General features: G+C 46.6%; 4 protein-coding genes across 4 annotated transcripts; all 4 read left to right on the top strand.

Moving 5' to 3' along the window:
- The first annotated feature begins 27,897 nt into the window (after nucleotides 1-27,897).
- LOC135901120 (uncharacterized) lies at nucleotides 27,898-30,407 on the top strand. Its single transcript, XM_065430797.1, has 3 exons — nucleotides 27,898-27,965; nucleotides 29,096-29,724; nucleotides 30,306-30,407. The coding sequence occupies exons 1-2, from the start codon at nucleotides 27,960-27,962 to the stop codon at nucleotides 29,720-29,722; spliced, it is 633 nt and encodes a 210-aa protein (XP_065286869.1). The 5' UTR covers nucleotides 27,898-27,959; the 3' UTR covers nucleotides 29,723-29,724; nucleotides 30,306-30,407.
- Nucleotides 30,408-35,298: 4,891 nt separating this feature from the next.
- LOC135901119 (uncharacterized) lies at nucleotides 35,299-37,181 on the top strand. Its single transcript, XM_065430795.1, has 2 exons — nucleotides 35,299-35,369; nucleotides 36,063-37,181. Exons 1-2 carry the CDS (start codon nucleotides 35,364-35,366, stop codon nucleotides 36,951-36,953), a joined length of 897 nt encoding a protein of 298 aa, XP_065286867.1. The 5' UTR covers nucleotides 35,299-35,363; the 3' UTR covers nucleotides 36,954-37,181.
- A 14,698-nt stretch (nucleotides 37,182-51,879) lies between these two features.
- Nucleotides 51,880-52,968, top strand: LOC135901096 (uncharacterized PE-PGRS family protein PE_PGRS24-like). Its single transcript, XM_065430775.1, has one exon. It carries the CDS (start codon nucleotides 51,880-51,882, stop codon nucleotides 52,966-52,968), a length of 1,089 nt encoding a protein of 362 aa, XP_065286847.1.
- A 13,535-nt stretch (nucleotides 52,969-66,503) lies between these two features.
- Nucleotides 66,504-70,467, top strand: LOC135901095 (uncharacterized). Its single transcript, XM_070532444.1, has 5 exons — nucleotides 66,504-66,696; nucleotides 67,344-67,453; nucleotides 68,107-68,237; nucleotides 68,462-68,525; nucleotides 69,825-70,467. The coding sequence occupies exons 1-5, from the start codon at nucleotides 66,504-66,506 to the stop codon at nucleotides 70,416-70,418; spliced, it is 1,092 nt and encodes a 363-aa protein (XP_070388545.1). The 3' UTR covers nucleotides 70,419-70,467.
- Nucleotides 70,468-72,089: the final 1,622 nt, after the last annotated feature.

Genomic DNA, 72,089 nt, shown 5'->3' with positions numbered 1-72,089 from the left:
TGCCTTAAAACCGGAATTTAAAACGTTCGAAATGCTTCAAACGAGCGCCGCAAAAGCATGCCTCCGCAGTAGCGGCCGCCTCAGTGTTTCGCGCAACTGACACGGTGGCGCTGACGGCTGAGCCAATCGCCGCGCCTCCTGACCATTGCAGGGAGCCCATTGCGGGAATGCATTACGATCAGCGAAAACCCTAATTAAACTTGGGTTGGTTCGTTTGAGGTGACGCTTATCACCTGGGCATCAAGCTTTGCGTACACCAATCTCTCGCAGGGTCCAGATGGGCATCGGTCGATGATGGAATGGATAGCTCCACGCAGCGAAAAGTCAGTTTGTTAATGAGTTTTGATCGTGAGCCCGAAGCCGGTTGTTTGTGACATGTGTAGTGGATGCCTTAGCTGTTTCTAAAAAAAATATACATATACGAATAAACAGCACAGAAAGAAAAGCATGGGTCGCGTCCTCTTGCTGCCCCACTATACGCATACAAGGTGCGACGCTCTCTCATGTCGTGCCGCAGGTGTCCTCGAGTGTCACGACCACGCGGGGCATGAGTAAAGAAACGCAAAGAGAGAGTGGGCGCGGTCACCGAACTCTCAGGGAAAGCCTGGTCAAGCGGCAAAACTAAGAAAACGTGAGCGTGAGTTCCGCGAACTACTAACATCCGACCGCGACTGGCTTCGCGGACGAGGTTAACTGAAGCTCTTTGTTCGCAATTTTTTTTTCTTGCACCTTCGCGATGACGTCTCTCGACGGGGTCTTCGCTGCTTGCGTCGCTTTTCGTTCGTGCAACTCTTGACACTTAGAAAAAATACCAGAGCCCACAAAAGAGGGAGGGTTAGCAGTTCGACGCACCTTTTTTTCTTTCGTTTACAGCGCATAATATATGACCGGCTTTCATGGTCGGATAGCGTCATGGGCCGCAAACTGGCTCTGAATACCTGACACGTGGGCTGCTCACTGTTTCTGAATATAGCGTTCTCGCTGCTGCTGTTGATGAAGATTGCCACGAATACGCGCGGCCCTCAACTGCTCTGGCGCACGGGAAATGATAATGGTTCCACGTGCGACGGGTTCGTCATTACGAGGTCGAGCGTATACGCATGCTTTACTGTACAACGTTCGTCCTCCGCACTACTCGCATCGGGCGAACGTCCTTTGTTCGCGGAGAGCTGAAGGCATTCACGCGCGCTCTGAAAGGCGTTCGGGGAGGCGCGCAAATCTTACGCGATCGAAGACAACGCAATCGCTGCGCCTTATTCGGACTTTGTTCACGAACTGGAGTGACTGGTTTTCTTTAAACTTATTGGAAGAATCGAAAGTAGCTTTACAGGAGAGAGTCCCCTTGAAATGCTTAATTCGTATAAGCGAGGTAGTTTCTCCAAAAGTGCGAGAGTTCAGTTTTTGCACAGATTTCGAGCATGGCTTGCACACCATCGCTTTTGTTGTTTTGGATCGAACAACGTGAGGAGCATGAGGAAAAAGAAAGCGACTGCAAAACTGGAAGCAAGATTTAATAAGTAACGGTGACCTTTGGGCAAAGGACAGAATGAAACCAAGAGAAGAGAAAGGGTTATCGTAAAGAATTGTAGATTGTACCGAAATGTCGATTGCGGAAAACGTTTAAACTGCTTTTTTTCCCCTTTCTTACTTTTTTTTATTTCTGTTTTCTTGAAGTGGAGGCACAATTTTGCTGTGGTTAAAGGAGAAACTAATGAAAAGTCGTAGTATACTTTCTAGGTTTAATTCGATAGTCTCGTCTAAGGGAGCATAAACATGGGGCATTTGCTCATGTTTCAATTAGGTGCAGTCTCTGTTTTGCAGTGAATGTCGTCTCCTTCAAAGAGTGACATCACATATATACTCGAACGCCGTACCTGGTGAGCGTGTCCTTTTGAGTACCGTTAACCTAATGACTACGAGCATGCATACAATGTAGCTGCTTATCCGTATAGATTCTTTAAGAGAGTTCCCGCGTAATATTCATTTTTTTTTATTCTAAGAAACTGTGCGTTCCGTTAGGCTTATATGAGGGAGTGGTGCTCAGACAAAATAAAGGTAAAGCAGAGTTCTTTTTCTTTATATGGCCTGTTCAAGTTGATGCAAAATATAACAGAAAAAGAACTGGATAGTCCGGGCCAAGTCTCGTCTTCAGTTAAACGACTGTAGAAGCCTTGTCCTCAAGTAAACGCCACTGTGCTTACTTTTAGTACCGCTTGGCCCTTTGAGAAAGTAAAATAAATTCTGGTCTTTCCTTAGCGCCGTTACCTCGTACAGGGCCACAACCTGAGCACGCCACAACACTCGATCACTTCTTTGAGACATGTATGCACAATATGACCGAATAATGACCAGTATTCTTGTCATGAAAATTGCAGGACCAACTGCTTTCTCCTCAGTGACGAAGTCATCTTGTACAATATACGTTTGCAAAGAGAGCTTTACCATGCCTTAACATTGTAACATTGCTTTAACATGCTTAATAGTGTAGAAACAGTTAAAGCAAGGGAAAGAATAATGTTTAACCGCAGATTGCATGACGATGCAAAAATCACCGTGGTAGTCAAATTTACAAACCCTCCGTATTGTTGCATTCCGTCGTTCTAGACAGAATGCTACGAATGACCCATCACAGCAGAGAAGACCCGCCACGTTGCTTTTATATATATATATATATATATATATATATATATATATATATATATATATATATATATATATATATATATATATATATATATATATATAAGATCTCATTATAATTGTCGCAGACTAGTCAATGCACGTTTCTCAGGCACCGCGGTCGGATTGGATCTTGCCCACAATGCCACAACGCCCAGTCAGTACCACGTAACGTTGGGGTGCAGAGGTCGCAGAGATGAAAGAGCAATTTTTTTTTTGTGAGAGAAGGCTATCGAATGCGCCAAAGTGCACGGCGTCTAATGTTCCATAGGAGTGTTCGTTCGGTCCACAGACGCTACCGCTCTCACACAATGATTGCATATATTAAAAAAAATAATTGAATAAATAAATAAATAAATAAATAAATAAATAAATAAATAAATAAATAAATAAATAAATAAATAAATTAGTCAGTCATTCAGTCCGTCGGTTAATCGGTCGGTGGAATTGTTGGCTAAAGTATAGCCGGCCCCGCTCTCAGCGATAAAGCTCCATCACCACCTTTAACCCGTTATATTAGCTCTACAATAACCTATGCTCCTTCATTGTTGTTCAACGGCTCGCTATTACATCAGGAGTTGAATGTTTCTCCTGGAAGGCGAAAATGTCTCTCTCCCTGCTCCAGCAGCTATCATAGATGCAGCCAGTGTTGGGTAACTGGGCAAGCAAATCTTTTATATGGTTATTGCAGTCAAACCGTCCCGTAGTTCTTACAGCATAAATAATAAACAAAAAATACACCTGATATTCTTCTTTCTTTGTTATTATTTCTTTTTGAGCGGGAAAGAAGGGGAATTTAATTGCATGATGACGTTTTTTGCTCAGGGCCATACTCATTTAAGGGAGGGAGAACATTACATCCTATTAGCGCCAATGTGTTTAGCACGCCTCGCAGCAGTACTGTCCATTTTTATGAGATGGTGCACGCAATAGGCCTAAGATCCAATTCGTCCGTGTCGCCTAAGCTTGGCAAGTAAGCTAGTGGAGGCAGTTCAGGTTATTGCTTTCTTAAAATTGCTTGAAATGTTAAACAGATGGGCTAAAGAAGCTGACAAATGATTTTTAAGTAATTTTTTTACTTAGCTTTCAGAAATAATTGTAAGCTACTTAACTCATTCTAATATACAGTTTTAGCTCACCGTTTACAATCCGCTTGGCTCACATACTGGTGTGTCCTAACAAGTTCCACATAGCGATCAGTGGGGATGCTACAGCGCATGCGCAGAGCGCTCATTCCTGCACCGGAGAGCAGAACGCTGCCCTCTCTCCGCTTGCGGACCGATTGAGCGGAATGTTACGATGCATCACGTGGGCTTCTTTGTTGTTTTGGGGACAAACTGACCGTGAGTTACTCATCTCTCTAGGACAGGGGCTTTTATCTAAAAAACGCGTAATCAACAAAGTCCTCCGTTGCCATTGAGTGCGTGAGGTGCGAGCGGAGCGTACCGTAAGTGTCGCTTAGCTAAACCTATAGTAGCTCCATTAGAAGTCCAGAAGTCAAAAAGGAGAAGTATAGTAGCTTCCAGTACTCTGCGCTTGAAGGGCAACTCCGGCGATTTTTTTACCATGTCAAGGTAATGGAATATTTAGGTTCCCCAGACCCCCCTGTCACGCGTCTGGTAGTATAACTGTTCCGCAAATTCGAAATACATTTAAATAAGCAAGAAAGCGCAAAAACGAAATCGCAACCTGACGAAGGAGCCGATTTTGTAACGTCGCGAGTTTCCATAGTGGGGAAGGCGCGCAAGGCATGCCGGTCTCGCCTGCTGGGCAAACGAAACCAGAGAAGAGCAGACGCTCAGCTGATTCGTGACTGAGCGATCGATACCTTCAGGTGACAATGTCAGCTGCCCCAGCTCTTCAGATCTGCCAAATATTGGCACTTATGATTCTATCGAATTCAATAGCCATGAATTGCCGTTCGCATTGACCTGCCACTACGAGAGCCAGCGCCCATGCGCTACATATCGTGCTACAACGTGAAGACCAATGGTAGCCCTAACCACTGATTTTATACGTGTTGCTTGCTATTTTAGCTGTTCTGCCCCTTCACAGGGAAGCGCTTCACAAGCTCACTGTAAGCTCACATTTGTATCCCGCAAGAACACCGCTGGCAGTCCAAAGCACCGAACGGTGCATTGGTTTACATCGATTAGATTAGATTATGGGGTTTTACGTGCCAAAACCACTTTCTGATTATGAGGCACGCCGTAGTGGAGGGCTCCGGAAATTTCGACCACCTGGGGTTCTTTAACGTGCGCCTAAATCTAAGTACACGGGTGTTTTCGCATTTCGCCCCCATCGAAATGCGGCCGCCGTGGCCGGGATTCGATCCCGCGACCTCGTGCTCAGCAGCCTAACACCATAGCCACTGAGCAACCACGGCGGGTGTTGGTTTACATCGGCAGGTACAGCGACCCATCGTCGTTCACTTGAGGTATAATGCTAGGCGTTCATCGGTGACATCAGTATTTACGAAAACATATCAAAACCGACAGATTTCGTTCATGTAAACTCCGTTGCATGACTCTGAATCGCGCTGATATGAGCGACCACACATACCTTCGAAAACAGCGAGCGGAAAACCGTAGTACGGGGGTGTTGTTATGCTGCCTACTTATCATCCTTCGTATTCTCTTCATGCACACAATATATTCCGTACAATGGACACACATGAGGACTTTGCGCGTATGATCGTTCATTTAGAGAACGCGTAGTTTTCTCGAGGAAATGCTGATGCCACTATTGACATCGTCGGCAGCTGAACGAGGTGGTTGCTCACGCTGCTGTATCGAAGGGGCCTACGCTTGCTGCCCATTTGGGATACGAGGCAAGCAGTGAACCTTAGAAGCTAAATATATAGAAAAAAAAGAGATGAGACAGGCAGGGAGGTTAACCGGAATATAGATATCCAGTTTGCTGCCCTGCACTGGGGAAGGGGTAAGGGGAGACCGAAAAATCTTTAAAATGTGCAGACACATGAAAAGAGAGGAAATAAAAAAAACACACACACAAAGGAACGCAGGAGTGTCCCAGTAGTTCAAGCAGGTCGCTTGACCGGAGAAACCTCAGTAGCGCCTTCACCGCCTTCTGGTGTGAAGGTCGCATCAGCCGGCACTCCAAGAGAACGGTCGGTCATGGAAAACGGCCGGTCATTGAGGCGTCGCGAGCGACTGTCTCTGGGAGTTGTAGCGAAGACAATGACAGAGGATATGTTCGATTGTTCCCTCGCTGCCGCAACTGTCCCAGGTAGTACTGTCAGTCATTCCGATGCGGCAAGCAAATGCATTCGTGAAATAATGAGTCTTCATGACAATACGTAATAATACACCCATATGCGTAGTCGCATTCAATTTAGGGAAGTGCTGGTGGGTGCGGCTGGCAGCTTTAAGTCGAAAATGTCAACGTACTGATGTCCATACTGCTCCGTGCCGTCGCTTCTCGCTTTTTGTATGTGCACTGTACGACATGAGGAATGGTTTATTTCAAATCCGCATGGTCGAAATTGAAGTGCAGAAGCAGTTATATTAAACATGATGGCTTAATTAGCTTCAGGTCAGTCGTTCAGGTCCACCAGCCGTAGACGCGTGAACTACGCGACTTCGACTGTGGATGAATGGTATCGGCATCGGCTCAAACTGTGTGTGCGGATGGTGAGTGCTGAAGTTGGTGCAGTCAACAACGCAACACCACTTGCCTCCCATCACTTGCCCATCTACAGGGAACGCAACTGAATTATAGTGACAGCAACTTATCACGCCATGCACAAGCTCACGATCATCGATTCCTCGATGCTTTCGTCGCTGTTGTCTGCATGATCCCGGCATGCTCTGCGGGGAACACTCCTGACGTCATACACAATGTGGCGTGTAACTGAGGGGGGAGGTAAGGTAGGATGTTCGAGGCAATTAATTAAATTCATTAGTGAAGAAATCTGTGCAACTCTCAAACCTGCTTTTCTGAGGACATGATGGAAGTGTTCAGAGGAACGTACCCAGCTAACTTCATCGACATCCGTTGACATCCAGGGCCGGTATTTTGTAGCGATGCCTTTTCCGATTCTATGCTTTTTCAGCCTTTTCGCGCTTGGCCACTGGTCAGAGCGACGGTCTTCCCACATTATCAGCTCGATCAGGCGGCCGTGTGTGGTGGATGATAAGAATAGCATAGAATAAGGCATAAGGCATCGCTACAAAATAGCGGCCCAGATATCGCCGGAGTTGCCCTTAAGTGCTGTGTTGTTGGCAAACTCGTTTGAAAAGATAATGACGTCACGCACGGCTTTACTTTCCGCTTGCGCATGGCCCGATGGCAGTTCAGTTATGGTGCTACGTCAGAAAGCCGTCACATTGGCCAGGCAACTCGCAACATATGCGCCTTACGAAAGAGGGAACGTAAGAATTCGACCATCGCGCCACATTTTCACGAGGGCGCCAGACCTAGTGCTGTTGGCCAGACGCTACGCACATTCGCAACAACCTTGCCGGTGCGGTTGTGCAATCGGATACGTGACCCGATTTCCATAGAGGGCTGGGAAGCCCTCTATCGTCACACTCTACTCTGGCCGCAAGTAAGGGAAGGAGCATAGACAAATGGACACTCAAACACAAATTCTAAGCACGTGTGCACAAAAGAAGAAAAGAAAAAGAAATGATAAAGCAATCCTCAGCCGCGCAGGGGCGAAACGCTTCTCAGTACAGGAAGCGCGGCGATTGTTGCAACCTTCACCCTTGAATTCGTGCGGCTTCCACGGTGTGACCGAAAGCGATGCCATGGTGCTCGCCGTCTTCCCTGTGTCAGTTGGTCTGGGGAAATTTTGGCCTGCCCGAGGGCAGCCTGTCGTGTTAGAGAGAGAGGTTGGCGTTCTCTTTCGGTGTTTAGGGGAAACGTGTGAAACTGAGCATTATAGAGCAGAATAAATGTAGTCTTACTTCTTCAGCGGTACACCCGTCGGCAGCGGAGTCTCGCTTATTATCCGGTGCTCATTTTGAAATTGCCGGGCGCACAGCAGGCGTGCCTTGTGAGCAACTGTTGCTTTGGCGGCGTTTGCAGCATGACGCAAAACACCGACCTTGCCACAAATCTTATAGCTCACACTTTCCAAGTAGCCTGGCAACTTCACTTCTGTCTGAAGTGTGAAGGCTAAAATACGCATCTTTCACAAGAAAGAGAGATCGCTAAAAGAAAAGCAGTCAAACAGGTAAAAACACCCCGCGTATGGAAGCAATGAATTGTTGCTATCGTTGTCGCCTTCTCTACCTATATTTATTTAATTGTAAGTGCCGTTATATACGCCATTCTATTTAATGCGTGGTATCATTGCGACATATCATGTGATTGAATTCGCGGAATGAAAATCAGAGAAGGAAGGTTGCACCGAGCTGAGCTTTAACTTCTCTAATTAAGTATTTAAGAAAGCGTTAGAATTGCACGACGCGCGGGAGGCGCTCAAAGAACATTCCTCGAAGAGGTCGCATTGCCAGAGTAAGCGTTCAGTTGCAACCACGCTTGTCCTTTTTCTGGGAATGTTTTCATTTGAAACGTCAAGATCTCGGCGGTGCGTGTACACCTGCGAAGACGTTTGTATGTCGAGTGTACACTAGCTATGCGATACTTTGGTATCCTTGGTACGCGATGCATTTGATGCCTGGGTATGGCAGGCACGTGTATAGTGCGTCAAATTGTTGCGAGAAAGGAAATTTCCCATTTGGTCGTATACAATTCCAGTGCTTTGCAGTTCTTACAGGAATACAACTGACATATATCTCGTCGAGAACTTATTGAAAATTCCAGGAAAATGTGCTATTTCGTTTCAGTCCCGTGGGGCAGGAATTTCACGGCATTCGTGAAATGCTGAACAACTTTCTATTCAATATAGTGGTTAGTTTATTCGCCTGAATATGTGAGCAATCGCTTAACAAATTTCACATTCAGCGATTGCCCGGAAGTATCACTATTGATAAATTTATATATGCTGTCATTCTCAGTGTCCGAGTGCATACTTTGTCATACGAATCATATAATATATGCAGAAAGTGCCGCGCTGAAGCACACTGCGGTTTAGTGCAGCGAAACTAGGTCGTGTACGCAAGGGTATTTCGCATTATTCATACGACTACTGCACTTTGTTTTAGTGACGGAGAAACACATCAGGCGTAAGGTGAATGTTGTTAAGGCGTAAAAGCACACAAATGATGCAATACAATTTGTTAGTTCGTCAGCCATGCTTGCCGAAATTCAATAAATGATGCCTTTTAATTGAGCTCTTGTTCCCTGAATAGGCGTCCTATATATATATATATATATATATATATCTCTTTGACGCGCCTTTTTTTGCACATATTTCGTTGCTGAGTTATTCTGTTGCTGCGTATGAAAGCCCCAAAAGTACGACTCCATGGTTCACAAAATTAATTCACACCTATCGCCTACTATTTCCGGTTTGTCGAAACCCGCTTGCCTACATCACTTCGCTCTTGGCGCACCGATGTGCAGCCACCAGCATGACCGAAAGCGGATATCGCTAGACCGTGACAGCCATGGCATGACGCTTGGCCCATAGTTTTGGAGGAAGCGCGATTTGCAATATACATATTGTGGCGCTGCGCAAACGTGCAGTCGCATTTTTCCTGGTCGCATTGCCGTCATTTTGACCACACGGTGAGCTTGGTGGTGTTGCTGCGGAAGGTAGTGGAAATTTTCGGTTATTTGCCTGTAGTATACAACTTTTTTGCATTCATTTGTAATTAATGGAGACGTTGGCGCCTTTAATGGCACCGGAAATTCTTCTTCGCAGGGCAAGTAAGACTATAAGCATGAAAACATTGAGACAGTCAAGTATCACAAGCAACAAATAACAACAAAATCATACGCGTGTTGCAAATATACAGGCGTGAGCTGTCCATATACGGTCTATGGTGATGAAAAATAGAATAGTAGCATAAGTCCCGATGCGAGCCTAATATTTTTGTATTTCCCACGAAGGTTTTAAAAGCGCAAATTTCCTTTTCTGTAAGTTCATTGTTGGTCATATACCACGTATTTTTTTGTCAGATTATTTCTGGCAACATTAAATCAGCTTTTAGTCTTCGCCTCGCACTATCATGTCATGGGCAATCAAGAAGAAGGTGTTGTACATCCTCGACAGCTTGGCCCCAATGACACTGCGGGCTAGTAACGCATTGAATTCTGTGCAGAAAGCGATGCGTATATTTCCAAGGCACAGGTGGGGCAATAAAGTTAAAAGAAATTCTATTCTTGCTCAGCTTTGGTGGAATGGTCAATTTAATGCTACTCTCTATGAAAAATAAGTCTGAGCACTTTGATTTGTGATCAAACTAGGCGTTTGCGCTAAGCTGACAGGATATCGGGCTCGTAAACAGGCGGACTTCATTACGCATACGAGGGGGACTTAATGCATATTCAGGCGCTTGTTTTGCAGCAGCGTACGCTGCAGCGTTGCCAAGAATATTGCAACGCCCTGGTATCCGCTGATACGATATAATGTCATTTCTAGTACTGGGTTTTGTGTGTTCCCCGAGGCTCTCATATACTAACTGTGTATTCAGCGTATTTATGTCTGTGCTTTTTAGTGACGTGATGACGGCTCATGAATAGCTAGAAAAGAACACATTTGTGTGCGTTCTCTACTGTCGCCTTTATGAGTGTTTGCGAGTAATGCAAACGTTATGTGAAACCAACGAAACTGTTGTGAACCCTAATTCCTCTCCTCGAAACAGCCCCATTCCGGGTTCCTTTTACGCCACCATAAGCTTTAATGAAAGCCTTCTTTGTAGAATTTGTCTTACAAGCTCGTGATCACAGACAGCAAGCCGCACGAGTCCCTATTGCCGGCTGTTGACAGGAACAATGGCGGGCTTTCCCTGGGGTTCTGCCGCTCAGCGCCCCAGGTACGCATGAGCGCCGCCACATTAGTCAGCATGGTAATAATGGCAGCCGAATGTCGCAGTTTCTGTTCAGTTGTTTTTGTGCTCGTGCACCCTTGCCCGTGCCGTCTTCGTAGCATCCGCTCAGAAGCGAAGCGCCGAAGATCCCCCTCCCCCGCCCACCTTTTTTCTGCCTCCAGGAAGGAGCTGAAACCGACGAAGCGAACCGAGACTTTGCGACAGTCAACGGGACGTAGTCAGATTTCGTCAGCGTCGTGCTAATCACCACCGACTTTCCGCCGACCGGACAGCGCTTTCAGCGGCGCTTCTAACATGCACGCAATACGCCTGCAGCTGCGCCTCGCACCGGATGATCATTCCCCGCCTCTTTTACAGTTTTGCAGTTATTTCTCTCAGTGTGCTTTTTGCCTCGATAGGGTGACGGGAAGCGCTGCCGTTGCGGTGTGGCCTTTCTTCAGAGTAGTTTCACACGGCAGGTGTTTTCCCCTTTTCCGGTGGCCAGACGCCGGACCAGCGGAAAGCGTGAGGCCAACAACAACAAAAAGAAGTAATAAAGAGAAAATGGAGGAAGAGTAGGGAGCGGTCTTTTCCGCGGTAGATCAATGTAGGCGGAGATGCAACACATTTGGACAAAAAGAAAATGCCGTAATATTTTGCGTGACATCGTCGTGTTGTGTGTGAAATGCATATGTGTCTTAAATATTCCACCTTCAGTCTACGCAGTAAATAGTTCTTGAAGCGTTTTTGCTATGTTACATATATTTCTAGACAAAATTTCTCATTTTTAGTACAAGAGTGCCTAAATGTCCCGACTGTTAACCACAGTTGTTTTTCTAAATGACCTCAGCCTGTCAAATGATGTGAGACAAGATGTGATGCCGAGCTGCTAGACATTGCTCAAAGAGAAATATGGCAATCGCTTTACAAGTGCAGCGTAGCGTCGGCGATAGTTTTAATAAAATGAGCAGCAGACATCACCTGTTCAAATGAGGAACGAAAACAGGCGCTGTAAGGGTGACAATGACCTGTATTCACAAAACTTCTTTTAAGTAACAGCAGTTTATCATTGTTCGGCGCGCCGGCGCCCGCCACTCCTGATAGCAATTGGCATGTTTATGATGCCAACGTCTCGGCAATATTGAATAACACACAGAGCTTTCGTAAGAGAAGTTTTGTGAGTAGGGGCCCTGCTGTGCAACTGTTCAATTAAACGGAGCGTATTCACATCTAAAAAGGAGGGTAGAAAAAAATTAACAATGAAGAAAAGAAAGAGAATGTGGTCCTCTCCGCGAGTGCTGGCCGTTTTTTGGTACCGCTGGCTGCTTGAAAATGACTGCGCCTTATCACAATGTGCAGAATTTGAGAATTCAGTAGTGTTAGCTAAGCAGAAAATTACTGCTTGCTATTTAGCACAACATCCTCAATTAGATCATGCTTTCACATTAAGCGAGCTTCAATGTGCAATTGCATCATATCGCCAAAAGCCTGCTGCTGGGCCGGATGGCATTACGCACAATATGCTAAGAAACCTCGAGCCGACAGGTACAAATGCTCTCTTAGACATCTATAATAATCTATGGATAAAAGAAACTAGGGGGGGGGGGGGGTGTACCTGACATATATTTTGTCAGGTAACAAAATATATGTTCAGACGGGTGAAGAAAGGAGCGCTGAACATGTTGTCAAACAGGAAGTACCACAGGGAAGCGCACTCAGCCCCTTTCTTTTCAGCTGCGTCATGGTTGATTTAACAAGAAGGCTGCCATCACAGTTAAGGTTTTCACTGTGTGCAGATGATATGTGTATTTGGACATCTGGGTCTAATGTTCGATTACTTCAGATGGCGTTGCAAGACCAAATTAATATCATTAACCAATTTTTGAGAGAGAGAGAGGAATGGTTCTATCACACGCAAAGACAGCTGTATTGCCCTTTACTCGGAGGCAGTTAAAAAATTTCACTCTTAATCTGGAAGGACACCCACTAATGATCGTCACACAGCATCGGTTTCTTGGCATAATACTTGAAAGGATGCTATCCTGGGCAGCCCCAATCAAAAAAACTCGACAACGAGGTCAATGCAATAGTGACTGTACTTCGCAGACTTGCAGGCACATCACTGGGCGGATCAGTATCGCCCATGCTGATTGTTTACAATGCATTATTACGACAAAAATTGCGTATTCCGCGCCCGTCTTACACGGACTTTCCCACACGTCAGAAGAGCGACTTCAAACACTTCTAGCGACAGGACTACGCATATGCCTAGGAGTTCCATGAGCGACTTCTAGCTGTTTTGTAATAGCTGAGGCTCACCAATCACCGCTTTCAGTTATGAGAGCTACAGAAACATGCCGACATTATTTCCTTCTTCAAACACAGCATAAAAGCCACCCATAGGCTCTAGACATAATGAAACGAGATAGAAGGTATGTTTATAAAGAAATTTGAGAAAATCGTCATATATTGCCAAGATATGAATTTTGGAACTCGGACATCGAATATTCACCATGGTTGTTTACACTTCCAAAAATCGAATTTTCAGTAGACGAGATATTCAGAAAAAGAGACATGTTCATTCAAGCTGCTCAAAAACTAGCACTTTACCAGATATATATGCCGTATTCAGGATACAGACACGTCTATACAGATGGCTCCAGTACAGCAACCTCTCCAACTTCAGCAATCGTTAAACCGCATCTCAACAGACAGGAATCATTTAAGTTATCGCGTACGACTTCGTCCACAACGGCTGAACTGTTCCAAGTCCTATGTGCGATAAAATTTATATTGTCAGTAAGAAATGAGCGAAAATGGGTAATTTTCAGCGATTCACAAGTGGCTCTAACATCCCTCTGCAGCACAACAGATAAAACAATCAGTGATAATATAATATACGAAACATTTAAATTATTTCGCATTATTGGCGGCTCCTCCAGGACACCAAAGCAACAACGGGGACACCAAAGATAGAACCTGGACTGGTTCGTGGGTTGGGACTCGCCGAGGCCTGCGCGTACCAGAGGTGTAAAAGATCGGCTGTCCGCTGTCGCGGACAGCCAATTTTTTTATGCGAACACACCGTGGCATGCTGCTTCGGCCTCAGCGGTCTCAACCCACGGGCCGGCCTGCTTGCAGGTTTGATCCCCCCGCTGCCCCTTGGGTGCCCTGGAGATCCTGCGCCGTCGCCTTTATTATAATCCCAGGTGCTCTCCGGGGGCATCCGTTTGTCGGTTACATGTACCCTCCTAAAGCAGTGCTTATGAAAAATCCAATCTATTGTCGCGACGAAAAAAGCGGCCCGTGACTTACACAACACCAGTCAGAACCTTGCCCGCTACGTGCTCTATAGGGTCTTGAGTGACGCAGCACAGTGAACATGTACCATACAGTTTATCTGTGTGCGCGAAGCCACAGCGATGCATTGCGAATTAGAGCGTGCTGCCCAGCGACACAATGCATCGCTTATCATCGCTTGCCCACTGAAGGTGCCTATGTACTGAAGGTGCGTATGTACGCAGTATTTCAGTGTGTAGTGCACTCCAAGGTGCTTGCCTCTGCTGGAGCGAACAGCGATCGCAGATGAATATCGTAATGACACCGCAGCAATCGCGTTTTGGAAGATGAGGGCACTTGTGTGCAGTTACGAATTCAGACGTAGCACGCAGGAAGGTACTGCATGCAAATGTTCAGCGCGCAGTGCTTATGATGAAGAAATGCCATCGCACTAGGTCTATAAAAGCGAGCGATTCTCGACGCTGACCGGGTTTGCGACACTACAACTCCGATACATCACCGATGACAGAGCAACCATCTGAAACGACAGCTGCGATACGTTGTCGTGCGAGAACACTGCGCACTCAGCACCGTGGTCCACCACGCCTTGCAAGCAGTTATTGTTACGTGCCGATAATTACTTGCTGTGCGCTACTTTGCCACAATGCAGACAATGAAGCCGTGTTGTGGGGACATCACGCGCCGAAAAGATGTATGCATAAGCCAGCATAAGTCGACGCTTTAGTTTTGATAGTGGTGCTCAGTACATCACCGATGACAGGGCGTTGCGCGTTTTTTTATTTCGGGGCGGTCAAGGTATGCTTCTCAGCTCAGCACCAGCTCAGCAAAAATAAGTTGGGCGTGGCCCAACCATGGTGGATGAGCGCACAAGGGTTACATGGCTCGCGCGTGGTTGACCTATGGTTTTGACTGACAGGTGAGCTCTTGCCAAACTTGTACAATCGCGACCCCCCCTCCCCCCTTCCACCCAGTTGAACTCGAGAACATGGCGGCGGCAGCAGCAGCCTGTGTCATCGCATCCAGCGGCAGCAAGCGTCAATATGACTCTCTGTACCCATTCACCTGCGTGACTGACGGAGAAGAAAAAGTTCTAGGATACTGGTCCAGACGGGTTTCGGCACTCAAGGCCTTAAGGGCTCCGCTGAAGTTTTTAAGGTCTTGTGAACTTGTGCGGCCGTCTTTGAATGGTTGTAGCGCGTAGCGTCGCGTTACTGTGTGGATTTTCTCAATCGTTTTTCTCCTTTGTCCTTTTACTCCCTTTACCCCTTTCCTAAGCACCGGGTAACCAGCCGGTACTTACACTGGCTAACCTCCCTGTCTTTCCTCCGCTTTTGTATCTCTCTCCCCCTAGAGTTTAAGCGTCATTTTCGCCTTTCAAAAATGTCGGTACGCTCGCTGTGTGACGAGTTTGGCGAACAATTTCGACTGCGGAGACAGCATGGCGGGCAAATTATGCTTTCAGAGCACGGATTGGTGTGACTGGGCTGCGGAGGAAGAGCTCGTGCGATCGCTTTGGCTCGCTCCGGCTTCAAGCGGCGTGCGTCCACCGCGCCCCAGCGCCAGACCAGGTGCGGTGGCCTCATCGGAGTACTGGGGCACGTGCACGTACTGTGCACGTACTGGGCACGTACTGGAACCTGGGGTTCAACCCGGACCAACCAACTTGTGAAGGCGCAGTGGTCGCACTATATTGGAAGACTCACAATGAACGCCGGGCTGCCTGCCGGTGCAACAGGTGCCGAAAGCAGTTGTCGCAGTTAGACGGTACCGCTTCCCTGCCCGCGAAGGGAGACGAAGGAAGAACACGGACCGCCTCAGCCGTCTGAACGTCCACTTCTCCAGGCGGCAAGTGATTTGGCTCACGTCCTACGTGAGCAAAAGCGTAGACGTGTGGCTGTTTGAAGGAGATGACCGGAGACTTGTTTCCTCTGTCGGAGCCCGCCATCACCGACTGGAGGAAATGCGCCCGTATGGTTTTCTGGGACCAGCTGCTGGCGCAACCTCCACTCGATGGCCCCGGGAAGACAGTGCAAATTGATTAGTACATTCTTCGTGGCCAGCGAAAGTACTATCGAGGCCGCCTGATGACGCACGACAACGTTCCGTCGAGCCGCCAAAATTACGGTGGTGTTGCAGATCGCGGACCATGGACCTTCGGCGTGGTCTTTGTGACCACAGGGTAGCTGCGAATTTTCAAAGTCGACGGACGTGACGCGTGGCAGCACTATAGGCCCCATTATTGCAGCCAGTGTTCAACCGGGGACCATTATTCACAGGGATGAATGGGCCGCATACAACGGTATCCCACATTTAGTGGATGCTAACACAGGACGAGCCGCATTCGGAGACAGTCAACCACAGCGTGAATTCTGTGGACCCCATCACAGGCGCTCACACTCAAAAAATAGAAGTTATTGTCAAAAAGTGAAGCTCCACCTCGTCAGAAGCAGGTACAGGGTAACTGGGCCGCTACTGGAGTCCCACCTGACATGGATGTGCTGACTGTCAATTAATGGCCACGTCCGCTGCAAATACCCTTTCTTGCATTTGTTAGAAGCCATGGATCGTTCGGGCTACCCAGTATGAAGACCCTTACTTGCGGTTGTTAGAAGCCATCGCTCGGCACTACGCGGTATGAAGGTGCATCACAAATTAAAAGAAAATAACGCGTAGTTTTTTTTTACTCTTCGTTAGTATGAGTGTTTTCAGGCATTCCTGCGTGCTTCCACGGTAAGCGCGCGGCACACCACTTCTGTGCCAGCCGCCGCTCACTTTGTCTTGCAGCCTTTAGCGCGAGCAATGAGCGACTGTTGAAAGCCCAGCGTGAAAAGCAGGCGTACACCAATCTGTGCTCGGAAATGCGAGCGCAAGCACGTAGCGAGCCACGCCAATCCAATTCAGAGAAAAGAGGAAAGGGGGGGGGGGAGGGCGTTTTGTCGTAGTAGAACGCGGAGCGTAATAAATTACAAATTAGTGTAATACACATTCAGTGTACATCTTGTAAAATTTAAAATGCTTACAAACCGAAATAAAGGGAGTAATTATATTGTTCTAATGCACTTATTTTATAACTTGCTTGTGCGTGTAATGCACTCGGTGAAACTCATTGATATACACGCCTGACGACGCTGAGAAGATGCTTCCTTCATGGGTCTACAAAACCAAGTTGTTCAAAAGAAAAACGGTCGGGCGTGCCTTATGCTAATACGGCACTAAAACAGCACGCAGAAAGGAGAACGCGATAAGGTCAGCGGAGGTCGCCAGGGACACGCGGAAATGCAATGATGTTCCACTGGCGTCAGCTTTAACGAGCCTGCGTTAGCAGTGTGACGAGGCTGTTTTGTCTTTTAAATCACTTGCTATATTCTTAAGTGGATCGAAATTCGAATAATACACTCCAAAGAGCAAATGATTAGCGGATGACGTGAAGCTGCCGTTTCAAGCAAGACAGTGCGTCATACTGGTGTGGCCGGGTTGAACCTGTGCTGAATTGTACGTTATTTCTTGGTGAGTTTTACTTGAGCTTTCGAGCATTGTTGCCGACACACGAAGATTTATCGATGTATTCGGGCATCTGCTGTTTTACTTGGAGGTTGGAAAAACTCTATACATTCTGCGCTGAAGAGAAGTGCGGCTCGACGAGGGAAATACAAGGTGGTGTTGTATGTGTAACAGAAGCAGACGTGGGATGGTGAATATGCCACAGTTTACTAGAGACAATATTTTCGCATGAAGCGCGACGTACTCTGCATGTTTGATATGTCAAAGTAAAGCGTTGAAAGAATGAAATAAAAGCAGAAAAATTTTAAATAAAGTACAGACAGGAGCTAAACAGAAAAAGAATGTGAGAGAAAGTAGTTCGCACAAGAGAGAGGAACATGCGAGTTGGCGGACAAGCATATGAAACATGACATTCAAGTTTCGCGGTGAGCATTTTCATATCTGTGTTGCATATTAAAAGAATGGAAGAAAAGCGTGAACGCTAATGCAATTTTTCTAGTCTGTAAAATTTAGATTAAGGAAGCTGAGAGTAGAGTGCACTGTAATATAGGCGGACTACGCGCAGAATGGTTTTTCGCGATAGTTACACGGAACTGGCGGGGATTTTCTTTGCCCACAATGAGCAACCAATCAAATGCAGTTACTGCTGGTAAGCTTTGAAGCATTCGGTGGGGTTCGATAATCCCACCCTCCTCGCCTCCTGGGCAATCTAGAGTCACTACTGCTGTGGAGAACTGAGGGGTTGCGAAGACTTGTCCTCCTTGGAAACAAGAAAAAAAAATATACCTGGTTCTTGACCTTTTCAGCATTGTAACTTCTCTTTTTAGTTTGTTCTTAGGACCTGCAACGATTTTCCTCTTCGCATTGCTGTTTGAGAGACTGACGGTCACGCGGTCAAGACCTTTATCTCGGTGTCACAGTCCAAAATACATCTCTCAGTGCTTGTTCAGTCTGAAGGGTTGCTAAAACGAAACGCTTATCAAAGGCACAGTAAGAGTTCATTCTGAACAGTTTTTTTTTGCTGTCTATAAATCAACGCGAAATCTTTCTCTTTGAAGAATGCGACAGAGAAAGCTATTTGGCACTGGAAGCCGAGGAACTGCGAAGGCTTATCATTGTAATGTCTTAAGTGATCAACAGAAGATACCAAAATGGGTTCTGTCAACCCATTTTTATGCACAGCGTGTCGGAGCATGGCGTCTCCTGCAATATGTCACCGGAGGCTCTCGTAATGCACGAAGATAGCGGTGGCTTAGGTGACGTAGATTTCCTCTCAGGTGCCTGGAGTAATGATACGAACTTCCTCATAAAACTAGTCTCACCCGCAGAGGGCATAGTACCGACACACAGGTTCTTTGTGCCTTTTTTTTAGAAATAGACATTATGATATATGAGAGGGGCGCGGCTCGATTCATCGTAAATTTTCGCAATCAAAGCGAAGCTTTTTCGGTTCATAGTGCAACGAAAAATCTTGAGTGGCAGTTTAGGCGGACTGTCATCGTGACGCGTAAGAGCCCTTTCCGATATAGAGCAGCACGCAAGTTCAGTGACCGATACGACTTGAATCGAGTTGATATAGTAGAGCCAGTCTGTTCATCTGTGCGTGTGTAGCCACGACATCAAACATGCACATGCAGTGTCGCCTCATAGGTATCTCTATTGGGCACATACCTATTATTACAGACCCCTTCTCGTGCCACTGCCTATATAGCCCCTTCATACATGCTATTCCTGGTCATTCTTCCCAAATGCGTGTGTGCCATGGTGACACAGGGAGTATATGAAACTTAAATGCAGTACTTGCATTTCTGTAGTGCGACATAAGCTGCACATATTACACATGTATCTTTCACTTTCTCCGCACCATTCTTCCCCCGACAACGATCAAACAAGGCCAACGTCTCACACGTGCCTCTGATGAGCTGATGGTTGCATTTCAGCATAGCTTGTAAGCTCTGTAGAGCATAAACTTATTAAAGTTGTGGCTTGCGCTGTGCATAAATATTGCTTGAGATTACGCCTTGCATAAAATTATAATAAAGGCAGTTGTGCGCATCGCATTCAGTTGTATATAGCGTTTAATTATTCGCTTCACGATAGCTTCACATATATTCCAACATGCGCGTAGCACATTGATTTTTGTGATAGCGGTGGTGAACATCGAAGCATAACCGCCTTCGCTTGTTACACCGCTGCTGTGGAATAGAGAGGGCAGAAATGAACGGTCAGAAGACGTTAACCATACGCCCGTAGGCTTTGCTACCCTATGCTTGAGGAAGGGAACAAAGGGATGAAAAGCTTGAAAGTAGGGAGAGAAAGAGTACTAACTGCGCGCAAGCGTGGAGGAGCGCACCGCGTCCATAACCATTCTCACCGAGCTTTCGCCTTGAGATATTACAACAACGCTCTGGATGCTTTTTGCGCTAACGACGTGCACTGCAGTCAAAACTCGCAGACGTTCTCTTCTGAAAAAAGGTCGTGAGTACAGTGGTTCTTTAGCGATTTCCGTTGAGGCAGGCGCTGGACGTCGTAACTAAAAAGCTCAAGAGGTATTCAATGGCCTCTCCGTATCTAAGAAAGTCGCGAATAGACACATACGTCACCTATGCCAAATGGAAATGTACAAACCAAAGGGTGCACTGCAAGGTAGCATAATATAGCTAAAATTCTCATGACAGTTGCAGCTTTAAGGAAGGGTTGATTAAGGAAGGAGGAGGCGGGGGGGGGGGGGGGGGGCTTGCAGACGACACGTCGAGATAATTGAAGAAGACTAGAGAATATGTGTCATGGCCGCGGCCGGGCAATGAAGCATTTTTGCAGCTTCTGTTCTCATCGGGGATCGGAAACGTTCGGGTTCCATGAAGAGGTGACAAGGCAGCCTCATCAGCGAAGTATTGCCATTAAAATATCGCATGAAGCGGTTAGGTATGGTGAAAACCACGACGAAAACAGAATAAAAATGCTTCCTATGCGCTTGAAATTGTCAGTGGTAGTCAGGCTTACTGTGAAACTGGAACTGTGAACATAAAGGCCTTCAAAGTGCAGTGGCTCAATTTGTGGTGGTACGAACTCACCACATTCCTCCTAGAAGGGTCTCATATGAAATTAAGTACCCAAGGTGTGATTGTAGCCGGCCTTCATTATGTGCATTGTACGCACACCGGCTTACACCACCAATATGCAAGTAGCTTTAGGGACGCTGCGTCAGTTGGAAATGCCACTAAATTATGCGGTGACAAAATAATTATTATGAAATTTTCTCAGAAATTTCACGATAAGAAAGGTGCACTGTTCACAGCTGTCCAGTTAAATAAGTTACACATTGGTACTTTGTTTAGGAGTGAACTTGAAAAGGTAACAAAAGTAGTGTCCTCGTCGACGTTTCAAACGCTCAAAACGCAAACATTTCACTCCTTACATGATGCTGAGTTGTTTTCGGCACGCTAAACCCAGTTGAAGGTACCTGTATAAGTGATGATGCCGATGTATGAAATAAATTGTCGTATTCCTTATTTATTACCTCTTAATTACGTAAAGAAATGTACTGTTACTGCATGGGAAAGGTATTCCTCTCAGTCATTCTTTGTATTTAGCTAAGAGGATTTAGTTTAGCTAAGAGTAACTAAGAGTATTTAGCTAAGAGACACGGATGACTTGATTACTGATAACAACATATGTAGTTTTTATGGTATGAATTTAAAGAGGAGGCTCCCACCTTTAATCGCACCAGTACTGATTCAGTTGCTATTAGGCACATTTGGAGGCAGAAACAGGTTCGTTCTTCCCAGTATGTGATCTTTCTCCTCCCTGCTTCTCGGAATGCCCTCTTACGCATTGCTTCAAATAGGCCCGCGGATTTAGAATACATGTGCTTCCCAAATAATTATTGGCGCTGGTAAATGCCTTTTTGTAGCTTTCTGTGTCCTGCTCTACCCGGATAACATTTTAGGCCTTTCTATCCGTGGTGCACCTCAGCATTCATTGCAGGAGCGGGAAAGAAGCCCGCGAATACACGCAAAATGCCTCGAGTGGCCTGTCGCCCGGCAATATTGCGTGTATTTGCGCGCTTCTTTGACACTCGGAAGAACAATTTTCTGTAGCACGTATTGACTAACGGAGAACTGTATCGGGAGATTTTCATGTTGCTTTACAATTTTCTCATTGACGCTTTTCACCTAATTATAATATTTGAGAAGTATAATGATTAATTAAGACTAAATATGTAATTAGGCTGTATGTGAAAAAAGAACCGAGTATCTACAAGCAACGGCAAACCGCATTACCTTAGTGCTGTCCAGCTGCGTGGCATTTGCATTTCCTTAAATCTAGGTGCATGATAGTGGGGACACCCTGCATATATATATATATATATATATATATATATATATATATATATATATATATATATATATATATATATATATATATATATATATATATACTAGTATATATATAATATATAGTATACAAGTATATAACCAGTACTTTACTTCATAATACAATAATACAAGAATAATTACAATATCACCTGGCCGTACGGCACACAACGCACACATAAGAAAAGCTGACTGGTTTAGTCTTCGGCTTACTTTCATTTGCTGTGCATAACTTTAACTCTCTTTATGCATGCAGAGGGAGCTCGCCGTAACCCTCCGGGATGAGGGCGACGTTTGTCCAGTCTCACGCCAGAATAACCGACAGTTTTAACGGCGTCCTCCACTTACTCGCACGTAATCGAGCAGGCGCCCACATGCGCGGCTCCTGACATGCACGGGTCGTTTTTCAACAGTGAGCCAGAGGCGAGTAACCTTGTATAATCAGCTAGCGGGAAGACCTTGGTTGGAAGCGGGTAAGGCGGCGCTCCCTCTCTCAAGCACGGGGAGCCATAAGAATGATGGGCAGCATCACTACAGCCTTTCGGCTATCGCTCGCGGCAAATTGCTGGTCCGCCCGTGTTGTGCATTCTCCGAAATAGTGCATCGCGCGCAGGTGTTAACTCTTTATGACCATGCGTCACGGGAGGTTGTATTTAGATTTGATGAGGCATCGTTAACCCTCTACTTCGCTCGATCTTTTCCCACCATGCGAACATGCTTCGCCAATTCGAACCGTGCATGCGACCTGGTGCCGGGATTTCTGATAAGTCACTGATGATTATTGTATTGGCAAAGGAACCACGAGAACGGCACGCAGTATTTTCATGTTATATTGAGTTTCTTGCAAACACATAAAGGCCCAAGAAATAAACTTCGCAAAGCTATCAAGGTGCGGAACTTTTCAAATGCTCGTGATATTTGACTGTCTCACAGTCTGAATGATCTTAGTTTTGCTTGCCCTGCGTAGAGTAGATGGTGCCATCAAAGCCGTCAGCCCTTTCAATTACACACACAAAAAAAGGGACATAGAAGTGACTCCGAAAGGAGTATACGAATAATGCCCACACTTCCAATTTTATCCAAGAAAATGAGTCAAAGAATGTCTGTTTGGTGTTAAACTCAATGAGAATGTGGTCTTCATGTGAATAGCTCCGGATATAATGAGCTGAAGGTAACGCGAGCCATCTTTCATAGAAAAATCACAAACAGGTGCATAGGTGTACACAGTATTTCTGTTGAAAAGAAAACAGGGACCAGCGAGCCAGAAAATGTAGGAGGCTGTAACACTCTCTGAGTCTCGCGAGTTCAAAGTATAATCGCGTTCCATTTGTGTAGCAACTGCGTACGTCCTTGCGAGTGGAGTTAAAACACTCCCACGGCATTGCGCCGAATGGGCAGATTCGTTAGCTTGTTCGTATCCAATTATATTTCTAACACTATGGTTGGTAGGGATATGCTCTTTCAAAGAGATCTATAGTAAAAAAAAAGTTTTTATTGCGATCGGAAATATACGGACTCTCGAGGCACCTTTCTGCCGTCGGTGTCGCTGCTGCCGCTGCCGTGCGGTTCCGCTATTAACGTCGCATGCGCGACTCCCAGTGACACGGAGTGTGTTTGCCTGCACTCTAAGCTAAGTGGACGGTCAACGCTTCGCTGGATCGGCTCGGTGGCAGAGCCAGGGCAGCGCTCTGCCTTTCGCTGCTGGCATGCAGTGCTGTGCGCATGCACGTTATAAGCACACTGGCGTTCCCGCCTATAGCACTCTAAATTTTATTTACACCCTTAAGGGGGTTTGAAGGGTATTGTCTTGTCACACTGTAACAACCTTACCGTCAGGGCCTTAAAAAATTATAGAGGACAACAGCGGAGCTCTGAAATATCCGGCAGGAGAATTTCACAGGGAGAGATAGGAAACTCTCCTGTCGGCTATTTATATGCGCCCAAGGCTGTCAAAATGATTACATAGTTTTCAACTACGTCTTTGTTATCGCACGTCTCGTTAGAGCTCCGCTGTCGTCCTCTATAAATTTTCGTAAGGCCCCAACGGTATGGGTGTTACAGTGCGACAAGAAAAAATCCTTAAGGGTGTAAATATTGTGTGTATGAACTGCTCTGGGAGCGGAAGAAACAATAAATATCAAGCTAACGTTATCGAATGTTTAACTGGACGCTGACTAACGCCTATAGTTTCCCACCAGTCTCCTCTCGTCCACCTTCCAGATGCGACGCCTGCGACGCCTATGGGGTCGTGACTGACTACGCCAGCGTTGTGAAACGCAACTGCCGTGGCGCTGTTCCTTCTGCGGCGGCTGTTGCCTTGCGTGCGGCGTCTCGCCAACACGTTACATCCGCGTATTGTTAGAACGCCATCCGAGGAGTTTAAAAATTGGGCGTTCTGCCCGGGCGAGCTTGCCCAATGTTTAACTTCTCGGAGGCGGCAGAACTCCTCGGACGGGTAAATAGACGGTTATAAACACCAGAAGCGGTTTATGGCTAGGTCTCCCGGACACTTCCGACATCAGAATAGAACAGAAATACGTCATAATCCAACATAGCTGCAATAAAGCTGTCTGCTTCCGGCCAAACGAGCAGACATTTCTGTCCCACCTGCCCCCTTCACGGGCCTTGAATGCTGTTGTAGACTTTCGCTACTCTTCATCTCACCTTGGCAGCAATGTTAGGACGTTATCTTGGCTGCATTCTTTTGATTACTTCTCGGAATCTGCGCGTATAAGCCTAGACTTTGGTACCACTTGGGTGATTCGCCATGTCACTGGCATGGATTATTGGTGCGGCTTTAGGTAGCGTACGCCATGCAGCGTACGCTCTTCTTCGTTCGTGGTAGTTGCCGCCTTAAAACGATTGAAACACTTGTTGACGTACAGTCAAAAGCAAAAGTTTACGGGATACTGTTTCCCCAGAAAATATGCATTCCTGCACTGTTAAGGCATGTAAATTCTAATTTAGTGAATCCCGTTGTGCGTGGCCAAGGCTACTATATGCTGGAACATTTAATTCGGGGCTATGTGACCACGCTTCGCTGGAATGGAGCTCCTTGGCAGATCCTGTGTCCCGTAAAATTTTGCGTTTGAAGGTACACAAACGCACGAATGCGTCAAAACGCTTTATTTTATGCAGTGATTCGGAATCAAGTAGGACAGGTTTAAAGCATCATCTTCCTCGTTCTACATGCCTTCTGCAAAATGGTTAGAATGTAGACTACAAGAATGCACCACATGCGTTGGCAGTGTACATTTTGTCTTCATGTCTTCTTTATTTGACGCCATGCATATTTTATATATGTGTGCTAACCATAGCCGAAGCATCAGCGCTATTACAAAACCCTTAAAGACGCAGGCATAGAACGCATGCACAATTAGGAGCCTTTGAACACTTGTATGCTCGCGGGAACTCAGGTCTCGAGTCGACTGAAACGCCTATTGAAATTTGCAATCTCACAAAAGGGTACTAACGCTTGTATAAATCTTTTTGGATTTCTAAACTCACCCTTGACGGTCGGATATAATCTCGTGGCGGCTAGCGAAACCTTAGAGTTTCAGTTTTGACTTCTGAGTCATGAGCCTCAGTGTAGCTTAGAAATCACGACAAACTTTCCACGGATCCACCGCGAAGATGTCACAAAACCATATATTTAGAACGCTGCCACTTCTTCATGAGAGACGTAGGCCACTGTGCCATCTGCTGCATGCTTACCAAGGATACTCCTACTAAAATTGTAAGGCGTTGTAACTTTCCTGAGACACTTACAGTATTGACTGCTGTGAAGCCGCGGAAATGAATCCTCCGCCTTGCGTTAGTAGGTTTAAGAAGGAGCGTGGCGCTATAAGTCTCCTGGGATGTCAAAACTGAAAGGCTTTTTACTAACGATATAAAGAAAGTGCGAAAAAGTAGGTAAATAATTTACACATACAAATGACGTTTCATTTTCCTCAATACTTTAATGTTCAAGGAAAGGAAGCTGGAAGATTATCCGCTTCGTATACTTGCTTTTTACTTTCTATACCGCAGATTGGACGTTGGCATTCTTTCAAAACTTTACGACATTTTGCCAATATATAAGTAACCTGTGTATGACCCCTGTATCTGCGACTCACGAGTAGAATGGGTAATTTGTGTCAATATGTAGTACAGTTTTGGTGTCGAGGTCTGTCCGTGCTGAGCGAACGCAGTGGAGGGCTTTACTATGAAACAACTTCAGCTGAGCAATGAAAACTGCTGTGGGACTTTGGGACAGGAACGTCGTCTGCATCTAAATATTCAAAAAAGTGCAGATTATTGTCACCCTATTAAAAAACGCAGTGGCCACTAGCATGGATTCAGCACTGCTAATGCAGTGATCGTCAGTTTACTCCTGGTTTATGAAGCGTGCCTTCTCTCTCAGGTCATTTTCTTAAGCAAGAGAACACCAACCAGCCTGGCAAGTTGGTATTTTCGGTAAACGAAATTTTAGTAATTGTGCTTATTGTGCGTTTTTGTACTTCTTGTTTATTTTATTTTCATGCTTCTCGGATCGCTGCCTGACTTTACTTCTTGTTATTTTAGTGCGTTGTCCGCGACAACCGAGTGTAGCTGAAAAAAAAAAAAAGTGTAGCCGTTACCATTATGAGTTCGAAATTACCAATTCCAATCATTTTCATTGAAGCTCAGGATGGGCTTAGGATTGAAGCTCGGATGATAATAATAATAATCACCCGAACGTGACCGGCGACATTGAAATTACCGGGTATGGCAATGCGTAGTTTATTTCTTTGTGTCAATGCGCGTCCTTTGTTTGAAGCATGTGATAGGAACGGTGCAGAAGCGTACGGCTATGATAAAGACGTAACGAATCAGAGTGAAGCATCAAACATCATAAAGCGCTGCGTGCAAATAGAGCCTGGACAGGATGTTATAGCAGCAAAAGTAGTAATAACAATAGTAGAATAAGTTTATGCAAGGTTTGTTCTTCCATGATGACGAACACGATATTATAAGGCAGGCTTTAACACTAATCGCTGCTTGCCGCGCGAAAAAGGAAAGATTAGTTAACGTAACAGTAGCCTTTTTTTCCTTCAACATCGTTCAAGTAAGGGAGCTACATTACAGAGTTCAAACACCATGCGGTGAAGACGGTATTTCAGTCAGCCACGCTTATTGTAGGTGTCGCTCCTTTTACTCTGTGTGCGCTTCTAGTAATGATTGTTCCCACGGTAAGAAGAATGCACCTTTTCTCAGGGCACATAACTTTATGTTTAAACTCCCGGTCACGCCTAAAGTCCGACAGGTAGTTTATTCATCACCAAACACGTCTCTTCGACGCCGAGTTATAACTACGGTATTCATCGATGTTCGCCAACCGAAAGGAGGCGGACCCAAAGGCGCGCGGTTACGCACTGCGCGGGCTTACAATTGCCTGAAGCTGTAATTTTTGCTTGGTCCCCGACATACTCGTGGAACCGAGGAGGCATCGCCGGGGCGAGTGGTTGACCTAGAAACCAGTTCCTAGGACCAACAACTCCTTCGTGTGGTTCAAAGGCACGAAATCCTTTCTCACACAGCTTGCCGTCACGAAAGGGTTGATCACCGATCGGGCCCGACAACAGAGAGTCTACCATCCCTACGGTGTGTTTCTTTTTTAGGTTGGCTTTGCCCGGAGCCCGCAGGCTGAGCTCTGCCCACGGACGGAGCACGCGCTGCAGGCGTAGTGCCGCGCGGACAAGGTCAAGCGCCCCCTCCACTCCTCCTTACGCTTTCGAATGTCCCGGCGTGCAGGCGCACACGCCTGCACTGAAGCGCTGCACGACCTGCTCTAAAGAAAGCATGGTCGCTTCCATTCGCTATTATTACTTTCTGGTGAAGAATGGAGATAGAGTGGCAGAGTAGGAGATAGGCAGTTAATCGGCCCCCTTGGTTCCTTTTCTTTTTGTTTAGGATGGGAAGGGGGGGGGGGGGGGCTGGCGTTTAGGTGTGGTGTCTCTACACTGAGGTTTTTGGCCGGTAACGGCATACAAGGGGGGCGACGAGGTGCTTTTGAATTATGTTCCATCCTGCGGCGTTCTGACTATAGGTTTGGGATAGCGCGACTTGTATAAAAGGACCCGTCTTGGCACAACGCCGACACAGATCGGGAAGAGAATTCGAGCGTTGTAGTCCCCAGAGAACTACTCTTCATCTCTCCGACCCCTCATCGAGCAAGAATATGAAGGTATCAGGAACTTAGTAGCAGTATATTATGTTGTGTTATGGCTTGACCATATCGTTCAGTATTGCCAACAAAGATTGAATGTAAACACACTGAAATGTTTTTCAATCTCTGTTGACAGCACTCTTGCATGATGCACCCAGGAAATTTGCTTGTCATATCAAAGTAGCCAGCGAATGTCGGATGCGTGTCCTCTTGTAGGCATATTATCAGCATGGCAAAGCAGAATCTGACAACAAGCAATTCTTCTGCTTGCATTCTCACTTGGAAGCTCTGCTGCGGGAGTATATTGGAGTGCAGTGTTTTCTGTTCTGTGCTATCAGTTACAGCTAGATTAAGCAGATACTAATGTGCACAGTGCGGATCAGTGAATCTTTGCCGGTCGCTTGACTCCGTAGCTTGACATTTTCTAACAAACCTGCGCAATGTGAAGGCTAATTTAGATATATTTGGCAGTAGGAATTAAGCCAGAATATCGAAATAAAAAATTACACTATGGTGTTTTACGTGCCAATACCACGATCTGATTATGAGGCGCGCCGTAGTAGGGAACTCCAGAATAATTTGCACCACCTGGGGTTCTTTAACGTGAACCTGCATCTAAGAACACGGGTGTTTTTGCATTTCGCCCCCATCGAAATGCGGCCGCCGTGGCCGGGATCTGATCCCGTGACCTCGTGCTTAGAAGCCAAACACCATAGCCGCTAAGCAACCACGGCGGGTAATATCGGTTCCATTTTAAGGGCCAAGAATTAATTTAGCCCCTTGCATTCATACCATTAGTCTCTGTTGCGTTTGAACGCAATAAATAAATACTAGTTGTAGTCTAGTCCATACGAAAACTTTTTAGTAGCTTCAATATATTGCTTCCACAGAGACAGCATTACGTAAAGTTGAGAAAGTTATGTACTTCTTTATTGGTTTTCCGCACTTACTGCATATGACTTAGGGACATATTTGTGAATCAGTGCAACAGAGCATAGGGCGAGAAATCGCATCCAATGTAACGTAAAGGTCCAGGGACGAAGTAAGACGAGAGAAGTTCACGGTGCGCTTCTAATCTCTAGCTGGTAGTTTTTTTTTCGTGCATTATCCTCAATCTATGAATATATTCGCAATCTCTTGCGCAACAGCTGATCGCTGCCACCGTCTTCGCCCTTCTGGCCTGCACGGCCTATGCCGAAGACAAGGACGTCGAAGGTCGGGGTGGTTTTCTGGGAGGCCTGGGTGCTGTCGGAGGCGCCGGCTATGGCCCAGGTCTTGTCGGTGCTGGCAACCCGGCTTTCTATGGAGCCGTCGGCCCTGGTGCGGTCGCGCCCGGCGTGGTTGGTCCAGGCGTGGTTGCTCCTGGTGGTGTGGTTGCGCCAGGAGTATTCGGGACCGGAGTCGGTCCTATTGGTCTCCTAGGAGGATTCGGCTATAGAGGGTTTGGTCTGGGAGGCGCCTATGGTGCCTCGCATGGAGTTGCTGCCGGTGGTCACCAGGGTGGATTCCAGAAGGGAGTCGCTGGTCACGTCCAGGGATCGGGTGGGTACGCCGTTGGAGCCGCCCACAGGAACGTGCAGGCATACAACAATCAGCAGGGTTACAACCACAACTCTGGCTTCTCTGCTAGCGACAGCAAGGCCTTCGGCGCTGGACAGCAGCAGGGATCAACGGGATACGTCGGCGGGGCGGCTGGACAACAAGCTGGATTCGGCAAGACAGCCTATGGAGCCGCCGGTGGCGTCGGTGGCATCGGCTTTGGCCTCCACGGTTAAAGGTGAGCCGCTGCATGATTGTGAGTCGTGAGGATTGGAACAGTAGGGAAGTGTTTGGAATCAGAAGGTAAACTGAAAAAAAAAAGCTTTCGTTGGGTTGCACTGACGAAAGAAACAAGCGCTTCTCACTCCGACTTCTTTGGAGGGAAAAGGTGAATTGGAAGAAAAATCTTAGGCCGCATTCATGAAAGAAATGAGCACTTCTTCCAACGTTTTAGCAGATAATATTGCAGTTATATTAGCGGCTGAATAGACCAGCTTAGTTAAGCGAAATTGTAGATTTGACTTGCAGCTGTTCTTTTTAGGAATCTTGCGTTTTATCCCTTTTGAAGTCTGTCACGAGGGAATATGCTTGTCTTTATTATTATTTTTTCTCGTAATTTTCACTTACGATAAAGAGTTGGCATTAGAAGCACAAATTTTGTATGCACTAAGCTGAAAAGATTGCTAGTTGTCAATTTCGGTAGGTTCGCAATTGCTCAATTACGTCAGATGAAAATGTGGTACTGAAGCCAGCCTACAGAAAACCACTCTTTAGACCAAGGTGACTCACTTAGCCTGGGTTTCTGTTTTATCTCTTCAGAGACGACGTACGGACCCTTATCGATCTTGGCGCCACTCCTGTTTTCACTCACTGACACCGATGGACATTCAACTGTTTTGTTGTGCAATAAATGTTGCAACACCAAAGCGCATGCCTTTTCATTTTCTTTGCATATATTTTCAGATGTATCAAAAGGTGCTGTCTCAGCATTTTCATTTGTTTAACTGGGCTCACCATGAGACTCACTGCTGCCTATTAAATTCTACTGAAGCATGAATGTGGCCTTCGGATGTAGAGCATAATATACAGTTATATATGCATTGAGAGAACTTTGTTCCGGGTTGAAAGAGGAGGCGGGCGCTTGTAGTGGCAAAGCGTTTCTTCATTTGAATGAGCAAACGGCTAATATCGGACCATACTGCAATACCTGCCGAAATTCATGGATGAGTAGCAATAAGAAATGCTCCCCGCCCAACTTTCCCGAGAAAATCAGTAGCGACGCCTTTTACTTGTAGCCGTATTGCAATGCGTCGGGCGTCTTGCGTTAAGTTCAGCCTTGTGGATGCGCGAAAAAAGCGCGTATGCCTTCGTTCGGAATGTACTTCGTTGCGTTGAGAGTGGCTGGTTGGTTCCGGCATAGCCACAATAAACTTTGTAAGACTTTGCTATTTATAAACGGGGTTTTCAGATGACGCAAAATTGTTTTACGATGCAAAACATTTAGCCAGAAACGAGGAACTGCCACTATGATTCAGTTTTGCCGGAGTACATCCTTCATGTATTGCGTGAATAGCAATAGAATTTAGATTTACGGTTAATTAACTCCATTGAGCAGCTTTATCTTAATATCGGCGACGCAACCATACTTGCATCCAATCCGAACCCGCGCTTTAATGACGCCGGCGCTCAGCTTTTCCAGTTTGGATGACGGAGGAGGACGACGTTTTCGTTAGCAGCTATGTGACCTTTAGAGCCAGATCGTTGTTGCACTGGCTGCTTTTCCACGCCTATTTGTGACGTCTGAGGCCATTTCACGCCCAACGTATTGTTAAATATGAGGTTGAGACATTTTTACAAGTTCGTTACCCGCGCCATCCTATGAAATACTAGTGTTTCGAACTGGATGCTTTGCAGAAAGACTGAGAAATCATCGTCGCTGAAGCGCGCATGTGGGTGGATGACACTGGTATCCAGGTAAATACTGTCGGGAGAACTAGGAATTAAAGTGTACTAATGGGCTCTTCGTGCTTGCACAAAAAAATTAAAAAGAAAATTTGGTCATATTTAGGCTCCGGCGAAACGCACCGCAGAGAAAACGGCTTTACTTAAGCCGGATGCTCTAAACGTGTGAAACGCCGCATGTCGAACATGTGCCGTCAAAAAGCTGGCGTATTTGTAGGAATGATAGGCTAGGCTAGTCGATTCTAGTTGAGCCTAAATATTGTTCTGGTGGAAAAGAGACCCGGCCGAGTGGAGAGAAAACGGTCGGACAACGCAAGTTCAAAAAGGAGTGAAAGCTACTTGCCCATGACACGGCATACGAGACAATTATAGAGGGTAAAGGTTATCGCACATAAGCAACGACGAAGTTCTCATCTGTCACCGGAGGGTTTGCAAAAAGAACAAGTTTCCACCCGAAGTCCCGTAATGCATTAGGAACCAACAATTTTACATAGTACCAGAATCTGGAATACCAGATTTTTCTTCCTACTGTTCCATGGGCATGCAGCCGTGGCGACCAGAAATCAAACCCGAGACGCTGTTCTCTGCACAGCGATATATGCATATATGAGCCATTGAGTCTCCAAACGCTAAGCTTTTGCCTAAGCATAAAAGACTCAAGCACCAGGTTAAGTGTAAAAACTTTCAATTACTTTCAATCCAGGTGCACAGGCAATCTTATTTATGTAGTATAGTTCTGAATTACAAATTGAAATCTTGTAATGTAATTATTAAAAAAAACAAGAAAAGAAAATAAGAAGCTGTAGCGATGGGTGTTAGAAAAGGCGGATTATTCCTGTCTTTTGTCGCGTCCGTCAGCGTTATTATCATTATGTAGTCATCGCAGAAGAGGTCCGAGGACACAGTTTATGCTTATACAGTGTGAGCAGATCGAGCAGCTTCACTGTCATGTTCATTGCTCATTATGCCACAATGTTTAAGGAGCCACTGAAATGTGACGTCGTATCCTTGGTCGACGAGGCGATGAAGGAGCTCTCGTATTTGTAGCAGTAGTTGTTCGCAGGGTCCACGGCGTAAGGCAGAAAGCAGTCAATGTAGAGCCGCTGAAATGCTCCATTTCTGAGGTGGCTGCTCACGATTTACGCTAAGTGCGTTTGGAAAAGCAGCAAGCTCCGTGGCTGTAGATGTAGTCCTATGCGATGTCTTGAACTTCTGGGTGGTGACCTTCGCAAGAAAGACCACTGATCCTGCAAAACTCTCCACGGGGGTTGAACCATCAGTGTATATAGATGGGCATGATCGTTGTATTTTTCGTACAGCAAGAGCAGCGAAAGTTGCTCGAGAACCGGTGATGAGAGTTGTGCCTTTGTTCGAATATCTGGTAGTGTCAGTCTAACTTGTGGCTGACCCAAGCACGAAGGGGAAAGCAAAACTCTCATTTCACCTGTCTAATCTGATAGCAGGTGTACACGGTAAGGTAGCGTCGTCTGTCAAAAAGAGCCGCGTGGTCGGCCTTCTGGTAGTGAGGCAATATAGTGGAGAGGGGCGCGAGCAAGGTGCCGGCGTGCAAGAACCAATCCCACGGCCAACAACAGATGCAGCAGCGAAGCTTCGAGTGCTTGCATACATGCCTTACGATCGTTGTGAACCACGCCTAGTTTCTAGCCCACACTTCTACACGCACGGGACCCTTGTCTGCAACTTTATCCTCCACCTGGATTATTCCGACCCAAGACAACGGTATTTCGTCGATTGTGGCTTGGCGTCGTATTTGCGAAGTCGCTTACATTCCGCATCGGATGGGTGAATAGTGCTGCGGGTGACCACTGCGGTGACCAGGAAACTATCGAACACGTTCTTTGTCATTCTCCCCGATGCAGCGCGCACACACAGTCACTCGCGACACTTCCGACTGGTGCGGAGTGCAACAAGTGCGCTCGCGTTCGGTGCTTTAAACGCACGTGAAAGAATTTCAGCTGGTGAAAATTAATCTGGAGCCATCCGCTGCAGCGATCCTCGTGACTCACTGTGCAGTTTCAAGACCGCGGCAGGCCGTGGTCATGCTACAGTCAGCGGTTTATGCTCTTCGCGTGGTTTTTACGACGTTGTATAGACCCCGTCAGCGCAAACTGCCTTGCAAGTATTGGGCGCCCTGCATCCAGCGCTTGGACTGCGCTTCGCATTGGAAGATCCTAGAAACATGGCCGTGCGCGTTACTGACACGGAAAACGATCAGATAAATTGGCGCAAAACCTCATGTCGGCGCCCGTCACTGGACGATATACATAGACTTACTGCACATGTTCGCGCGTACGCTAAGCTGCTACTTTCTGTCTGTTCTCCTGCCTTCTCTCTTTTCGTTCTTATGGTATCCACTCCCTTCAATGTAGGGAAGCAAATCGGACATGTGTCTGTTTAATAAATGCCGACCTTTCCTTTCTTCTATTTCTCTAGCTTTCGGGACATTCAGTCCCACAATTTAAGTGAAGGTCAACGAAATGCTCCATTCTTTTATTCAATGTTTTCTCACTGTGCAAGTTGTAGCACGAAAAACTGTTACATTAAACAGCAATGTATATCACGGAACATGTTGAATTCGTATTTCTGCAGGGCCTTTCGGCAAATATATCATGACCACAAAAGTGAATAAATAAAGCCACAAATATACAAATGCTGTGAATTAATGAATATGTTGGCGATTATCGCGCTGATGATCTAGTCCACCCGTACAGTAATCCCTTGTCTGATATTCTGAAGCAGTCGTCACACAAACGCACGAGTGCACTCACAGAAACGTATAAAAGTAAATGCACTAATAAACAACCGAGAATGTCATTACACCACGATAATGGGTGAAGCTACTATAACGAATAGATTGAACTTAATGCTCAAATCATAAAGTTGTTTCAGGCCCCTTCGGTAATGGTTTTATTATAATCTGCATTTCACAAAAAATGACCACAAAAATGCACATGAAATGCTCACTTGCAAACAACGTGGTCTTTGCAGACAACATGGCAAACAACATGTAAACAACAAAAAACTCATCTGTGTGTGCGTGTGTGTGTGCGCGCGTGTGCGTGTGTGTGTGTGCGTGTGTGCGTGTGTCTGAGAATTCGGTGTGAACATTTTTGATGTAACAATATTACTTTTCCACAGCTCCTTCGTCTTCCATTCACATCTTTTCAAATATTGTTTGAGTGGCGGGCAACATTATGGAACTAAATTATGATCAAATGATCAAATAATTCATCCGATGATGATCTTAATTCCTATTAGTCCATGCACAAAACGCAAATTTTTAGTTATACTAAAATCAGCATTGGTACCGAGGGAAGCCGTAGGCCTGAAGTTTGCAATCAGTTCTTACAGTTCCGAAGCATAATTGTGGGAAAGGGTCTTTATTAGAAGAACGAGAGCGATGCCAACGGATGCTAAGAAGCAGGAAGTCGTTGCAATTGCAGCGATCGGCACGGTACATCAGCAGTGTAAGGGCACCTTCGCCAGCGTACGCACTTTCGAGGCCAAGGTCACCCTGCCGTCATTCTATGTTACTTGGCAAAAGGGAAACAGCCCTGCGCCGGAGTGAAATAGACTCCACAAGCGCGATAAGCTTGAACGAATTGATGGCTCACTTCATGGAACAGCAGCGAGCGGTAATTTTTTATGCGCTAGCGGTTTGTTTGTTGCTTGGTGGAAACGCAACTGATATGTACATCTACTTCTAAAACGTCTGACCACTTAATTTCTTGTTTTGTTTTGTTAAGCTTTCTTGTTCTCCACGAACCAGCCACAGATGGGGTATAAAAGGCCAATGAGTTCATCTCTGGTCATCAGTCGACACCAAAGAAAGATCTTGAAGCCAAACAGAGCTACATTCAAAGCTGTTTGAACTCAAACAAGACGTCTGCAACAATGAAGGTAAGTGGTCAACGTGGTTCTCAAAAAGAAATGAGTAATGAAGAGATACCAGTTAATATTTTTTGGATAAATGGAAAATTGTCTAATCTTTATGTGAATGCAAACTACGTAGAAAAATTTTCTTACATTTCTTTTTTTTTCTGCTAACCTTTAGTCCACATGTTCCGTATAGAATCGTCTTAAACATTTATGAAAATGAAGATTCTATGTGTTCCTTTGTGCCCTTGATATTTGCAAAGGACCACTGAAGCCTTTTACTTGCCGAACTAGATTTATGCCACAGATATGAATATGTGGTAGCCTGCTCAGACCAAACATATTGCTTACCAAATATGGAATGATGGCATTGTCATAAAAAAAAACGAGAGTATCTCTTTTATTCTTTAAATATCTTTACCTGTTTTCGACCCTGCTGAGTTTTCCAAGTCAAATTCAATTCACAAAACGTAGCATTCATAATAACCTTTATCAAACTCAGGAGTAACGCTTTAACTCATTATTAAATACTGTTAGTCTATGTGTACCATGTGCAAACACAGCTTTGCGCATACCGCATTCGCAACAGCGCAACAGCCCAAATTTTTCATGTGCTAGGCTTGTCTTATATCGGTTGATAGCCTAATTTCATAGCTAATGGCATAAAATGCGTAAAACGGGAGTTTCTAATAACACCCTTTGCATGTGCAACTGCAGTTCTTCGCCACCGGTGTTGTCGTCGCTCTCCTAGCCTGCTCTGCGTTTGCCGAGGACGCTGCAAAGAGCAAGGAGAGCAAGAAAGACGAGAAGAAAGACGTTGAAGCCCGTGGAGGCATCCTGGGTGCAGGAGTCGGACTTGGAGGTGTCGGTGGTGCCTATGGTGCCGGAGTGGGTTCCAGCATCGCAGGCACTGGTCTCGGAGGAGCCGGACTCGGTGGAGTTGGAGTGGGCGGCGCCAGTTACGGGGGAGCTGGTCTCGCGGGGGCGGTTCCTGGCGTGATCGGCAGTGGTCTCGGAGGAGCTGGACTCGGCGGCGTCGGCCTGACTGGGGCTAGTTACGGCGGATCTGATCTTACGGGAGGTAGTCTCGGCGGAGCCGGTCTTGGAGGCGCTGGTCTTGGAGGCGCTGGTCTTGGCGGTGTTGGTCTTACTGGAGCCAGTCTTGGAGGCGCTGGGCTCTCTGGCCCGGCCCTCGTGGGACCTGGAACCGCTGGAGCGGGAGCCTTGGAAACCGGAGTTGTTGGCAGCCCAGCTGTCATCGGCACCGGCCTTGGCCGAGGCGTCCATGGTGGTTTCCAGTCAGGGTATGGTTCTTCGGCCGGAGCACACCAGGCCGGATTTCAAGGGGGAGCGTCCGGTCACAACCAGGGATCGGGAAGTTTCGCCAGTGGTGCTTCTCAGAGCAGGGTGAACGCGTTCAACAACAAGCAGGGCTACAGCCACAGCTCTGGATTCTCAGCCAGCGACAGCAAGGCGTTCGGATCTGGCCACAAGCAGGGCTCATCCGGTTTCAAGAATGGAGCAGCTGGGCACCAGTCGGGCTTTGGACAATCGTCATACGGAAAGGCTTCGGGAGTCGGCGTTGGTGGTGTGGGCCTACACGGTTGAACAGCACTGTCATTTGGCTAAAGACCACAAGTTAGCTTCTATGAAGTTGACTCCTTTTTCTTACTTCCGTATAGCAGGGACGGCGCTTGGTGAAGAACATTACGGAATCAACAGCGCTTGACATTCTACAGTATGTTCACTTTAATGGTGATTCTCATATTGCATTGAATGTGTTGTGCGAACATCGATTTCCATAGTGCGTATGATTTATATAAATAAAGAAATGAAAGCTTGCGTATCTGAAATGTCTGCTTATTTATCTCCTTCAGCAGAAACATAGGGTGGAAGCCAGGCTTTTACAAATGATTTTTCTGTTCTCACGCACTCAAGGGCGCTTGATATGCACTACTGTTTGGAGTTAAGAATTACCATGCGTCATTATCCAACATTTATATATTTCTCCGATTCTGGAAGGAAGACCTGCTTTGGCATCAAAGGAACGGCTCCTCATTAAAGAGTTTAAGTAGGGTGGGAAATCACTGACCCCAATAAATATAAAACCAACGCAGTCCCCTTTGAAGTGCTGGAGGCATTATCTTGCTCAAGGTGTTCTTTACCCTCTAAGATCTGTAATTCCTTACATAAGTTGTTGCCAATGTCATGCCTAGATTACTGCGACGATTATATTCCAAACGCACTTCTAGTCCTTCGGTGTGGATTTGAGTGACTGCACGCCTACGACGTCGCCAGTTTAAGACTTGCGTGAGAGTTTAGTCTTAAAGGGACACTAAAGGGAAACAATAAATCAGTTTAGACTAATAAAGTATTGTTTGAGAAACCTGCAGGCAGTCATTTCAAGAATATAGTTTGAATATTAGATGAGAAAATGAAGGTCCAAGTATCAGTATTTGAATTTCGCGCCTAAACGCCAGCGCCGGGACGTCAGCGTGACGTCAGTGATTCCAAAGTTTGTTTTCGCATTTGGGCCGCGTTGGCTGAATGAAGGTTCCCGAAACTTGGCATGTTTAATATTTGGTTCCTTTAGAACACAATGTAGTCAATCTGCACCGCTATATATAATTAGTAGGCCCTAGAAGATGCCATCAAAATCCAAGACGTCACAGCCCCCAGGTGCGGGAACTCAAGTAGGCGTCGCCACCCGCATTTCGTTCTTGCGCTTTTTCTGGCTTACCAAACGTCTTATCGTTGTAAGAGTGGTGTTTTTGGTGTTGTAGAACGGTGATTTACTGATGCAGAAGAAATCACTTTTCACTTTAGTGTCCCTTTAAGAAAGGATAAACCTAGAAATCACTGTAGTATTTGCGCCCTAACTGCGGTTTTCCGACACTTTGCGTACATCTTAACTTAAGCAAACTAGAGACAGAGATTGTTTTAAGCGTGACATGAATAATAAACTACGCGAGGAAAATGCATCGTGACCTGGCATAGCAAAAACTGCCCCGCTAAGAAATAATAGAAGGCTCCCATTCATGTTATTTCCTTTCCACATGGCTGTTCTCCCTCGTCATACCCATGCGCCCTCCTGCTACGTTGTATGTATGTATGTATGTATGTATGTATGTATGTATGTATGTATGTATGTATGTATGTATGTATGTATGTATGTATGTATGTATGTATGTATGTATGTATGTATGTATGTATGTATGTATGTATGTATGTATGTATGTATGTATGTATGTATGTATGTATGTATGTATGTATGTATGTATGTATTGGCGGCATCGGAGCGTCCGCTGCGTAGATCCGTCTTGAAACTTGAAAAACCCGCACCTCCACCAAAATGTTATGGGGAGAAAAGACGTTTGACAATATATTTACATGATGTATACAACGGGCAGAAGACAGACATACAAGATGGAGCCCGTGCGCACGACTATGGGCGATCGTCATCTTCGCCAGTCCTCTCATCATCGTTCGCTCCTGCAGCGCCTCGTAGCAATATATATGTATATATACACTTATTTTCGCAGCTGGCTGCCTAGGGCCAGAGGTATATCGCTGGCCCTTGGCGTGTGCGTATATTCCAAACATCTTTTATTCACTATGTTGTCTTCGCTTTGCCGTTAACTATTGTCTCCATCGTGTCATCTTTGGACACTTGTGTTATTTTAGTTCGTCTTCTATCATACTTTCAAAGTAGACATAGTCCTCGACGGGACAGCTGATCGCTGTCAGTGATGTGTAGCACCTTAAAGTTTTAGTTTTTTTTAGTTTAGTTTAGTTAGTTTACGGATGCGTTCAGACTTTTTCTAAATATATTTCTTTGTTCAGTTGGGTTCCAGTTACCATAGAACTGAAATAACACTTACGTGAAATAATAAATATCTTAAAGTTCATAAGTAGTATATGGGAAATTCTAGCGAATACTGAACTATATTTTTCTCCCCGTGATTGCGGATAAGTGAAATGAAAAAGAAGACAAAAATGTTACGGAAAATCTATTTCCATTTAAGACCTCTTGATTGGAAAGCCAGTGCAATAGGCAGGACAGCGTCGGTATCGATCGTCGAAGACGCAGTGCTAACAATGAGTGGTGTCTCGAAAGTTTCTCAGTACATCATGCAGTGAGTCGCAAGTTGAATGTTCATTTAAAAAGAAGCGCGACAAATCAACGTAATATTCGTTGTTTAATTGTTAGTTAACTGCGTGAAAATGGTTTGCTTAGTTCAAATAAGTAGATCAAGAAGCCATGATTGGTAGATTTCGAAAGTTAGTTGCGTGTAGTAATTGCATACAGATGCAAAAAACAGTGCAACAAAATTGCTACTTCGCATGAAGCCATTAATAAGCTCGTTATCTGTACACACAGTCATAATTTCTGGAGCACCAATGGTACCATTGCATACTTAGGTGTTCTGTAAAAAAATAAAAGAACGAAAAAAAAAACGAGGCCACGCTTTATGCTAGTTCTTTCTGGACAATTGCCGAAATTAATGTGGCTAGAAAAAAGATACAGAACTAACAATTCAGCATCGTTAATGACGCTTTAAGCAACGGTACAATTAAATGAAGAATGCAGACATAGCCTTGTACAATGCCGAAGAATGGAATACCGTATCTCAGCCAAAAGAAACGCAGCAGCAAAAGATTAAGAATGGTTTAAATGTAAAGGCCTCGCCATTATATCGAAGATGACACCTGTTTTGCGCATTCTGTTATCAGCAGAATATAGTAACTACTAAGAAAACCATGTCCGTATTTTTTACGCCGAAGCTGTTAAGGGCTACTTTGCCCGATGCGGTGTCCGCGTGTAGAAAAAACAAATTCTCGAAGATAGTGCAATGCTGGGCCTACCTGAGGCGGATGTAGAGCACGCGTTAAGCACACCCCATGCGTGGACCAATCCCGAAGACAGTGAAATGCAGGGCCGACCCGTGTCGGAGGTGTAGTTGGCCATTAAGGGTCCATTAAGGGTCTTCTCAGCGTGGAAGGGCACAGAGTTTTTTTTGTAGATTATCCTTTCACTGAATTCCCACTGCAACATTTAACTTAGTAGTAATTACCTGGCTTTGAAACATAGTTGTAGAAGGGCGTAAGATAAGGAAATGTTTTTATGGTGCTTAAACAACGCTAAGATTTGAAATTACGTATCGAATTAAAGGGATTAACAGTTGCTAAACAACGAATGTCACTGGAGCCAATGTTTTGACAAGGAAATCTGTAAAAGTTGCTGCCCTGACAAATACAAAGCCCCTTGACAAAAGCTTGATTCCAGCGACACTCCTCCTTTGGACCACTGTTAATAAGGTTAAGCTTCCATCTTCCTGTGAACTCCAGTGCTGGCTGGCGTTCAATTCAAAGAGCACTTGTATGTCATTTCGGACATGTGAATTTTTCGTGTTAAATGGGACGAAGACGAAGACGACGAGTGATAGGCTCGCTTCCGAACGCCCGTCTGTAATTTTAAGTCTTTTTTAGCAAGTGTAGAGCTCATTTTTACTCTTTGTGCACCTCTTTCACCGAACGCCGGTCTGGGGGTCACCGTCCTGCGAGAGAAGCACAGCAAGCGGCTCCCGAAGCGCACCGGACCGAAGCAGCGAGGCGAGCCTCCGCCGTCGGCCGCCCTTCGTGATGCTCTGATGGCATCCGTCGCAAGCAATCAGCAATCAGGTCAGCACGTTGCTTCTGTAGACCACGGAGAAGATGAACAAGCAAGGAAAAGGCTACGTGAAGATGACATCGACACAAGAGAATCTGCAGGAGACAACGAAGAGATGGATCAGACAGCCTTCACTGTTGTCTCTTACAAAAAGAAAAGAGCCGCAGGTGTTCCTGTTATATTCAAGCCAACTCAGCCTGACAGCAGCTTATGGAAAGTAAACCCGAATCTTCTGGCTTCTGCGGTCGTGACAACAGCCCAAGAAAAGATACTCAGCCACCGTCTCAACAAGGATGGAAGCCTCATGGTGACAGTGTCTACACTTCCCGCAGCCAATCGTCTCCTCACAGTGACAGATCTATCGGGCATTCCTGTAGAAGCTCGAGTTCCATACTCCTACTCTGCCACGTACGGGAGGATACAGGACGTTCCTGTTGAGTACTCAGATGACAACCTCAAGGAGTATTTGAGCGAACAAGGCGTCATATCTGCTAAAAGGCAAGTTTTCTACGTCCCTAACGAAGATGGCGTAGTAACGGAAACCCGAAGACGCTCGGTCATCCTGGAATTCGCTAAGGACGCCCCTTTACCAAACCGAGTGTCGCTTGGATTCTGCAGTTATCCCGTGACGGAATACATGGGGTCTGCTACTCAATGTTTCAGATGTCAAAGACACGGACATATAGCGAAATATTGAAAAGGCCCCATCCGCTGCAAGATATGCGCTGGTCCACATACGCATAAGGAGTGCACGTCACGTTCCCAGCCTCGGTGTGCAAACTGTGGAGCTGAGCATGCTGCGTCATACGGAGGGTGTCCTAAAAAGAAATCAGCCACTCTTGCACGGACTATGGAGCAAATCCAAGGAAAAGTACGGAAACGACGAGAACCACCACCGAATCCGGATGTGATGTATACATCTACAAACCAAAAGCAACACGACACGGTGCAGCGCAGCGACACGAATTTGAAAAAGTCCTACGCCTCAGTCGTGAAAGAAAACCAGCAAAGGCCTTCAACTGCAACGAATCCATCAATGCCCTCAAGTGATATAACCTCAACCCCACGACAGCAACAAGTGTCCTCAAGGTCGCAGCAGAAGAACAGGAAGAACCAAGAAAGGTCGTTAGATGGTAGCACTGCAAATGAGATATCAAGTGTGCTGATTCCCATGATGTTCGCCGCACTCAAGGCTATTCTCCGTGCCAGCCCATCGTTTAAGAGCATCCCTGAAGTAGAGGCCATCCTGGCTTTGGAACCGCTAGTGTCGTCTTCTTTCACGGCGCAAAGCCGTGATTCTTCGCAGTAGCAACGATGGCTTCGACAACAATCGTCTCACAAGCGGTGTCCACCAACAAACACTTCCGCACATGTACTATATTCCAGTGGAACGCTCGCGGATTGCGCTCGAAGTTAGCAGACTTTAAGCATCTTACGCGAGTGTACCGATTCCCTTTTTTAGTCATTTCCGAGTCTCGCGTCGACGAGCACTTTAGGATAAAGGGGTATTATTTTCATCATTCAAGGCGACAAAATGGAATTAGCCGACTGCTCGTTGGATTTCGCAACGACATACCTGCCTCTGCGATTGACGTAACACCACATGACAAGAACGAATATATTTGCGCAACCACAGTGATTGCATCCAAAGTGTTTACCCTAATCGGCGTCTACTTGGAACCAGGATCACCTTTCGACGTGACCAGATTGGAAAACTTGTTGACAAACACTCAGTCGCCACATATTATTTGTGGCGATTTCAACGCACATAACGAGATCTGGGGCAGTTCACATACATGTGGTCGGGGTGCTAAGCTGGCGAAGCTTTTTGCAAAATACAATATAGAGCCCTTGAACGATGGCAGCATAACGTACCTGAAAAATCCGACGACTGTTAGCTGCATTGACATCACATTCGTATCAAGTCAAGTGGCCCCGATGTTCGGATGGTGTACAGATTTCGAGACTCGAGGTAGTGATCACTACCCGATCCTAATCTCTGCCCTTCATTTTCGGACGTCGCCCAGAAAAGTGAAACTGAAGTCGGTAGACTGGGAAGCTTACACAGCATCCGTAGACAAAGGAATCACAGCCGCGACTACAAATACAGAAATAATACCTACAATAGCTCAATGCCTCAAACAAAGTACCCGCTCTGCCACTAAGCATTGTAATGTACCAACAAACGACGAGGAATTTGAAAGGTTATGTGCCATTCGAAGGCGTGCCGAAAGGAAGGCTCTACGTACTAAGAATATCGAAGACCTCAGAACTTGTCGACGGGCACAAAGGCATATACGACGTTACCTCACCAAACTGGACCGAAAAAGGTGGAGGGACTTTTGTGGGACACTGGACATACGACAACCGCTGAGCAAAATCTGGCGAGTCGTCAGAGGCATTCGCAAAGAGCCGCAACAGCTTTATCCTTTTATCGCCCTCTCATTACATGAACGCGCATCCCTGAAAGAGGTGGCAGAGCAGTACTGCAAGCTCCTTTCCAACGGGGCACAACCTTTGCGGCAAATTGCAAGTCGTCAGCCTAGTCCACCTCGAGCTACCCTTCCTGACTTAGAATTACCATTCACCATCGAAGAGCTCACGGCAGCAATCAGCGACGTAAACAAGCGATCATCACCTGGCCATGACGGCGTGAGTTATGAAGCGCTCGCAAAACTATGCCACACATCTCGCCTACGCCTTCTGGAGTACTACAACGCCTCATGGATAACTGGGGAGGTTCCTACGGAATGGAAGCTTGCGAAAGTAATTCCTATATTGAAACCATCAAAGCAGCCAACGAATTACGCCTCCTTCAGACCCATATCTCTGCTTAGCTGCGTAGGGAAGCTATTCGAAAAAATGATCTACAAACGACTAAATTGGTTCCTGGAAACTGCAAAAGTTTACCCGGAGGAAATGAATGGCTTCCGGCAAAATAGATCCGCAATTGATAATGTCATTGCCTTGGTTTCATCACTTGAAGAGGAATTGGTCTCTGGAAACATACCTACTGCATTATTTTTAGACATTCAGGCAGCATATGATTCGGTCTATCATACAGCGATACTTGACGCTTTGGAAACTCTTGGTCTTGGAGGACGGCTCTACACATGGATTGCAGACTATCTTCAAGGACGCCAACTTTTCATGTGTACCCCGGATGGCCCCACAGCGCTTTATGCCGTCGAGAAGGGAGTGCCACAAGGAGCTGTGTTAAGCCCGATATTATTTAATTTAGTCCTCATCCATCTGAAAAGAAACCTGCCCCCTGGCGTCAAAATCACACTGTATGCGGACGACATCTGCATTTGGAGTGCGGCGCGTTCCCGCAGTACCACCCAACAACGCCTCCAGAGAGCGCTAACAAATATATCGGCCTACCTAAATCCAAGGGGTCTGAAATTGTCCCCCGACAAAAGCGTTGCCATGGCTTTCACGCGGAGGCGTATGGAAAAATACCCACTAGTGTTGGGTGGTCGCTCCCTTCCATACGTCAAGACGCAAAGGTTTCTTGGAGTGACGATCGATAGGAACCTCACATGGTCGCCCCAAGTGAAAAAATTGAGTGAGAAGATTTCCTCGGCGTCGCACGTATTCCGATTTTTAACCGGATCACAGTGGGGCAGCAACTGTCGATCAATGGTGCTCCTCCATAAGGCCTACGTCGACGGAACACTACGATATTACCTCCCGATCCTGCACAAAGTGTCTCCCACAAGCAAGAGAAAACTCGAGGCAGCACGAAACAACTGCCTTCGCGTATGTCTTGGCCTTCCGAAGGGGTCGTCCCGCTCAGGGACTGTAGCAGAAGCCGGATGCCTGCCTCTGGAAGTGCTATGTTCGCAGGAGACACTTCGGATACACCTCCGCCACGTCATTCATACGAAGAATCACTTTTTAAAGGATATTTCCAGAACCCGTGCTACATCCAGCTTTGGGCAGGCCGTCGGAAGCATATCTATTTCGATTCCTGCTCAGGCGTCACAAATTATGCCGCGAAACATTTCACCATGGACACTGTCCCCACTGGAAATCGTGCCATACATACCTGGAATCAGTTCGAAAAAGAAAATGCCTCAAGCAGCGACTTATCAGATAGCTTTAGAATATATGCACAAAGAATACGCAGCCGCAACGCACATTTTCACAGATGGCTCTACAACTCCACATCGTTCATCATGCGGACTTTTTGTTCCCTCTACAGGACAACGATTCTCGTTTCGTCTTGAGCGAGCGACATCATCTACTTCAGCGAAGCTCTATGGCATTAAGGAGGCCCTTGTGTATATACTTCGACAGCAGCCGACAAAGACATGGGTGATATTCACAGACTCAAAAGCAGCCCTACAAAGTATATGGAACAGGCACAAGCGTTGCAATAATCAACCAGCAGCATTTGACATTGCTTATCTTCACCACAGGGCTAAGATTGCTGGGCATTGCATAAAGTTCCAGTGGATACCTGGCCATGCCGGCATTTCGGGAAATGAAAGAGCGGACGAAGCTGCCAGAAATGGACTCCAATACCGCAAATTCAGAAGAACATATTTTACAAAAGCCGACGCTTCAACCATGGCAAAAAAATATGCCTATCAAGAAAAAGACCGCATCTTGAATCTGCCGCTTCACCAAGACAACTTCCTACGTTACATTGACCCAGAAATGAGACCGAAAATTCCACGACCACTTCCTCGACACTTAGAGACATTGTACCATCGTCTTCGACTGAACGTGGCATACACGAACAATTATCTGTACCGCATAGGACTTACCACTAGCCCATACTGTGATAACTGTCGCAACTTAGAGACAATTGAGCACGTATTACTAGAATGCCCCGCGTACCGCGACGAGAGACAATTTTTTGAGCACCAAATGGACATGATTTGCCCCGGACCGTTAACGTTACCGACCATCTTAGGTCCAATGCCCGGCCCTTCGAAACAGCGACGGGTTTTGGATTTATTGTTCAAATACCTGACAGAAATTGGTCAAATAGGAAAGCTTTAAGAATTGCATCCTTCCTATACAAAAGCCTAAATTTACCCGCCATGTCACCTGTAAAAATTAGTATCAGGTCCAGTCGGACATTTCATATTTATTTTTATCCTTTTTTTTTCTCCCACTCTTATCTGGAATCTTTTAATCCCATTCCCCATCCCTATACAGAGTAGCATGCCAGCGGTTATATACGCGCCGGCAAAATTCTCTGTTTTTCTAATAAAGAGCCCTCTCTCTCTCTCTCTCTCGTGTTAAATGAATGTGCAAGTAATGTAAAGCCTAGGAAAGAAAAAGAAGTTACACTGGCAAACGTTGGAGCACTATATATAATTTGTTATAATACTTGTTTCTACGGTTCAGAGGCCGCATTAATGAAGCTTTTGGTTTGTAAGCATTGGCTGTCATTGACTGGCCGCCTTCGATAATAATATGTCAAGGATCAGGATTGGTTGAAACTTGCTCGTACGCAAAATTTTAGCGCAACTGCTTTCTTTGAACACTGGCCCAGTTTCGATTTCTTTATCCAGGAGGCACATGCGTCACGACTTTATGATGCATTGGCTGGCATCGTAGCTTCTATCGCCTTTGCTGCCACGCGCTGCCACACGAGAGCGCAGTGAAGGCAACAGACTTGAGTGCCCGACTGTAGACATCCTACCCCTAACTTAGGGCATGTGAAAGGGTGGTATAAACTCATGTTTTCTCTCTCTCTTTCTCTCTTTTACTCCCCGTTCCCCTCCCCATGCGTAGGGTAGCAAACTGGACTCAGTCTGGGTAACCTCCCTGCCTTTCCTTCTTCCCTTTTCTCTCTTTCTCACGAGAGCGCAGCACTATTGCTTATTTTTATGAGCAACGTCGTCGCACCTATCCAATTTGCTACACGATGTCCGAAAATTTTGCTCTCTGACATGATGTTACATTGTTGTTGCAAACGTAAGGTCGATTACGGTATTTCAATACGAGCTTTTGCACCAAATTAGTTGTCTGATAAGTGTTTTCAAAGCGGTTTAGCTGCTAAGCGTGATCGTTGGTATGCGAGAAGCGCGTGTTAGGGTTACCAGAACTTCGAAAATATGCGTCAGTAATCCTTTTACACCAGAACCTACAGTTTCCCTGCTTTTATTGCGTATGAAGGGAAAGGCTGCTTCTCCTCGATAACGACCATGGAATCCCCAATAACGCATATGTTACAAGTTCTGCCATCCCATGAAGTGCGAATACCTCGTCAAGTTAAAGCAGCGACCGCAGTTATGACGGGCAGGATGACTTTCTTCCGGAAAAACATGGCCACCGCGCCTTTTTAGCTACTTAGAACTATCTTCATACTTATGACTTCCTTCTTCTCTGATGATTTAACGACAATCCGGTACTAAGTTTGAGTTGCTGCTCTATATATTCGGACAAAATGATAAAAAAATTAAATTATGAGGTTTTATGAGGTTTTACACAATCTGATTATGAGGCACACCATTGTGAGGGACTCCATGAAGATTTGGACCACCGGGCGTTCTATAAGGCACACGTAAATCTAAGTACACCGATGTTTTTGAATTTCGCCCCCATCGAAATGCGGCCACCGTGGACAGGATCTGATCCCGCGACCTCGTGCTTAGCAGCCCAACACCATAGCCACTACAGAATGACTGAGCATGAACTAGAACAAACCAAGGTTTATGTGCTTAGCACATAAACCTTGAGAAGAGGATAGAAAAATAAAAGAAGACAACAACAAGAACTTAGCAAATATTGAGTCAAGGCCTTGAAGGTACGACGCGGAAACATGCTTTCAGCGCGAAAATATTCAGATGAGGACATGAAAAAGAAGACAGATGGACAAGCGTCAAACAGAAACTTAGGCATGGACACAGTGCGTGATGTGAGAATCAAGAGCACAACTAAGTTTAAGTACCCTTGTTCAGTGGCACATAAAAAAAAAAATCACTGTCGGAAGTCAAGTATACCACAAAATATGAATACAATACTTCTGTGCGCCCGAACAGCATAAACTTACTTAAAAGGCAAAGAGAAGAATATGACAGTAGGGATAACAGAAGTGGTTCTGGCAATGAAATCACAAAGATTCAAAGCATCTATAGCGGCTGTAATGGAGATTCTGGGATGGATTTGTGGAGCGACAGAAAAAAGATAGTGTGGAGAAACTATAGAGCCGAGAAACGGTCAATATTGCGGACACTACACGAAAGTAAGAGAGCTAATGCAGGTACTTCGGTGAGGCTGACGTTAGAGCATGTAACGAGCGCGCGCGCGGGCAGCTGTTGCGAGCAGGAGAGGCAGGAGGGAGTGACGTCCCATCCGCTCTGCTAGGCAGATATTGAGTCTATGCCAGGCAGCTGTTTACCATTATATCGCCGGTTATATATCATGCCACCTTCTCGTGTGTGACGTCATTAGTGACGTCATTACTTCCGCTTTCCACTTCCGGATTTCCAGGAATTCCAGGAAGTCGCGCTTACGTGGCGCGTCTCTATAAAGTCTACGACTTTGTTCTTCGGTGTGCGGTAATCAGTGATTTCTAATTAATTCTAATTATTGCAGATACTTCAGTAACTCAGCTTGTAACTAAACTTACGCTCTGATATTGTATCTACAATAAAACCCATAAATTTTGTACTGTATTGTTTTTCATGATTTATTTTGAATTTCATCCCCGTTCGTCTCAGGAGGTGAACCGGAAGTTTTGGGCAAGAAACAAGAATGTCACTCGATGCTTGTGCCACTAAATATTCTCGGCGCCAACCACACAAACGCGCTAGTGCCACTGCTCACGCGTTCGTCGTCGTCGTCTTTCCCACAACTGGCTTCGGTGTTCAAAAAGCTACCATCGTCAGCGGTGGCTCGAGCGTCGTCGTCTTCCACAGCTAGCTAGCTCTGTTGCCGCTCATCATTTCAGGTGGTGGTGGTGGTGATAAACTTTATTGAAAGGGGGAAGGGTAAAGAGGGACGTGGCTGAGCGTTAGGGCTCAAGTAAGGCCCTGGGCCTGCTTGGCCTTTTCCGCCCAGTCCACCAGTTCCAATTGTCGGTCGACGTCCCCGGAACTGAGCCAGGCTGTCCAGTCAGTCTCGCTGCTGACGAGGGGATGAGAGAACGGGAGCGAGGTGCATTCCCACATTACGGGTGTTTGCGCCATTGCTTAAAGGGGTAAGAGCCATTCATTGTCTTACGTGACGGACTCATTTAATAACAGGGATGATACGCGAATGTGTGTGCCACAATGAGCACAGATTAGGACAATAAATATGTTCGAACCTTTGTTCAGTATTCTGGGTCACCTCTGTGTCATGTGCTAAACAGCTGTGCTGGTCTTCCATCTTCGCATCGTGGTAGGGCTCTAAATTTTTTTAATGAGAAAGCATTATATGCCCCATTACGCGAAAATCCGTCGCTGCGACCGAAAGATTGCCGCAAACACTAAAAACACGTCACAAAATGCTGGGATAGACGATAAATTTCTCAGGGAGGTTCCTGTGAAGAAAGGAAATAAATGCCTTTGGAAAGAATATATTGTAAATTTCGGTGTGGGTGGGAATCGCACCCGGGCCTCCGGGGTGGGAAACGAGCCCGACGCCACGGCAGCTCCACGGTTCTTGTTGACTAAAAAGGTGTGCCTAGGGCCTGCGTCACTGCACACGTCGCGTCGCACGCTTCCACACGAGTGCGTTGAGACACTTGGCGCGTTTTTTAATCGGCCTTACCGAAGCGCAGTTCAAGCGAGAGCTTGCGCGGACGAGGAACGCGCAGAAAAGAAACATTTCCCGAAAAAGACTACACTGCTTTCGCATTCCCCCACGTAAGCAGTCTTAAGTGTGTCTGGCAATTTTTTTATGTCCCTTCTGACAAAAAATTTTACCCCTGTGGTCAGTAAAACACCGTCTAACAAGCAGCTTAAGGAGCGGCCTCCTAGAGAAAACATTCAGAGTATTATAAAACCAACTGTCTCATGAACATAATATTAAATTTTACAATATTCCGATAAGGGGGGATAGGTCAGCTCATTAGAGGATGGCTTAAAATTTACGTAAAAGTAGGGGTCTAAAACAAGCACGTGAGGTCAGGAGGCAGGAAATGAAATAGACACGACGGATTGCGTAAATACTTTTTATTCTCGTCAGCGTGCTCGCAAGAATCCAGATGCACTACGAGGCTATGCTATTGCGCGTATCCTGTGTGACCACTTCCCAATGCCAAGGCCACGGAAGCCACTCCCAGTTTCTCGATTAACGGGAGAGAGCCACGCTAACGAATGAGAATAGGGTCTAAGGCAAGGGATTAAGTAATGCAGAACGTGGGCAGACTTCCTTGAACGTGGTCGAGAGCCAAGTTTTTCTGTCGACAGTGTCTTCTTCGTTAGTCGCTGAGGAGGTAACGCCAAAGACTTTGTAGTCCGGGAACTCCTGGACACTTCCTATTATCTCGTCGAACTTGTTTCTCTTGAAATTCTTGCGCGATAGCGGCCTGTGAATAGCATATAAAACTCACAGCGGCCATGCCTACTAAGTCAGTACCTACCAAAGAACACAGGCACCACGCCAAAGAAAGACCGGAGCGTGGCGAAGACGTCCAGAACTATCAATAATGAGGGTGAGTGCTTTGCGTCTAGCGGAGGACTGAACCTCTCGAGCATCACACCGGTCCAATCTAATTACTTTTGAGAAAAAAAAAGACTTTGGTTTGTTACCAATCCTACGTGCGAAATTTATATTTGGTGATATATATTGCTGGGGGACCAGGTAGAATGGCCGGAAGCATGCGGTTTCGGCTTCTCTAATCCATTTCAACAGGCTTTTGTACATGATCTTTCTTCGTGGCCGGTTATTTATCTATCTACGTTTCGACCTTGCCAATGCGTTATAGTTTTCTTGGATGCTGTTACTGCAGCACTGTGTTTCGGACTATGATTACTCCGCATTTTCGGCAACGTGATGCGATGCATAGAGCACGGCGCTGATTTAGAATTGAGCGTATTGCACCCACAAGTGAGCAAACAAATCAGCAAAATGTAATATTTAGACCCCTTTACGTATCTGCTCACTCTCATACAGCTATCGCCCATCCACTAAAAACAGAAATAATGTATCGTTAACGTTTCAACTGAGCACAATATGGTTCATGGGGACACCTTGGCATCTATTGCCGCAATATTGACTGCATCATCGTTAAAATTTTAAAGTGCCCCATGAATAGGATGATAGAAAAATGCAGCTAATTTTGGAATGGCGGCGTATTCTGATGTTGAAGGGGGTTGACTATTACGGGTTACCACGCACCATTTACTGAGATACATACCTGCCGCTAAGCAGGCACCGATAGACGGGTGCAGATAAAGTGCCAGAAAGTGCCTGCGCGGTTCGCATTAGCCAGCATGCTTGAAATCTCTAATATGTTTCACACAGTACAACTCTAATAATAAGCGGTAATGCCAGTAGTACTATGTTAGCACTGTTTAGCACGTCTATGAGCGTCACAATTAGCGCTACATGTCTGCTGGCGTTCAAAATCACCCTCCAAATGCTAAAAGGTACAGCAGCTGAATTTTTCTAAATAATATGTTGCCCAATTCTAGAAGGCCCAAAGCTGTGCCATGAAACAAAGTGTCATCCCTTACTAAACTTAGGGCTTACTTCACCAACTGAAAATTTGCTTCTGCCTTGAAATTCTCTACCTGCTATGGCAAGGGATCAGCGCAAAAAAAAAACCACAAACGTTAAGAATTAATGGTTTGTGTTCTTTCTGCGTGGGTTGCACGGCATGGATTTGCTTTTCCAACTCTGCCAAAAACTGTGTTTCCAACTCTGCCAAAAACTGTGTTTCCAACTCTGCCAAAAACTGTAGTAACCATAATGATTTTCGGCCCCTTGTGTGTTTTCCAAATACAGTACTTCGCCACTGCTCTCGTCACTACCCTCGTTGTCTCCGCTGTCTTGGCTGAAGAGGCAGCGAAAAACAAGGATATCAAGGAAGACGAGAAGGATGTGGAGGCCCGTCGAGGCATCCTGGGTGTTGGATTCGTACTCAGAGGTTTCGGCACCAGTGACGGCGGTGTAGAGGGCCCCGGGATCGTCGGCCCCGAAGTTGCCGGAACCAGCCTCATTGGCACCGGCCTCAAAGGACCTGGACTTGGAGGAGTCGAAATAGCCGGCGGCAGTTACGGCGGAGCTGGTCTCTCCGGCGCCGGTCATGACGTCGTTGTCAACGACAACGGAGGTGCTGGATTTGGCGGAACTGCTCTCGCGGGAGGAGTTCCTGGCATTCTCAGCAGTGGTCTTGAAGGAGCTGGTCTCGACGAAGTGGGAGTGAGCGGTGCCAATTACGGGGAAACTGGTCTCGCAGAGGTGGCTCCGGGCGCTGTCGGCAGCGATCTCGGAGAAGCTGGACTGGGTGAAAGCGGACTGACAGGAGTCAGTTATGGCGCAGCTGGTCTCACCGGAGCTAGTCTTGGCGTTGCTGATCTTGGTGGTGCTGGTCTTGGTGGTGATAGTATTGCCGGTCTTGTAAGTGCTGGGCTTGCTGGTCCGGCACTCACTGCGCCTGGAGCAGCGGGAACGGGTACTGTGGGAACCGGATTGGTGGAGAACCCAGACATAGTTGGAACTGGCATCGGGCGCAGCAATGGAGACGGTTTCCAGCCAAGCTACGGTTCTTCAGCTGGCGAACACCAGGCCGGATACCAGGGGGCAATCTCCGGTCATAACCAGGGATCTGGAAGTTTCGCCCGCGGTGATTCTCAAAGCAGGGTGAACTCTTACAGGAACAAGCAGGGCTACAGCCACAGCTCTGGATTCTCGGCCAGCAAGATCAATGCAATCGGATCTGGCAACAAGCAAGGCTCTTCAGGACTCAACAACGAAGCATCCGTTCACCAGGCAGGCTTCGGACAGACTTCCTATGGAAGCGCCGTTGGGGTTCGCGACGTCGCTCAGCATGGCTGAAAGCAAGTAGTGGTCTTTTTTATGCATATATATATATATATATATATATATATATATATATATATATATATATATATATATATATATATATATATATATATATATATATATATATATATATATATATATGCTGTAGCTTGATCTATCTTGTATGTTAGGAGCAATATTAAGAGGATGGCACTTAGTAAGGAGAATACTTTAAATGCGTGCACAATATTTCCATTATTTAGCCTCATACTCGCATGATCGTTAAGCTGACATCTAATGGAAAGGAAATTATAAGCACGATAACTGACTCCGTCTACAAACGGCATAAGGTGCTTTTTAATCATATTCAGAATGGAAGACGCACAGAGCAAATACGATCCCGAACGCATCCATTAACTGAACTGTTCCGCCATAGTGAGTAGATAGCAACTCGCCCTCGCTCCCTTCAGAAGGTGCAAGTCTAAATTGCTTGCGACAGCACGCCTCTGAGGTACTTCGCGATCAATATATGCACATAGCAATTAAAGCAAACACATGAAACACTTCGTGTGTCTACTTTATTTGTGTATGCTTTCTGTCTTGCTGTAACAAACGTTTCATATTTGTATTCGCGTCTATTAAGGTAAAGCTTACTTCAGGCGAAGATGCCGTTTTCTTGAGACGAGGTTTTATCGAGCTGCATTTTATGAGCTACAGGAGCAAATAAAAAAGGCTGTGGCACTGGGCTAGTTGCTTTTGCATCTTGTAGCGGAAAACAGCGCAAGAAAAAAGGACTGAAACACAAGATAAGCGCTGCGTTCGGTGCGTCTGAGTCCTTGTTTGTCGTGCTGTTTTCTCCTACAGTGGAATTTATTCAGTGATAATATAACATTATAATATTAGCATCTGATCTGACTGGGCAGTGGCATGCTAGAACTGAGGAGCGCACGCGCTCCTCGCAATGCACAAGAGCGTGAACAGAGATGGGCTGTTCGCATCACTCTGAGGCAAGCGTTGATACAGGCGTGCATGTGTTCACCATGTCGAGTCAATTGCGTGGTCTCCCTACCGGACGGTAGCATCATATTTTAGTTGCGCACTCTAATTGCTGTAGCGCTTCCTGGCCAGCACTGGCTCCCCATAAGAGAATGAGAAGTGACCATTATCGCTAGGAGTCACAAAATTTTTAAGCACAAAGTAAAAGAAAAAATGGGCTTTTGAAATGAAAAGAGAACTTTGGAGCGCTTAGGCGGAACTAAGTTGTTGCTGTTGTCATTTCCTTTTTTTTCCCTCTTTTTTTTTGGTGGCTTGATCTGGCGTGACGGTTGCTTTCTGTCTCCTTTTTTTTCAGGTTTTATGGAGCGCTTGATTTTACATTGCCTTCGCGCCGCTGGCGTGAATCATAGTCACTCACTAATGAGCAAAGCTAATAAACTATATTTGCTTTTCTCGTTATTGTTGTTTTTTGCGTGCCACGCACATCTTGTCCGGAATAATCGCTAGATTAACTGCAACAAGTGCATGCAATGTTTCTGTATTGTTTTAGGTTTTTTGGATTTAAAGTCTCGAACCTGCCGAATGAGCCACGAGGAACGCCGCATTAACTTTAACCGATGGAGGTTCTTTAATGTTCACCCAATGCACTGTACACGAGCGTTTTTGCCTTCCGCCATCATCAGAATGCGGCCGCTGCAGCCGGGATTGAACGACTGATCTCGTGCTCAACAGCGCAACGTTATAGCAGTTATAACGTTATCACTTAGCTACCGCGGCGGCTAGAGTGTGCTTTCCTTCTCCGAAATAAACGCAAGCAGGTTTGACACTTGATAATAGCGCACTTGGCAGAGTCTATATGGAAATCAGTCGCCATCGCTCGTAAGCCCAGCCAAGGCCGCCGCATTTCTACGAAGGAGAAATAAAAAAAAATACATCCGTGTGCTCATAGATTTAGGTGCACGTTAAAGAACTCGAGGTGGTCAAAATTTATCCGGAGTCCCCCACAACGGCGTGCAGCGTAATCAGATCGTGGTTTCGGCACCTAAAACCCCATAATTAAAAAAAAAATCACTCGTACTCGTGGCCAACTGCTAATCTCATGCACATGCGCAGTCGCTCAGAGCTCTTACGCTGCGCCAAGCCGCCTACGGATGTTATTGCTTTGGTATAACTATGCACTGACGTTGAAGAGCTCAGTTTTTCTTAAATCATGTTATCCCGCCCTAGCACTGATTCGTAGCGTCGTGACCACTGAAACAGCACTGTCACTATACCGATGATGGTGTCTGGATATCTGAGAGATTAAATATTATAACGAGCGCTACTGCCGCTCTTGGCAGCACTTTGCATCATTCGCTCACGATGAAATGAAAAAAGAATAGCTGCGATAGCTCAGCGGCTGTAGCTTTATGCTGCTGAAAATGAGGTCTCACATTTTTGCTGCCGTGAAATGCAAATCATGCTCGTGTGCTTATACCTCATACGAAGAACGCTCATGTGCATTACCGAACGCTAAAGGTGGTCAAAACTAACCTGGAGCCGTTAACTACGGCTACTTATTCTTTTTTAACGTTCTCACAAATCGATTCCTGTGGATATATTCACGCTGTAAGTACCCGGGCTACTCTACTTTTTTGTATTCTACATCTAGAAATTAAATAAGGTATCTTAAACTAAAAAAAAACTAAGGCTACCACGATGAAGAAATCAAGAAATGCAGAGAGTCCACGCCGCTATAAAAAGGCGGGATGAACTTGTTTCTACCCTCCATGAAGGAGTTAAACTATTAATTAACTAGATTTGGAGGTCTTGCATGCAAAAACGACGATGTGATTATGAGGCACACCGTAGTGGGGGTCTCGCGATTAATTTTGGCCACCTGGGTTGGTTAACGTGCACTCAATGCACGGTATAAAGGCTTTCTTGCATTCAGCCCTTGAGTCATTGAATGATCTCTGTGCTAATATTGATGGAAGCTACAATAGAAGATAACATACATCACTGCCTACTTCGTTTGGCAACCTCACTTATCGCTTACGCGTATCTACTCATGTGTTTACTAGGAAATCTGCTGCTCAGCACGAGGTGGTGGGGAATTGGCTTGACTGCCTGCGGCGGGCGCATTTAGGTGAAGGTCAAATCCAAAACAAAAGTTAGTTTAGTTAGGTTTATCCATTGGTGGTCTGTAGGTGCTCATATCCGTAGGTGGTCAAAATCATCCGGACAACTCCACAACGGCGTCCCTTATAACCCGCTTTGATGTTAAGTATGACATAGCAATGCTCTCCATTTTATTTTTACAGCATCAATTAGAGAAACGGGGCCGGCGTATCTAGTATAGAGGTATGTTTGTGGCTCGAGTCGACGGCGATGTATTTATGTCCCTATACGCGTGTCCCTATGGCATAGTGTAATCTTTTCTGTGACAGAACGCCGAGTCTTCCAGCTCTACTTATTTTGTGGATTTTTTTTTTAGACTTTGCCAGTGAACTGCTATTTCCTCCTTACCTGCGATGGAGATGGAGTCTCACGCGCGTCCGCCGGAGTCGGCAGTGCCCGCGGCGGCTGCCTCCAGGAAGCGCAACGGCACCGAGAGCGACACTGACAGCGACGACACCATGCAATACTATGTCAGCGGTGAAGATTCTAGTGACGAAGCCTTCGAGCTGGTGCGGAGCCGTAAAGCAAAACGAAGGTTTCTCAGCGCATCCTCGACTTCGAGTGAGTCCACCGTGAGATCTTCGCGGAATACCGAGGAGCTCACCATCCTGTTCACGCCAGTTCTCGCTACAGACAACCTGAGACGCCTCAACAGGCAAGCCGTGTCTTCACATCTAGAGGCACTGGTTCCGAATGAAATCAAAGATATCAGAGTGAATACCCGTAAGAACGTCCTAGCGATTGACGTAGAGCACGCGGCTGGGTTGGATTCTTTGCGCAATGTCACGGAACTTGGCGGGATGAAAGTCCGCCCTCATATTCCGCTGGGCAAACAAATCAGTAGTGGCGTAATTTACGATGTTGATGAGACCATCGTCGACTCCGATCTGTCAATCTTAATTAAGCCAGCTACCGAAAACACCATCATCACAAACGCGTTTCGTCTCGGCACGTCGCGGTGTGTCAAAATCATATTCAAAGGCGAATCCCTACCTTCGCATGTAAAAGTGGGTCATTTCCGACACGCAGTTCGCCCCTTCGTACCAAAACCACTGCAGTGCTGGAAGTGCATGAAGTTTGGGCATGTGAGTAGTGTGTGCAAGAACACTACCGTCTGTTCTCGCTGCACTGGGCCCCACACCACCAACACGTGCGAAGCCAGTGTGCTGAAGTGCACAAACTGCAGCGGCCCTCACGATGCCTCCTCGAAGGAATGCCCTTTTATTCGCAAGGAAATGGCAATATTGAAGAAAATGGTTAGAGACCACTCGTCTCACCGAGAAGCAGCTATATCTATTAGGCGGCGACGACCGCGTCGCCGACGTCGATCACGAACCTCCAAAGCCTCTGCAGAGCGCCAGCCACGTGCACTGCCACCCACTCTTCCGCCCAGGCCCAACGCAGTCGGATCAAAGGACAAAGATGCAACCACCAGCCCTGCTGCTGACGCGTGGCCTGCACTCCCGAGGCTACATGCTGCTACTGAGCGAAATCAAACTTCTACGGCAAGGGACACTTCGACTGTTCCTGATAAACTGACGGACCAAGATCAACAAATTGTTGGCATGATCAGCTCTCTGGTGAGTGCCATTCGTGTTCTTCTGGACAAGATACAGACACCAACAGCTCGAAGTGCGTTGCAAGTGCTGGATGCCATCAATCCGGTGCTAGCGAGCCTTCAGAAGTCCAGTGCTTGAGAACTTCTACAGCAGAACCATGGCTCATCGACAGCAACAACGATCGTTCCGGGATGATGTCAGAAGTGCCTCCATATTCCAATGGAATGCGAGAGGCCTAAGGTCACGTATTTCGGATTTTCGACAGTTCGTGTTTGACTACCACTTTCCTATACTGGTGATCTGTGAACCGAACTTATCAGCTTCCATAAGACTATCAGGGTATGAACCTTTTGTTTCAACAACGTGTGTCCATAGTAGTAAGGTTCTGGTTTACATTCGCAAGGACCTAACGTATTTTTCGCAACCCGTAGCGTCACACGACGGTAACCAATACGTCTGTGTTAATGTGAAAAAGAAGAGACTGTCTTTTACTATTATTGGCGTCTACCTATCCCCAACAAGTCAGTTTGACAGCAAAAGACTAGAAGATATTATGGCTACTACTCCCGGTCCTTGGATAATAACTGGGGACTTCAACGCTCACCACCATATATGGGGAAGCTCCAGGATAAATTCGAGGGGCAGGTCACTAATATCCTTTGCATCAGGCCACAACCTGTGTCTTCTAAATGACGGAAGTCCGACATTTTTGCGAGGAACAACGTACAGTAGCTGCCTTGACTTGACTTTGGTGTCACGTTGCCTGACTTCGAGCGTGCAGTGGTTCACTGATATTGAAACCCATGGAAGTGATCACATTCCGACCTATGTGAGAATCAATGGTCTAGACGCCGCATTACCGGATGTATCTCGCCAAATCGATTGGTCAATCTTTCAAGATCGAGTAGAAGACATCTGTAAGAAACATATCGCACGCAGATTAGAAGATATAATTGCAGACGCAATGCAAGATTGCACGCGTTGCTTCACATATTCGAAAAAGCGTACAGAGAATGACATTGAATTGGAAAGGCTTCGTACAATACGTCGCCGTGCTGAAAGGAGGTACAGGCGCACAAAGTCAATTCTTGACCTCAGAGAAGCTCGGCGAATGCAAAAGAAGATAAGACGCCGAATGGATACGCTAGCGAATCAAAGATGGAAATGCTTTTGCGAGTCACTAGACCCCCGCAAGCCATTGTCCCGTGTGTGGCGTACCTTACGGGGTCTTTGCTCAAGACCCCAGCAACGACACCCTTTTAACGCCCTTGCTCTCTATCAAAACCGCCGTGAGATAGACGTCGCAGAGGAATTTTGCGCGCAAATCACCGGCGGCACAGTTTTAGTCCCTGCGATGGCTTTAAGCGACATCCCCGGTCCACGAGATACCAGTATGGAGGCTCCCTTCTCTATGGAAGAGTTAGAAGCTGCTATGGCGCTCTGTAGGTGTTCGTCTTCACCAGGGCCCGATGGCATAACATATACTGCTTTGCGCCACCTAGGCCGAGAAGCACGAAGAGAACTCCTCAGCCTTTTTAATAGTTCATGGCAAGATGGTGTCGTACCAGAGGAGTGGAAACGCAGCCGCCTGGTACCGCTACTAAAAGCAGGAAAGTCGCCGCTCGAACTGGCATCGTATCGGCCTATAGCACTTGCTAGCTGCGTCGGGAAACTCATGGAACGCATGATCCTCATGCGTCTCGAATGGTACCTAGAACACCACAAGATTTACCCTGATTCTATGGCGGGATTTCGACGAGGCCGTTCATCGATTGACAGTGTCATCGATTTAGTGTCATCTGTAGAACAGCAAAAATCATGGAAACGGTTATCAGTAGCGCTCTTTCTGGACGTGAAAGGCGCATACGACAACGTTTCCCATCAACCCATTCTAGACGCACTTTTGACAATTGAACTAGGAGGGCGAGTATATCGATGGCTGAGAAACTACTTGACACAAAGGTCCTTGTTCGTACGTACGGAAGATGGTCCAACTACCGACAACTACATATGCCGAGGAGTTCCCCAAGGTGGGGTTCTAAGCCCTATTCTTTTCAACCTCGCGCTTCTTGGGCTGGCCGAATCCCTACCGGAAACAGTGAGTGTCTCAATCTACGCCGACGACATCTGCATCTGGTCATCAGCGGTCACTCGTCTGCAGGTTCGCGCAAGGCTGCAGAAAGCAGCAACACAGGCATCTCACTATCTTCAGACACAAGGCCTTACCATCTCAACAGAAAAATGTGCGTTAGTCGCTTTTACACGAAAACCAATGTCTCGTTATCCAGTATGCATTAATGGCCAGCCTATCTCCTACAAGAGAAATCATCGGTTTTTGGGTGTCATTGTGGACCGGGACCTCTCTTGGAGCCCTCACGTTGCCCATTTGAAGAAGAAGCTCACATCTATTGTTCATGTCTTCAAGTTTATCGCCGGGAAAACATGGGGATCATCAGTGGGCTCCATGCTACAGTTATATCGAGCACTTTTTATCGGATTGCTACGTTACAGTTCTCCCGTGCTTGCTAAAACATGCAGGTCAAATCTTCGAGAACTACAGAGCGTGCAAGCCCAGGCACTACGTGTTTGCCTAGGACTTCCGCGGAGCGCCTCAACAGCAGGAACCATTATATTGGCTCGAGACCATCCGATCACGACTTACATTAGCATCGACACGCTTAGGGCCCATGTTCGTCATGTTTCACGCATACAATCAAGCTCTCTTGCCTGCCTGCCAGAACGACGACCGCAGGCGTCCTTCTCCAAGGAGGTCAGCATCCATCGTGCCTGTCTACCATCGGGCTTCACACCCTCAGCACGTTCAACCTCAGCTTTGTGGTGTTTCGAACAACCTCAAGTGCGTCTCACGGTACCAGGAATAAGAAAGAAGACCGACCTGCCTACCTTGGCCCTGAAGCAAGCAGCTCTGGATTGTTTGAACACTTTCTATTTTGACCGAGTCCACATATATACGGATGGCTCTTCCACTCAGACCAGCTCCACCGGCGCAGTGGTTATACCATCACGATCAATTAGCATCCAATACAAGATTTCTCATATGACAACATCGACCGGATCGGAGCTTGTTGCCCTCCGAGGTGCCGTTGATTACATTAACAACCAACCCGCTAATCGGTGGGCAATATTCTGCGATTCGAAGGCGGCCTTACAATGTCTTCTGTCATCTCTTCGTCGCGGGTCGTGTGAACAACTAGTGTCGGAGATACGAGAAATGCACCATTGTATGATAGCGAAAGGACACGACGTCGTGTTTCAGTGGCTGCCCGGCCATTGCGGTATCTCCGGCAACGACCTCGCTGACGAAGCTGCTAGGAAAGCCCACGAAGGAGCAACCCTTGTTTCTGTACCTTTATCGCGGACCGACGCAGCCCAACACCTAAGCAAGGTAGCACACCGTATGACATTAGAGAAGTGGCATACACCTGAATTCACCCAAGAACGATTGCATTCCCTCGACCCCTCTATGCAACTGCGGCTGTTACCAGGACTTCAGCGAAATGAGGCAACAATGCTGTGCCGCTTACGCTTGGGCGTCGCATTCACCAATGCGTATACGTTTTTGATTGGAATGACTGATAGCGCCGACTGTAATGCCTGCGGTGCCGAGGAAACTATAGAACATCTACTGTGCTACTGCCCATCTTTTCAAAACGAAAGACATGACCTCTGCACAGCTCTCAATCAGCTAGACAGCACACCGTTCACCTTGAAGAAGATCTTGGGACCATGGCCTCGCCTATCGCAGCTACGAAAGGCCACAAAAGCTCTGCTGCGATATTTGAAGGCTACTGGACTGAGTCAGCGTCTGTGACCCGGACTGAGTGACCGAACGATATCCCCAGTGGACTTTCTCTTCTTCTTTTAATCTTTCAGTCCCCTTTTCCCTTTCCCGAGTGTAGGGTAGCCAACCGGGCTCAGTCCTGGTTAACCTCCCTACCTTTCCTTTATCATTTGCTCTCTCTCTCTCTCTCTCTTTCTGTGACACCAAGTGTTCATGTGGGTTGCGACACCCTGCAGGGCTGAAAGGAGAGATTACAAAGCTGCATTTGAATCACAGAATGCAGCCTAGGAATTGGTGGATGTTGATTTAAGTGGCTACCGGGGTGCTGCAACATCTTTGGTAAGGAAAGTGCCGTCGAAGCGGCCCATGAGGCACATAGAATTAGTGAAAGCGCCTCGATTCTGTTGTCGAGGGCGGCGCAGCGCGGCATCTCAGTGCTTTTGCCCATACCACCACTTCATGGAAGTGGAATGCACCGGAGTTCACGAAGCGGCGCCCTAGTGCCATGGACGCATATGTTAAATTAAAGCTTTAAACTGGTTTTACTCGACGTGAAGAAATGTTGGCATGTCGCCTGCGAATAGTAGTTTCACTTATGAACGCTTCCTCATTACTAATTAGAATGGCGGCCATTGCCGATTTCAACACGTGGAGTAGAGAGAAAAAGAGAGAGAAAGAGAAGACAGGAAAGGCAGGGAGGTTAACCAGACGCACGTGCGGTTTGCTACCTTGCACTGGGGGAAGGGGTATGGGGATGAAGAGAGAGAGGGGAGATAGAGCAGTTTCTCGCACATTTGAAGGTTCGCACCGAGTCTACGCACGGTTGCCAAGACCTGTCGACTTGAGGTATTTCAACAGCGCTTTCGTGGCTTTCTGTGCCATCGACGCGTACGGCCAGGGTCCAAGGGTCTTCATTACTGAAGATGGTCTAGAGTTCAGCTGGTTCAATGCTGTCTGGAGAGCTTCACGCTAGACGTCGTATTGGGACAGATACATAGGATGTGTTCAGTTGTTTCTGTGGTTCCAGAAGAGTCACACATGAGCGTATCCCCCATTCCAATGCGGAACGAGTAGGCCTTCGTAAATGGCACCCCGAGCCAGATGGATGGATGGATGAAAAACTTTATTAATGTCCTTTGGGGCGCGCACTAGCACGCAGCGGGCCGCTCCCACGTCGGAACAGAGAGGCCAAGCCTTTCCGCCGCGTCGCGGGCCCGTTGGACAGCCCATAACTGTTCTTCGAGGTTGGGGCTGAGTAGGACCACATCCCAGCGTGAAGAAGTGTTGCTTTTATCGCCGCGTAACCCGGGACATCGCCAGAGCATGTGAGGTAAGTTCGCTAAGTCATTGCATAGTGCACACGCATTTGTTGTCTGAATTTCGGGGTACATCTTGTGAAGAAGTATGGGGCTTGGGTATGCCCCCGTCTGTAGAAGCCTTAGTGTCAAAGCCTGAGGTCTATATAGTTTGCAATGTGGGAGGGGGTAGATCCTCCGAGCCAAGTAAAAGTGCTTAGTAATTTCGGTGACCCCGAGCCAGAGGCGGAAAAATACTGTCGCCTCAGAGTGGGAAATATCTGATGGTATTTGTAACTTTAAGGATGGACCCAGCCTATGAAGATGACACTTCGGGAGGTTGGGAGAAGACCAATATTTGTGTGTCATAGCTTTAGTCACGATATGAAGCTGTCTTGCAGCGTCGGTTCTGGATAAGGGGATTGGAACTGGTCGGACATCCAGATGGGCAGACCGGGCGGCTTCGTCGGCGATGTCATAACCAGCAATGCCGGTATGTCCAGGTAGCCGCTGGAATATAATTTCATGCCCTTTAGAGATAGCTTGATGGTAATTTTCTCTTATTTCATATGTCAGCTGCGCATGAGTCCTATGATATAGGGCAAAATGCTGACTCTGAAGTGCTGACTTACATTCGCGAAAAATGACCCATTTCTGAAGTATCTCTTGCAGGAGATATTTGACAGCAGAACGCAGGGCGGCAAGCTCTGCCACCATTGATGTTGTCATGTGAGACAGTTTGAATTTCATTGTGGTTTGCATAGCCGAAAAGGCAACGGCACCTGAAGAGCTGGTAGGTACGTGAGACCGAACCATCAGTATATATGTGTATTCGGGCCCCGTATGTTTCATTGATTAATAGTAGCGTCATCTGTTTCAGAGCTATTTTTTGGTGATTGGCCTTCTTCTTTCCACCCAAAAGACTTAGGCGCACCTGAGGCTGTTGGGGGCACCACAAGGGCAATGAAGGCCTTGCTGCTGGCATCTGTCCCAATGAAAGACAATCTGTCTGGGAGATTATAACTTCAGAAAACGTTGCACGAGGTCTCTGCGATGACAAGAACGCCAAGTGATGATCAGGGACGCGTGAAAGATGACGGATATGCGCCTTGAGACAATCCACAGCAACGTATGTTTGTATGGAATGATCTTTGGCGAGCACGATCCTTACAGCTGTTGATGCACAGCGAGGAAGTGCTAAAAACGTGCGCAATGCTTGGCCCTGTAAGCACTCCAATGTGCGAACATTTGACTGGCACGTACTGGACAACACTAGAAGGTTGTAGCGTAAATAGCCTAAGAATACAGCTCTGTACAACTGAAGCATGAAGCGTACCCTTACAAAAATGACTTTACATTGTCCATAGAAAGTCTATAGACTCTTTATAGACGACATTGCCTTTCTATAGGTTTGCACTTTTCCTTATACAAACTCTATAGACTGTCTATAGACTAAAGCCGATACAGTTTTATTTCTTTTCTTCTATTCGCAGTCTATAGAAAAAAGCCGATAAAGTGTTTCTTTTTGTCTGCTTCCTCACTATAGACTACCTATAGACGAAAGTCTATACAGCCTATTTTTTTCTTTATTATTCGGCTATAGATTTTCTATAGCTGAACTTGATAAGATTTCTATTTTTTTTGCCTACTCGCAGTCTCTAGACAGTCTATAAAAAAGTCAATATGGTGTTTCTTTCTTTTTTGTCTACTTCCCTTCTATAGACACCTATAGCGCAAAGTCGATACAGTCTTGTAGTAACAGAGTGATGTGACTGAATTGGCTATCTTGTGCGCATGTCTTCCGTGTCTAAACCCATCGCACGTGTGCCAATAAGCGATGCACCGTGCCTACATAAACCCTTGTCTTTTGTGCAATAAAGGAATCTTGCAAAAGCTGCTGCTGCGTCCTCATCGGCTATTACGCTGGCGACGAGGCACGGTTGTGCCCCTTCGGGGAGGTTGTTGCCGGCAAGATGTCCTTCGGCATTCGTATCGGCGAATTTCACTTAAATGGTAACTCTTCACGGGAGGGTTACGTCGAGCGTACAGAGCTACGCTGGGCTGCAAACAAGCTCGCGGAAGACGCCGACAAGAGGCACTATTGCTGAGCTCCTGTGGGGAGGACACATACTCCCTGATTGCTACCCTCGTAAAGCCTCTTCGACCACCAAACGCTGACTACCAGTCCATCGTAAAAGCCGTGAAGAACCACATCAACCTGAAGCCATGCGAGCTATATTCAAGGCACGTGTTTTCGAAGCGAGATAAGCACGACGTCGAATCTGTCGTAGACTACGTTACAGCTTTACGTAACCTAGCCTATAACTGCGGGTTCACCGACAACCAGCTTCCTCTTGACGTAATGCTGAGGGACCGGTTGTTTTTTGGAATCTCCGACAGCATTGTGCAGCAACGTTTGTTGGCCGAGAAAGACCGGACCTTTAAGACTGCGTACGATCTAGCAGTCACGGCAGAGGCTGCCGCAAAACATCAATGGGTTATGGGCGGCCCGCGTCAGGGCGCCCCAGATTTGACAGCCACAGTGGAAAGGCAACACATAAAGCAGCATAAGAATGGGCAAGATGAAAAAACTTCAAGCCATCATTTGGAATGGCAGTGTTTCCGGTGTTTGGGCAACTACGCTGCACACCGTTGCAGGTTTAAAACAACAGTATGCTTCAACTGTTCCGTGAAAGGACACTTGGCCAAAGCGTACCGGAAGAAACAGAAAGGTCAGGTTAACCACCAGTTGGAAAATATGCAAAACTCGGTGGAAACTGAGAATGATGACATACTAAATATTAGTTAAGTGACTAGCGGTTGCCCCATGTTTATGTTGGCCGTAAATATAGGCGGTAAAATAGTGCCCATGGAAGTCGACTCAGGAGGAGCTAGATCGATTATCAGTCAAAATACGTTCAGCAAACTGAAAGTCGCAAGGGAAGAAGCGGACACCAAGCTCGTAACTTGGGCTAAGGAAGGATTGGACGCCATCGGAAAAGCCACACTTCCGGCCAAATTCAAAGAACAAGTCTCCCAGCTGCCGATACTCGTTGTAAGAAACGAAGGCAGCACGCTTTTGGGTCGTGATTGGTTCAAGGTCCTGAACATTAATGGCGCTGGGCTTCACAGCATCAAACAAAACGTAGAAGCCCTTATCAAAAATTTTCTGGATGTTCTTGGCGAAACATTTCCAGGCGCCGCTCGGCCACCACTACACATCGAGCTGAAGTAGGACGCCCGGCACAAGTTTCTAAAATGCCGCAGCATTCCGTTCGCACTTAAGGATGACGCCACCACAGAACTGGAAAAGCTGGAACCTCAAGGTGTTCTGCAACCGACGCAGTACTCCGAATGAGACACCCCTGTGGTCATCGTCCGTAAAAAAGATGAGTCATTAAGAATATGCGGCTACTATCGAACTACAGTCAACCAAGCGGTAAGGAACAACATTTATCCTTTACCTACTAGCAAGGAACTTTTCGCAAAGTTGGGGAAGGCCGTATTTTTTCTAAAATTGATTAAACGCAAGCGTACCAGCAACTTGCAGTTGATGATGCTTCAGCAGAAGTGCTCACGATAAATCCAGTAAAGGGCCTGTACAAAGTGCGACATTTGCCGTTTGGTGTGTCGGTGGCACCAGGATTATTTCAAAGAGCAATTGATACAGTGCTTGCAGGTCTATGCCAAGCCGCGGCATGCCTCGATGACGTCCTTGTGGCCAGCGAAACGGCAGAGGAGCACCACGAAGTCCTCATGGAGGTTCTCAACCGACTGTCAAAAGCGGGACTGCGTATACAAGGCGCCAAGTGTCAGTTCTTCAAAGAGAGCCTGGAGTACTTGGGGCACCAGATAGACGCAAATGGCATCTACCTGTCAAAGGCCAAAGTCGAGGTGATTCACAAAGCACCTGCACCAAAGAACAAGAATGGGCTCCAAGCTTTTCTAGGTATGGTGAATTTCTACAATCGCTTTCTAAAGTGTTGGTCTGAAGTTGCCGAAGTGCTCTACCGCCTACTGGACAGCGACAGTGCGTGGAAGTGGGGTGAAGAGCAGCAACTAGCTTTCGAAAGACTAAAAACGTTGCTGACATCCGAGTCACGCTTAGTGCATTTCAACCCTGATGCACCCTTAATTCTGTCTTGTGGCGCATCACCCGTGGGTGTGGGAGCTGTATTGGCTCACAGCGATGCTCAAAGACGCGAGCAACCTGCTGCTTATGCGTCAAGAACACTCACTAAGGCGGAACGTAATTACGCCCATATTGACCGTGATGCTCTAGCTATTGTCTATGACTTCCGTTAGTTTCACCAGTACCTCTGTGGGCGAGAATTCCGCATCTTGACAGTTCATAAGCCCCTACTGGGTATATGTCAACGAAACAAGCAGATTCCCATCGTTTTGTTACCGCGCATGTTGCGGTAGTCTTTGTTGTTGTCTAATTACGAATACAAACTGGAGTATAGATGGACGCAAGATCACGGGCAAACGCTGACTGTCTAAGCAGGCTACCGATACCCGGTTACAGGAGGGACGTCGAGCCTCCTGGCGACGTCTTTTTGTTGGAAGCAATGGAGTACCCTCCTGTGAGCGCAGCAGACGTCGCATCAGCCACTCTGCGTGATCGTTGCCTGTCGCGTGTGAAGAAATGGGTCGCGACTGGCTGGCCAGAACAAGGTGTGCCCCCAGAATATGCCGCCTATCAGGTGAGACACGAAGAGCTGTCTTTTCACCGTGACTGCCTTCTGTGGGGTAATAGGGTCATACTGCCAGAAGAACTGAGCGAAAATGTCCTCGCCATTCTGCATGCAAATCACCCTGGCATAACGGCCATGAAAGCTCTGGCAAGGTCATATGTGTGGTGGCCGAAGATCGATGTACAGATTGAAGATTTCGTGCGTCGTTGCAAACTCTGTCAAGAGAAAAGGCAAAACGAACCTAAAACGCCTGTGCATTTCTGGATGAAACCCGAAAGCCCATGGAGCAGTATTCACATAGATTTTGCAGGGCTGGTTAAGGGCAGTTTCTTTCTTGTTGTCGTGGACGCGCTATCAAATTGGGCCGAGATCAAGATATTGCCATCGCTTCACTCCTCAGCTGTGATCGAAAAACTACGAAGAATGTTTGCTTCATATGGATTGCCAGAGTTAGTTGTTTCTGATAACGGCACAGCCTTCTCGAGCAACGAAATGCAATCTTTCTTGAACAAAAATGGTGTGCGCTGCATGCACACAGCGCCCTATATAATCCCGCAAGCGACGGAAGGGCTGGTCGCATGGTTCGCGAGCTAAATTTTGCGCTCAGAAAGCAGGGCCAGGGCACAGTGGCGTGTAATGTTTCTTGTTTTTTATTCAAGCAGCACTCCATGCCCCACTCGGAAACCAGGAGGACGCCAGCAGAGCTCATGCTGGGCAGGAGCTTCCAGTCTGTCTTGTCGAGAGTGCACCCTGACGAGAAAGGCCCTGGAGGTACCAAGCCGCCATCCTCGAGGTAGTTTCTGCACGGTGACCCGGTGTATGTGCGGAACTTCTCTCGTGGTCCTAAGTGGCTGGCCGCACGGATACTGCGTCGCTTGGGCCACGTCATGTACAAAGTACAGATTTCGGATGGTTCAGTACACCGATGTCATCGCAACCACGTGCGGAGAGCATGGGATGCTGTACGGATAGTCCATCACGCTAACCCCTTCAAGCTTCCAGCGACTGAAACTGCAGTGCAGAGATCGCCTATCCTTCCAGCGACGCAAACTGCAGTGCAGAGATCGCTTATGCCAGAAGTGTACGATTTTTCATAACAATATTTTTGTGGGGCATTACTTTCTCTGTGTGTGTAATAATTTGAAAACTACCGTAGTTTTCCGTTAACCTTAGCGAAAGAAGTGTCTTGTCTTACATAAAAAAAAAAAAACGTGAGTGACTTTTTTGGCGTACTACGGCAAGAGGCACGTGGATACCTAACGGAAGAAATGATAATAATAATAATAATATTTGGGGTTTTACGTGCCAAAACCACCTTCTGATTATGAGGCACGCCGTAGTGGAGGACTCCGGAAATTTTGACCACCTGGGGTTCTTTAACGTGCACCTAAATCTAAGCACACGGGTGTTTTCGCATTTCGCCCCCATCGAAATGCGGCCGCCGTGGCCGGGATTCGATCCCGCGACCTCGTGCTCAGCAGCCCAACACCATAGCCACTGAGCAACCACGGCGGGTCCGGAAGAAATGAGGTATAGGTGCTTTTTTAACACCGGTTGTTGCTCGCAGCAGACTTATGTCGCCAAATGAAATTGTGTAAGAAAGCTGTATGTATAGCATATAATAGCAATTTCTTCTGCAAGAAATAACAGAAAGATAAAAAAAAATGCCAGTTTCTCAGATGTCGAAAGAGACCGACCGGCAACGAAGGTTGGTGCCATAATTTGACAGTATTTATTTATATACACTCCAATACGACTCGCTCGTGCTCACCGTCATGGCGCGCAAATATACCAGTGTGGGAATTTCTGTCCTTGTATGAATGTTTTCTAGCCTTGGACGATATCTCCAAGCTTCTGAAACCCATCCCCCCTTAAAAAATTTACGTATCTTGGAACAATTCTCCCATTCGGAGACGTTTCTTTTCTGCAAAAAGTTTGAGTCATCGTCATAGGCGTCCAATGTCCGCCTAATGTAAGTTAGTACTTCTACATTTCTCAAATGATCAAGAGATGCGTGTTAGCTGTAGTTCAATTTCGGCTTTCGCTTTCCCTCACAAGAGAAACTATCCACTGAAACTACTGATATACAGAATGGAAGAGCTGACACAATTCCATGAAAGATGTATCACATAATCTCAGTTGCGTTAGTAAATTTCCTCTCTGTAATGCCCTTTCGTATAATCGCGCTTGCTACATCCCAGAAACACATGTTCTGTTTCTTCGTGGGGCACGTTCTCGCGATTATATGACTGCGCTTCCCAGTTACTTGCGCAATGCCAAGAAATCAACCTGAACAGCCCTATAACGTCCATTCTGTCTGACATTTCACCGCTCCGCGCTGTAACAGAGATTCAATTACTGAAATCGTTTGTTGTCACAGGCCTTCTCTACCATTGCTCTGTTTGCCGTCGTGGCGTACACGGCTTTCGCCGAAGAGGCCGCCAAGAAAGACGTGGAAAAGGAAGATAATAAGGACGTGGAAGGCCGTGGTGGCGTCCTGGGTGGCTTGGGTGGTTATGGCGCAGGCATCGGACCTGGCCTTGCGGGCGCTGGACTTGGAGGCCCCGGGCTTGTCGGTGGCGGAGTAGTCGGCAGCCCAGCTCTTGTCGGAGCTGGTCTCGGGCATGGAGTTGGCCTGGGACACGGCGTCGGCGGCGGCTTCCAGTCGGGATACGCTGCTACTGCCGGAGGACACCAGGCTGGCTTCCAGAAAGGCGCCGTGGGACACAACCAGGGGTCCGGTGCCTTCGCTGGCGGCTTTTCAAACAAGAACGTGAACGCCTACAACAACAACCAGGGCTACAGCCACAGCTCGGGCTTCTCCTCCAGCGACAGCAAGAACTTCGGCTCTGGCCACCAGCAGGGTTCTTCTGGTTTCCACGGAGGCGCCGCCGGAAACCAGGCCGGATTCGGACACTCCTCTTTCCGAAAGGCGGCGGGAGTGGGCCACGCGGGCGTCGGCCTCCACGGCTAAATGTGGGCACCATTTACGCATTGTGTAAAGTACTGGAAAATCACCTTGATGGCAATTTTCCGAGAGTTGGCACAATTAACTTTCGTCGCGTTTCCTGGAGGTTGTACCAGATGTATATTTGACCTAGTTAAAATGCTTACATCTTTTTTCTCTTGCAGAATTAAAGGCCACATTGATCGTGACGCCATGTTCCTCTTTCCACGTTCACTCGCCAGACCGTCCAAAGATTTAATAAAGTTTGCTTTACGAACAAGCTTCTTTTTATTCGTCATTCGGACTACAAAAAGAAACATGGTATTTAGAGCGTAGGTATACAATTAGATGGTAATTGTAGTTACTAATTTATTGGAGCCTAGGGAACCATATAGACGAGGCCATAGAGGAAGATGTCTTGATAAAAACGATGTTTCATGTCCTTAGGGGTAATGAAAATTTTAAGTGTTTCTTAGGAAAGATAGAGGCACAAGACGTATTGGGCTCTGGCTTACACCTGCTTTGATTAGGCTTTAATGCTTACTTTCCTTACATGAAGCTGCATCTTTTAACGTTGTTTTTTTTTATTACTCAGTCTACAAGTATATCCGTCCACTCACATGACCTATTTTTCTTCAATCTTTTTCATGCATTGAAAATAAATAATTGCTCGCGTGTTAGAGAGTGACGGCACAACTCGAGAACTGCGAGTAACCTTTTGTTAGTACTAGGTATGATAACCCAACCATGTCCTGTTTCGGGCTATGAAAAAGAGAGCGCTTACCCGCCGTGGTTGCTTAGCGGCTATGGTGTTGGGCTGCTAAGCACGAGGCCGCGTGATCGAATCCCAGCCACGGCGGCCGCATTTAGATGGGGGAGAAATGCGAAAACACCCGTTTACTTAGATTTAGGTGCACGGTAAAGAACCCCAGGTGGTCCAAATTTTCGGAGTCCCCCACTACGGCGTGCCTCATAATCAGAAAGTAGTTTTGGCACGTAAAATCCCATAATTTAAAAAGAGAGCGATTATATAAACGAAAACTTCAGTCGGACATCTGTAGTATGTTGCTATTGGGGGCGAGGACTTACGGAGTTGCCATCTCACGGAAGCGCCTCGCTTGCGTAGTATGAGGGATAACGCGGCGCGCTCCTGATAGGTTTGGCTTACGGCGCTGAATGAAAACACCACACGGCTGCCCTCGTGGACATTTCTGTAAGTACTCTCGAAAGGAAACAAGCCTTTTATTGTTAAAATCATAATTTTGGGCAAATAGAAAGCACAGAATCGTTTACAGACACCATCTCTTTACCGAATACGCACAGTGAACGCCCCCTGCGCGCGGTCGCCGCGATGAAGTCCCTCGAATCGGCTTCTTCCGTTAAAAACTGACAATCGCGGATAGCGAACTATGTGAAATATGTTATTATAGTGTGCTGTTTGTGTAACCAAATGGAGTCTAACAGAATGAAGCTTTAATGCAACGATCGCACGGGTTCGCGATGACCGACTGCACGTCTGCGTGCATGTCAGCGCACAATGTTTCGGTTTCCCTTCGAGCGCGTTTTCGCACCATGCCGTGAGCTTTATGCTGCAGCATATGAGCATTTGACAGTACACAAGCAAAGATTGTTGCGTGGAAACTATCAGAGCTGTTCAAAAATAATCTCGTCATAACTAGGGACTTCGATGCCTACGAA

This window comes from Dermacentor albipictus, chromosome 1 (assembly GCF_038994185.2).
Source record: "Dermacentor albipictus isolate Rhodes 1998 colony chromosome 1, USDA_Dalb.pri_finalv2, whole genome shotgun sequence".
NCBI lineage: Eukaryota > Metazoa > Arthropoda > Arachnida > Ixodida > Ixodidae > Dermacentor > Dermacentor albipictus.
The sequence above is the reverse complement of the archived record's forward strand: the minus strand, read 5'-3'. Positions and strand labels throughout refer to the sequence as shown.

Coding starts and splice junctions, on each gene's coding strand:
- LOC135901096 (XM_065430775.1), top strand. CDS start 51,880: ATGATTTTCGGCCCCTTGTGTGTTTTCCAAATACAGTACTTCGCCACT.
- LOC135901095 (XM_070532444.1), top strand. CDS start 66,504: ATGGAGGTTCTCAACCGACTGTCAAAAGCGGGACTGCGTATACAAGGC. Junction 67,454..68,106: donor CAGAATATGCCGCCTATCAG/GTGAGACACGAA, acceptor TTATTCAAGCAG/CACTCCATGCCCCACTCGGA. Junction 68,526..69,824: donor AGATCGCTTATGCCAGAAGT/GTACGATTTTTC, acceptor TTGTTGTCACAG/GCCTTCTCTACCATTGCTCT.